The sequence below is a fragment of the Cupressus sempervirens genome, chromosome 10 (assembly GCF_028749045.1).
Source record: "Cupressus sempervirens isolate cs-2001-9-10 chromosome 10, ASM2874904v1, whole genome shotgun sequence".
Classification (NCBI taxonomy): Eukaryota; Viridiplantae; Streptophyta; class Pinopsida; order Cupressales; family Cupressaceae; genus Cupressus; species Cupressus sempervirens.
The window spans coordinates 104655459-104727547 of NC_143127.1; the positions used below are offsets into that span (position 1 = coordinate 104655459).

The window sequence follows — 72089 nt, forward strand, 5'->3', positions numbered from 1 at the left end:
ACTCATAACACCATTGTTTATTAACTAGGAAAACCCTAGCCAAGGGAAAACCCTGGTGGGGATGGTACCCACAAAATGATCCACTAATCAAAAGTATCTTGTGAAAGATATTGACCCTGTTAGGAGTCTATTATATCTATATAGTGTCTATGTCCTTGTTAGAGGACTAGGCCTTATTAGAAGCCTCACTCCTGTTAGGAGTTGGTATAACAATTAAAAAATTATGCAAGATGAGCCCACCACCCAAGCATGCAATTACAATGATATATTCTATATACAAAAACCTTTTGACACTGCTGGTATCAATAATATCTAATTTGTTCTTTGTATCTCTTTGTACACAACTTCACATATATTTTCCTTTCTCTACTATAACATAAAATTCACATCACATATCAAGTATATCTCAATGTCCAAAAGACATCACACAACTTCGCATAAACCAATCTTTCATTTATACCCTTCTATTTTGCCTTGTCAGCCTTCATGTCTTCACATGTGTTCCAGAGCACAAAATTGACTTTTGCTAAGTTAGGGTTAACATCTAGGATGATGTCCCTAATTAGTTAAGTAATTATTTTGGTAAACCAAAATAATTTCTTAACACAATTGATAATTTACTTCACTCCGTCTTGTTTTGCCTGTTCTTGATTGTGACTGAAAAAACTTTAATATCTATGTCCGTACAAATCACAATGACATGCACTCTGACATATAGGATCATCATACCCTATTTTAGCTTCCCTCAAGTACGCATGTTCTGATTCGTTGTCTATAAACTTCCCAAACCAAAAAGGTGTCTCTGTTGACAGTTAGTCTTCACAATGCTTAAACAATGTTTTAAGACTTCAAACTAAAACTTTGTCTTCACAACTTGCTAACTTAATATGGATGATATGTTTCCATAAATGATAACCTTTAATGTATTTCCATATTCTCCTCTTAGCCAAATTGCCAAAATATGTTGTATGTTTTATTAGATAATTATTATATATTATCATGTTTTAGATCAACATCCATCAATAATTGGCAAACAACATATTTAATCCCATATTTAAGATTTGGGGGTCCCGTTCTTACCTTATCGGATGCAAAAAATCTCGTGCTCTCTAATTCATTCAATCAAGAGCTATTAAATATTCCTAGTTGCTTGTACTTTGTTAATTCCCAATTGACTAATGTGCTCGGTGTGTGCCTCCATCCAATCTACATGGAATGACTAGGATTTTGATTGGTTTAGTGATGTTGACTTCCAAGATAAAATCAATGAATGTTAACCTTATTCATCATGATATTGTGTACTATCTTTCCTTTAAAAATTTGCTTCCTTATAACTCCCACAACGACTTATTCACCCATATTCTCCATCATTATATACAAATGGCTTGAGGCACTTATGAGGTGTATTATACAGTCATGACTTTAAGGGACTTCTTTGGTGGCTAGTGTGGGGCATCGTACCCCTTACAATTATTAAATTATCACCACTTCTTATGTAATGCTCTCAATTAGTTAGGGATTTAATTAATATACACATTTCTTAATTTATGTTTTGATATAATTTTATTACTGATCTAATTGTCAATTTACTAATAATAATGTTACTGTTTTTAATTTATCAAATAGGTATATATTATTATTAAGATTTAATATCTTATTTGGGGGTATGTGACACCCGAACAAGCTCTCAAAGTTGTGATTAGATGGGCATCTTGGGATGTAAGAAATTGTAGGCACTATTAATGTTTACAACTAATTTTTTTGTACATTCATTCAACCACGACAAGCTATTTTAACACAAGATTTAAAATACAACAATTTTGAAGCAAGTGCCCTACCCGATCATTGATGATGAAACTAGAAGATACGTTTGAAGAGGCCAATGCTATCTACAAATTTTAGAAAATCCAATCTTGCAGCACCAAACCCTACTAAAACAAGCATGGGCAAGTTTTAGAATGAAACCCTAAAAAGTCTTAGATGTAACCCTATGAAAGACTCTAGAAAAAGATCAAGCATATTGAGTAGAAGGGAAAGCACCAGAAAAGAGATAAACTAACAAGAAAGATACCTTTGAATACAACCTAAGATTGTGTTGCAGAGCATAATGTGTAAGGCAAAGACCATAGTCTACCCACTGGAAAGCCACACTCAATTGCAGTATGAAGTGAATAAGGGTCGATGTGCTTGAGGTGAAGGTTACATGCACAAGCTATGTCCAGAGTCTGTAGAGGACACTTGGCTAAATGCATCACTCCATAGCTATCACTCGCCACATCCTCTAAACTCCTAATTTTTTGTAGGATTTTTACGTAGAAAAAAGAAAAGACTTTGAAATTAAAGCCCACAACCAATGTAAAAACAAAACTATAAAAGCATGAAATTTGTTGAAAATGGAGAATATTACGTGTGAGTGAATTTTGTGGGAATGTTCGGGAGTTGTTACAGTTTCTAGGACCTAATTTTATGAAATTATTTTTAGATTTTCCCAACTCTCGAAACACAAATTAATGAAGAAGTGATGTGATTAGTCCCCATCTATGAACAACACATACTATAGAAATTAGGGTGAGCACATGGTACTCATCTCTCATAAACATCACTAAAAACTTTCATTCATTCTCACTTAGTCGCACACTATGTTGTTGCCAATTGTGTATAAACTGCATTTCACTAGAGGGAATGTTCGGGAGTTGTTGCAATTTCTAGGACCTAATTTTATGAAATTATTTTAGATTTTGCCAACTCTCAAAACACAAATTAATGAAGAACCACCTACGGACAACACGCACTCTATAGAAATTAGGGTGAGCACATGATACTCGTCCTTCCGAGACACTCTCGCTTAGTCGCACGCTACGTTGTTGCCAAATATGTATAAACTGCATTCCACGAGAGGGAATTATACTCAGCGCGTTGGGCGAACGGAAAAATAAACCAGTGAATAGAACTGAAATAAATCAAGCACCCATTAGCTAAAACCCTTGAAAAGATTTTAGATCGCAGCGCGTTTCATTTTCGTCCTCTTTTGTTGCTAAAACCCTGGGAAAATATTTTAGACGGCTTTTAACCGGGGAGTCATCAACACAGGTGCGTTTTATTGCCTTTTGTTTGGTTTATCCTCTCTATCGTACATTTTTTTTCCCTTTTTAGTTATAATTATAAGTGTTTTGAGACCGTTTCTTCGCCAGTTACGGCTCTGTTTAAGCAATCATTTATTTTTCCTCCTCACACTTTCCTTTGAACAGTTAGATGAGGCCGATTCTATTGAAGGGGCATGAGAGGCCTCTGACGTTTCTCAAGTACAATAGAGACGGGGATTTGTTATTCTCGTGTGCCAAGGATCACACGCCCACTGTGTGGTACGCACACAATGGCGAACGCCTTGGGACGTATGAGGGCCACAACGGTGCTGTCTGGTGCTGCGATGTCTCAAGTAAGCATTTCCCTCCTCGTTACCCTGACTTTATTTTTAGGTTTCCGTTTTCTAATGAGCTTTTCTAGCGATGATTTTTTAATTTAAAAAATTTGTAATGAAAGAAGGGCTTCCCGATCCATCGGAAGGACGGACGAATGATTTCATAAGAATGCATGCCTCCGTATATTGCTTTTTAATCACAAATACACGAACTCCTGGGGTTTATTTTACATTTTTCTTCCGGAAGAAGGTGACAGTAGGGGCAGGAACACTAGATCCAGACAAAAAGTAAAATTAAGTGAAAATATTGGCCCTAATTGATTGCCATTCTGATGGGTCTGTTAGAATATGAAAAGATGAATAATCCAAAATGACTATTGCATACAAATAGAAATAATATTGTGGATATAAATAATACAAGATCAAAATAACAATAGTGTTAGTCTTCAAGTGAGAACTGTAAATACAAAATTAATAAAATAGCATTAGGAGAATCCAAGACTAAATTCTGCAGAATGCAATGAAATCAAATAAAACTAGCTAGGAGTGAGTTTATATAGGAAATGAGATAGGGGAGAGGTTACAAATACAATAAATGGGAAGAGACCACAATAATATTCTAAAAAAAGATTAAGTGTAAATCCGATTCACCTGGTCACACTAATACTTAAGTTGATCTTAAACATGCTTAATTAAAAGTGTAAGAAAAAATTAGGAATAAGGAAAAAGATAACTAAGTAGGAAATAAAAACCTACACTAACAACCCCCTTAAGCATAATTTAGGTTGGTGGAAAGATTATGGGTCCCCACAAATGAGCCCAAATTAGGGACCAATGTCAAGAAGCCCCTTTCCAAGACAAAAGAGAAGCCCTTCCACAGAGAGAGAGAGGATTAAGAAGTCCCCTTTAAAGTGGACACTTGTCATGCCCTCAATAAAGCTTACTAGTGTTTGAACCTGCGTTCAATGAAGGGTTTGGTGAGGATGTCAACAATATGATCTGATGTCAGATAGTACTAGATATTAATGATTTGCTCATGAATCAACTTGAATGTAGTGCATGCAGATTTCGGTGTGTTTGGTCCTTTGATGGTGAAATGGAATGGGAGAGATTTATATAGCACTTTAGCTGTCACAAATATGATTGTAGGCTTCCAAAAAGTAATTCCCCACTCAATGGGGATGCTTTGAAGCCAAATAACCTTAGTAGCAACATTTAATTTGTTTTTGATACCCTCCACCTCTGTAGATGAGAGAAATTATAGGTTGTCTTGCTCGACCAACAAGTTGGACCGAAATATGAGAGAAGCAATATCTTTATGTAGATTGACAAATTGTTAGAATTGCTTGCCCAATCAAATCTATGTATTTCGCCATGTCAAATCTGTGCTTACTGTATGATGAATCCCATAATTGTGAGTACCTTGATTGTAACAAAGAATTCTTTAGACTGTTTTTAATGAAGTTGGTGGTGCTCGTGCATCAATCAAGAGGCCATACCTGTAACATATTAAATTTTTAGGCCTTATGTGTATATGAGACAACCAACAATTTGTCGATATAAAGTGCCATCTACTAAGTGTGAAGAATGCTTAGCCTCAAGTTCCACCCTAGATAGAAATGGAATTGGTGCATACTTATAGTTAGCCATGCAAGATTTTAGAGAGCATATCAAGAACATACGTAAACTATGCAACAAATATCTTTGAAGAATATTGAGTGATCTCAATTCCCAAGTAGTGTAGAAGGCCCAAATATGACATTGAGCAATAAGTTAAATAACCACGAAGGGCAATTTTCACTACATGAACGGTGGATCGGTGATTACTTGTGATCAACAACTCATCAACTTAGAGAACCAAAAAAGTTAGAGAATTATCATGTTGCGAAGTTTAGACATTTAGATCAAATAATGAGTGAACCTAATTGTTAGAAGGAAGGAGTACATCTTGACATATTGAGGGGCTTCTTTGAGGCCATAGGAAGACTTCTGATAAAAAGAAACAAGTGAAGGATTTTGAATCACTCATGTGGTTGCTCTATGTATATTTCCTCCTAAAGGTTATCATAAACAAATGCTCTCATCACATCTACAAATGACGACCCTAGAGCATCTAGGGTGTAAGAACAATCTTACATCACCCAAAAAGCTTGTCTAGTTTTTGAATAGGGGCTATTTTTGGGCAGCGTTACTATTTTTGGCAACCTTAATATTTTTAGTAGTTTTTCATTTGAATACAAATTGTTTCAAATACTTCCACGGAGGTTCTTTTTTGGATATATAAGCATGCCAGTAAAATTTCATTGCAAAATCAAGTCCAGTTTTGATGACATCAATTTTATTTGTATTGGTGGTGGTTACAAAAACTTCAAACTTAGATTTGAAGTTCTTAGGGGCTTCGAAAGGGGTCAAAACTTGTTTGAAAGCACGCTTAGTTGTTTGAGTTGTAGAGTGCTTTGAGAAGTTTTGAAAAGTAGTTATAATAGACAATCAAGTACACAATTGGCAAGATATGGCCTCTGAAGTTTGCTCTACTTTAGGAGAAACAATAAAATCCCTTCAAATATTCCAATGAGTGTCAAAATCCGTTTGGGTCATATTCTCTACATATTTCGATGTAGGGAAAAATAATATAAAATTGGTTGGGCAAAAAAGGGGGGTTACAATCTCCAAAACCTTTGAAGGCGGTTAAATTTCCCAAAATAAAGAAGACAAATAGGGGGTACAAGGGGGCAATTTTCATGGTGCATATGCTGGCTCTGGGTTGTAGATTATTGTACGGAAATGCGCATCTGGCTGTAGCATGTTATTTTTTTGAATATCGTAATATCATTTCATTGAAGATAATAGAAAGCAACTATTTTTCATTTTTTGTAATTTTCATTATATTTATTTGTTGTGTTGTGTGTGTTTGGGTTAGTAAGGGGGGTACCCTTCATCAAGTAGTTTGAGATCAAAAGTTCGTTTGAGTAGACATATCATTGAATGTGAGGTAGTTAGCACTAGGGTTGTGGTTTTGGGTTTGAGAAATAGGTGCAAAAAGATGCCTCCATAAAGGAACTACGGTGGAAGTAGTTGGTGTGATAGAAGAGGGTTTTAGAGCTCTCTAGGGACAAGTGCAAGCACTGTAAGAGGAGCTATGTAGAGGAGCCTATATTAGGGCAACATAGGAAAGTGAGGATGAATTTGAAGTAGTACAGTTTCGAGAAGAGCAAGAAAGGACTATAGATCTTGGTGAAGCTAGGTTTTTCAGGGTCATTTCCAAGATTGGAAAGAGACCAATATCAAAGTTTCTACATTCTCTGGAAATCTTAATCCAAAAGAGTTGATTGATTGGATCAATGATATAGAAGAGTATTGAGTATGAAGAAGTAGAAGATCTTGAGCGGGTCTGATTTGCAAAGGTCAGGCTAAAAGGTCATACTAAACTTTAGTGGAAAGAGGTTTAGTTGAAGAGAAATAGAAGAGGGAGGAAAGATAACAAGATGCAATTGAATTGAAGAGACAATTCATTCTTGTTGACTATGAGCTTGATTTGTTGTAATACAAGGGTTGAAGCAAGAAAAGAAGATTTGTTCAGGAGTATAAAAAAGAGTTCTATAGAGTCCTTATTAGAATAGGCCTTTCTAATGCCGACGAGGAGAAGGTTGCCCGTTATATAAATGGCTTGAGGCCAAGCATTAAAGAAGGGTTGACAATGATAAGAATATCTACCATTAAAGATGCATATCAATTTGCTTTGGAGGTAGAACAAAAAATGAACAAGGAGTTTGAGACCAAGAAAAAATAGAGGAGGATGTGGTAGAAAGCCTAGTGGACAGTCTTAGGGAGGCTGAAATAAAGATAAGAAAAGAATAGTGACCTACTAGCAATCATAATCAAAGAGGAAATAATTTGTATCATCCTTGCGATCAAGATAACAGAGAATTAGAGAGGAAGAGGACAAGGATCGAGAAGAGGAGTTTTTTGTGGAATGTGTTTTTAGTGTGGAGGACATAAAGCTTATAAGTGTCCCCCTACATCAAGGGAGGACGAATAGTAGACCAGAAGGTAATGCATGAGTTGTACGTGTAGATGAAGATGCTGAGTTAGTACATTTTGAAGATGTTGAAAGAGAAGTTCTTGTTATTTGAAGATCCTTGCTAAATGACAAGAAGGAACTTGAGTGAGGAAAGAATTTGTTTTGCACAAGATGTCAGTGTAATGGTAAAGTATGTAGTGTCATTATTTATGGTGGTAGTATGGATAACCTAATTTTAAAGGAAATGGTTAATAAATTGAAGTTAGCGAGGAGGGGGCATCCAAATCCCTACTAGATTGTTTAGTTGCAGAAGTTGATTGAAATTTGTTTAGCGCTCCCCTTGGGATTCGTGACAAGGGCTTAACCGCCTCATGTGTACTATAAGTTGAGTGGTTGTATCAGGCATTGACAGAGCGGTCTTTTGGTTCAACGACAACCCCACACTAACAAGTGGTATCAGAGCTTGGTCACAGGTTCGAATCCTCAAACACTTGGGTAATGCGGAGGGGGAGATTGTTAGAAATTTGTTCAATGCTCCCCTGTGTACTATAAGTTGAGTGGTTTTATCAAGCATTGACATATCGGTCTTTTGGTGCAACGACAACCCCACTCTAACAGAAGTATCATAAGGATTTGGTCAATGAACAATGTATGGTAAAGTTCAAAATTGGAAGCCTATCACGATGAGATATTATGTGATATGTCTATGGATCTTTGTCATCTATTGATAGGGAGACTCTGACAATTTGATTGTTATGCAGTACATGATGCGTATGCAAATATCTATTCTTTGACTAAGGATGGAGTTCAAAACAAGCTAAAGCCATTGAAGAAAACATAGGAAAAGACATGTAGTAATGCAAGGATATATCTAGTTGACAGATTGAATCTAACAGGCATGAAGTATGAACATATATATTTTGCTTTAATTCTAAAAGTTGATACCAAGGAAGTAGAAGATGTATATGTGGAAGTTGCACATTTGTTGGATGAGTTTTAGGATACTGTATCTGATAATGTACGTGATGGGTTGCCATCAGTAAGAAAGATTAGTCATCAAATGGATTGGATTCATGTAGCTAGTTTACCAATAAGGCATCCCATAAAATGACTCTAACAAAGTGAAGAGTTGAACAGACAAGTGCAAGAGTTGTTGCATAAGGGGTTAAGTTGAGAGAGTTTGAGTCCTTGTGTAGTACCAACATTTTTAGCACCAAAGGAAAATGGATAATGGAGGATGTGTACAGATTATTGGACTATCAATAAGATTAATATCAAGTATAGGTCTCCTTTGCAAAGGATGGATGATATTATGGATTGCTTGAGTGGAGTTGAGTACATCACAAACATAAATTTGGAGAGTGGATATCATCAAATCCAGATTAGAGAAGGAGATGAATTGGTTTTCATGCTCGAGCACATTCATTGAACTCATGGACAAGGTATTGAAAGAATTTTTTAGTAAGTTTGTTATTGTTTATTTGGATGATATTTTGATCCTCAAGAAGACATTGGAAAATCACATAATGCATACTCGTAGGTTTTGGAGAAGTTAAGGGGAGAAAATTTGTTAATTAACTTGAATGAGTGCAGTTTTGTGAAGGAGTTAGTGCACCTTGGATTTTGTTTAAATAGTAAATGGTCTTAAAATGGACCTAGAGAATTTGAAGACTATCCTTGAATGGCCTACTCCAAGAATTGCTACTGAGGTAATATCTTTTCATGGTTTGGCTAGATTCTACAAAAAGTTAATCAAAATTTTTAGTAGTATATGTGGACCCCTAACTGTAACAATGAAACATGATAGAAAAGAGTTTAAGTGGACTAAGAGCAATAACGAGTTTTTGTTTATTGTAAATAAAAGTTACGAAGCAACTTGTTTTGGCACTTCCAAATTGTAATAAGGTATATCAAATAGATTGTGATGTTAGTGGTGATGTCATTGGATTTGTTTTGAGTCAAGAAGGTAAACCCATTGCTTACTTCAGTGAGAAATTGAAAGATGCCAAATGAAAATACTTTGTTTATGGTCAGGAGTTTTATTGTATAGTTTAAACATTGAGGAAGTGGAGACATTATCTTTTACTTAAAGGGTTTGTTTTATTTAATGATCATCAAGCTTCGTAGTACTTAAACAAGCAAGGAAAGTTGAGTTAAAGGCATTTAAAATGGCTGAAGTTTATGCAAAGTCACACTTTTGTTTTGAAGCACAAGAGTGAAAAGTTTAATAGAGTTGCAAATGCTTTGAGTTGGAGACAAACTTTGTTGACAAAGATGTAGATCAAAGTTGTTGAGTTCTAGGAGATCAAGAGTTTATTTCATGAAGATCTTGAGTTTGGTGAAGTTTGGAGAGCCTATACAAAACCTATTATTATAAATAGGACTAGGTGGTTAGATTTTATAATCCAAGATCTTATGTTATTCAGAGGTAGCCAATTGTGCATTCCAGAGAGTTCTACAAGGGAGAACCTAATCAAAGAGAAGCATAGTTGAGGATCAATTGAACATTTTGATTGAGATAAAACCATTGCTTTGGTTAGTGAATAATATTACTATTGGCCACAATTGCAACAAGATGTTAAAAGTTTGTGCAAAGTTGTAGAATATGTGAGATGGGAAAAGGAACCAACGAAAATACAAGGTTGTATAAGCCATTACTTTTACCAAAGAGGCCACAGAAGGATATTAGTTTCAACTTTGTTGTTGGTTTACCAAGGCTTCAAAGGGAACATGATTCCATTTTTGTGGTGGTAGACAGGTTCTGGAAGATGACACATTTCATTCTTTGTAGAAAGACTAATAATGTTGTTTATGTGGCAAAATTGCTTTCCAGAGAAGCAGTGAGACTACATGATTTGCCCAAAACCACAGTTTCAAATTGCACCACTAAGTTTGTTGGGTACTTTTGGAGGACATAGTGGATTAAGTTGAAGATAGATTTGAAGTTTAGCTCAACACACGATTTATCGACTGATGGGTTATTGGTGGTGAATAAGAGTTTGGGCTATCTATTGAGATGCTTAGTATGAGATAAAGTAAAGGGGTGGGATTTTATTTTACGACGGGCAAAATTTACATACAATAATTTTGTCAATAAGAGCACTTGCATAATGTTTCTGAGTTGAGAAAGTTGGACAATGAAGAAAAGAGTTGTACCAAAGTTGAAGACTTTGCTAAACACTTCAAAAATTTGCATGAAGAGGTGAAAAACATACTAATAAAATGAATCTTCACTTCTAGACTAAGGCAAATCATAAGAGCAGACCTAAGAAATTTTAGTTTGTTGATGAAGCTAGTGAACTCTTGTGTTTCTCAGATTTGGTAGAGTACCATGAATGAAGTATTGTAGATGAGATAGCATAAGCATAGTGGAATATTCCAACACCTACTTTAACTATAGAGGAGATAGAAGACATCTTGGATATTTGTGTTGGCAAAAGCACAAGAAAAAGGAAATATGAGGAGTATTTGGTCAAATGGAAAGGACGACCTAATGAAGATTCATTATGGTTATCAAAAGAAAAGGTAAGAGTAAGGTCACTTCTCAAATTACCTTGGTTGTCTAATACTGGAGCATCCAAGGTGTAAAAACAATCCTTAATCAACCAAAAATATTGCCTAGTTTTTCAATAAGGGCTATTCTGGGCAGTTACTATTTTGGACAAGTTTACTTTTTAGTAAGTTTTTCATTTGAGCACAAATTGTTCCAATTACTTATCTTTTGATATATAAGCATGTCAATAAAGTTCATGGCAATTTTGAAGACATTGAATTTTTATTTTCGCACGGTGGCCCAAAAACTTAAAACTAAGATTTCAAGGTCATAGAGGCTCCAAAAGGGGGTCAAAACTTTTTTGAAATGGCACTTCATACTTTGAATTGTAGAGTGGTTCAAGAGGTTTCCAAAAATTGGTTATAATTGATAATCAAGTACATGGTTTGCTAGATATGGCCTTTGGGGGTTGCCCTAATTTTGGAGAAAAAATAAAATCCATTCAGATCCTCCAATAAGTGTTGACACCCATTTGGGACACATTTTATCATATTCTAGTGTAGGGAAAATTAATATAAAATCGGTTGGCCTGAAAAGGGGGGGGTTGCAATCTTCAAAACCTTCTAGGGTAGTTAAACTTCTAAATAGAAAGATGTGATGTCCCCTTTAATGAAAGAGGACTTAATAAATAAATGATAATATTAAATAAAAATTAATAAAGAGATAAATAATAGTATAATATATTTATAAGTGCAATATAAATAAAGAATATTAAAATAATAATATATCATAATGATAAAATAAAATAAAATAAATAATAATATAATCTATTGTTATTATAATAATATGATATATTATTAATATAATAATATATCTCTACCATAGTAATTTAATTTATAATTGATATAATAAAATACAATAAAAAAATAAAATTAGAATCTAACATAACACGAAAGGAAAAGTTGTGCCTTCCTCCAACATGCGATTATAAAAAGCAAGAAGAGAATTTCATTTGGAGGGGGGGGGAGATAAAGGAAGAAATGAGCATAGGAATCAATAAAGAATTGTGGCTGTTCTGAAGAGTAGTAATCTAAAAGGTTGTGACTCTTCTGAAGGGCAGCAAGGACCAACAATAAAATATTATTATTCAAATTCTGAAGAGTAAAAACAAAGTAAAAGGTGATTTGAATGGGGACATTACAATGGTGTTAGAGAATAATTATGCCATATTGTTGAAAATAGTGAAAGTGAATCCATCAATGGAGAAATGGTAATCTGAATGATAAACCAAAATAGTTGCAAGAACAAAGCATAATGAGACTTGTAAAGATGTATGATAGTAATGACAACGCATAGGCATATTGTGACGGGTTAATGATAATGTCAAAAGCAATTCTTGTATTTGCAAATGCAAGGTAAGATAGTGTTAGTTTCAAATGGAAAGCATAAAGAGAACACCATAGAAGGTTTGGAAGTGTAACTGAAAGATAGTCTTAAAACAAGAAAAAAGTAAGAATAACTACAATGAACCAACTATGTCTTATCAAGGGACATGTAATCTAATGGCAACTCATAGAGTTCTGAAATACAGTAAGTAGAGAAAGAAGGATAGAAAAATATACATAACAAGAAAAGGAAGCTAAGGAAGATAGTCTTCATACAAAAATTTCAAAAAAATCATAACTACGAGTTCATATGAAGTATGACAATGCAGAAGTAAGAATACAAAAACAAACATAGAGCAAGGCCATGATGGAAGAATGGATAAGGTTAGAACCAAGTCAAAGGGCACCTTACTACAAGGCAACAATCACACATCTCTAAAGGCCTAAATGCCTTGTTATATTATAGATGAAATGTGTATAAGGATGATAATGAATACATTGAGGGTATCCATGAGGCCTTGAAAGAGATAAACACTAGTACAAAAACAACAATATATTACTAAATAAACTACTAAAAATTGTAGATATGTGACTAATTTTGATCACGTGCGTAATGGTAGTTTATTGCCAGACATTTATCTCCCAACCAAATTTATGACTAAACTATTTTAATCATTGATTAGGTCATTGATTTAGTCATTTATTGTTGTTACTTGGTAGTTTATATGGTAGTTTATTTGGTAATTTTGGTAGTTTATTTGGTAGTTTTTTGGGTAGTATATATGGTAGTATATTTGGTAGTTTTTGGGTAGTATATATGGTTGTATATTTGGTAGTTTATTTGGTAGTATATTGGGTAATATATTTGGTAGTTTATTTAATCATTAATTTAGTCATATTAGGGCACGATAGAATTGAACCACCATCCTCCTATTTATAAAGTAGGTGCTCTTCCATTGAGCTAGTACCCTTTAAAGAATAATGCAAAAAATTGACAAAGTTGTCTTCCCAACATTAGAGCTACCATGATTAGGGTCACTGTAACAAGATATACTCTTCCATTGAGCTAGTACCCTTTAAAGAATAATGCAAAAAATTGACAAAGTTGTCTTCCCAACATTAGATCTACCATGATTAGGGTCACTGTAACAAGATATACTCTTCTCAAAGAACACACATTTTAGTTATTATGAAAAATATTAATCTAAATCTTTATCAATAACAATTCAACAATTTAAAATTCTTTTGTTCAAGCAGTTTAAAATTATATTTCATGTACACCTCTCTAAATTATTGTAATGATAGACTCTTATAAAATATAATTTGAAGCACTTTGGCCACACACAAGTATTGTTTCTTGTGCTAACATCTCAAAAAAAGATACAAATGATTATACAATTTATATCAAAAAAATAGACCTTTGCATTAAATAAAAACATCAAACCCCATTAAAAAATCACATCAAACCTGTTGTTTTTTTCTTTTCATAGTCTCTACAATAATTGAGACTAGCTTGCGTGCAATGCAAATATAGAGTCCCTTGTTATAATGATGAAATGCAATCACCATAATAATACCAATGTTAAGAGCATGCAAAAGCCACGTACGGTGGATGTACAAAGGACACTTTGAAATGTGTCAATTCCTGCTATGACCTAAGAGACTATTTTTTGGTAGGAAATTTTTGTGAGGAAAAAACAAAAGACTACTGAAAAAATAGATCCAACATGCTTCAACTCCAAGAATGACAACGGAGCCAAATTTCTTGTGCCTGTAATTCCATTGTTAGACAAGTGCAAACCCATTACAACAATCGAGACATGAATGTGTTGAATAACATCTATTGAAACTTTGGCTCAATTAGTTTTGTTGAAGTCATTGGAACTATATGTGGCAAACTAGAAATATAATCAAGAAAAGAAAATATTAGCATCATATCTACACTCTATATGAACAAAATCTTGAATTCTATTCAACGCGGTTAGAAGGAAATAGCGTTCATTAAAAATCAAAATGAATAAAAGGTTTAGGAAATGTAAGCTTTGCCAAGACAAGATTTAGAACCTTGGTTAAATCATTATTAGCCTAATAAGAATATTAGGGACCATTAAAAAAGTCTCAGCGTGAACATCTTGTATTACCAACAACTCCTTAGCCCTCCATGCTACTAAAACTGAACAATCCAGAGAAAGTACAACAATAGGACTAATTCATTAGAAAATCTATGAATCTTGAGGCATGAAAATTTACAAAAAATATAGATTTCAGAATGAAATATGATATCTTACCTTTGCAAGTGATGACTTTACTAGCAGTCTCCGCAAAAGACAGAGGAACTTTGCCATCTCTACTCTGAAATAGTTTGCTGAAAGAATCAATTTCTATTCCACTCTCTATCTCCATTCTCCAAACAACAAAAAGGAAGAAATATATTTACTTTTCTTCTAATTGCTTAACCTTAAAATATTTTCTTTACCAATATTCAAAGCCCTTGGACATAAAATCTCTAATCATTATGTTGGATGGAGATAAAGCACAAAAGAAAAAGAAAGATAATAATCCATTGATATTACTCTTTAGCAATCAAATATCCAAATCAAACGAATCAGCATAAGCACTGATTGGAAGAGAAAAAATCAACATTCAAGAGGAAAATGACATCAAATCATATATGCTTAACTTACAACAGCGAATAAACAGACTAATAATAAACATCAATAACAAATAGCAAACAGTTACAAATAAGCGTTGCTGATTAACTTTCCCAAATTATGATGAAGAGACAAAGATGATTTAGAATGAAACCATCAATATCCAAAATATTCTCTCTTTATGTCACAATGCTTATTTATAATGAATAAACCACAAAGAAAAGAGCAGTAATTATCAAGGCAGTAATTATCATTAGTTTCTGATCTCAACAGTGTATTGACAGTGATCCATGCCTGGATGGTTATTGTAACTAATAGATTATATCTGAAATATTTGTAGCAGCAATGCTTAACTAATACAATGTTTTAGAATTTATAAGAGGATATCTTCTAGCAGCAAAGAATAGGATCTCCTCAATCCTTGGGCCCATTGTATAGAAAATAAAACCTTGGAGTTCATACCACTTTCCTTCAATAGGCTCAACAAGATTCGTCTTCAAATTTTCCATTTATTGGAGTACTGTAATCTACAAAACGTAATGCCACCAGTAAAGTCTTCAAATAATATGCAATTGTTAAAGATCTATAACCCACCAATTACACCCAGACACTAAAATCTTCATTTACAATGTAGATTTTGCTTCCTAGGTTCTAGTTCTCACACCAAAGTGATTGCACCAACAAGAATGCCAAATGTTAGTAAGGTTATAGGAAACCCTAGCGCTGAACGCCGAGAATAGCAATTATATACTTAAACTTGCAATGCAATATGAGAAGCCAGGCCGAGGAGACAGTAGTACGAACCATAGAAAAAATGAAGTCATACCAACACAAGCATGGGCTTACTAGTAGAAGAGCTACTCAAAGGGAAAAAAGTATTCTTTAATACTATCCATTATTTCATCCACGATATGGGGGAGGCTTGTTTCTTACTGCTAAAAATTCACAGTTCCTATTACCTATAAATTAGCATAAGTCCAAGGGACTAGCAGACATAATGTGCATTTTTCAAATTACAATGAAGTTCTTATAATTTTATAAGGAGTATAAATTACTATAAAATGTAATAATGATCAACTGTGGGAGTAAATGAAAGAAGCATAATAGCTACTGCAGACAATAATAAATTATATACTAATCCTGGTAGTTGATGTTGGTCGAGCAATAAATAAAAGCCTGTGGTAAATGTTGTCTCCATGGAAATAGAAAGATAAGCTAAAGATATCAGATGAAGGAGGTTACACAGTCAAGAGATATTAATAGATGTGGATAGTCTATTTGGAATGAATGGTGGAGAGTATACATACCAATTCACAAGCTTTGGTTATTAGTGCATGCGAATAAAAATAAATGATAAAAGTCTAAAAGATAATAAAAATCTTGACTATTGTCCAATGGTTTTTAGGATATTGAGAAACTCAATGTGATGCTATGTGCACCCTTAAACATATTTTGTGTAGGAGCACCAGGACCAAAGACAAAGGCCTAAGAAGACACTAGGGTCACTAAATAGATCCTAGGTGGGAGAAAAGAATAAACATGACCATGTTGGGTCATTTAATGTAATATGATTAATAAATCCATTAAAAAGGATGGAATGCACTAAAAGTGCCCAAATGATGTAATTTTCCTAAAATGGCAACTAATTGTAACAGTCATAATACTGACTGATTGCTGGTTAGGAGCACGTTACATTGGGCAACCGGTTGGGAAAGGTCATTTGGTTGTTTGATCATGGATTTTTTTTTAAAGGAGGGGGGAGTCTTACTTAGGGAGTGAGTAGTGAGTTTTTATTGAAGGAAAAAGTAATGTAATGAAGTTTCATTGGATACAGAATTAATTCTCTGCAATTTTCTTTGTTCTCTATCGTGAGGGAACAATCCTTTGGTTTGGATTGTTAAATGTTTTTTTGAAGGAAATATTGATTAATAATGGAGTAGGATAGTAAGGGTTTGAGTCATTGTTCATTCCCATGCTCTGGGTTATTGTTTTGTGATGTTAAAGCTAGAAAAACTCAGATTGTCTTGACTGTTCCTAAACAGAGGTTTAATTGCAATCAGAGATTTATTTTGAAGTTGCCTATGAATACCTAGGCCCTCCCACTCACTGTGGCTATCGTGTCTTATGGGAGGAGCCAATCCATGTATCATATGTTTCTATAGGTGTTTGTGTGCAGGAATGGACAAGGGATTGAAGAAATGGATCACACATTTTGAAGAAAGTTGAAGATGACCATTCCAGAAAAATGCAGTTCAGTACAGGGGCAATATCTTTCCAACCAACCGTTGGATCTTGCTCAGATTTAAGTATGTTTGTGAGAACCTAATTACGCCCATTCTAACTGGAGTGATCGAGAAACTTGTATCATCTTCAAAAGTTATACCTGTTTGTGTGAGGGTCTGTCCAGAGACAGCAAGGAAGCATATTTTTGGTGATTGGGCTAGTGAGCACTTAGTAAGAGATAGTTGCTTGGTTGAAGACACTGATGTATTTGAGGGACATTAGTGATGGTTATAAAATATGTAGAGCCCATAGTGGCATAAAGGCAAGGTGTGCACTCTAATAGGTTGTGGAGTTGGCTTGGATCAAGGAGAATGATCCTCATGAAGATGCTTGGTTGGTGTTGTAGAAACACTATTGAAGTCCCTCTTTTATTTGTTGATTGCAAGTACAGCAAGGTCCTCTGCATCAATATTTCAGAACTAACAACGAATACATGAATCATTTCATCGACCAAACTAATAAAGTATATTATCCAGTCAAGTAAGTCTTTCCAGAATAGTTGCCTAATAAGAACAGACCATATGCAATTGTAATTCTAATTAATATCATTGCAAGAACCGATATCAGGAAAATGTGATAGAGAACCAGTGGCGTCTAAAGTAGTGAAGTAAGACTCCTAGTTTAAAGGAGAGACTTGGTTTTGTTTCAATAGAATTAAGCACATCTTCATCTATGCGTGGTGGAAAAGTATTATGCAAAAGATCAAAATCAGTAGAAGACTCCATATGCTGGAACAGGTCAAAGAGAAAATCAGGATCAGACTCCAGAATCATTTTGGGATGCTGATCTTAAATATTTTAAGAGAATTGACAAGAACGAGGTAAAATGAGGATTTGTCAGGAATCCATTGGGAAAAAAAACTCTTCAGCCAGCAAGTGATACAAATAACTCAAAATGACTCTGGAATGTTGATTCTGAAGAGGTTATGCAATTTGACAAGTAGGATGTGAGTATGTCGATGAATTGCTGATCTAGTGACATTGCCAAGTTGATTGTTGCTGGCATTTGATGAAATGTTGTGGACTCTGTCATTTTACAGCTGTGGATGGCAATTAAAGATCAATGTTAAATCATCATAATTACCATGCCTATTAAGTCCTATAAAAGCAATTATTAGTTCCCAGTTCTAACAATTAGTTATGCAATCAATCGCTGATAATTTCTCCTTAGTCAATGAAGTGAGTGCCTTTGCATGTTGTATTGATAAACAAAGACATCCAATCTTCAAACTCTTGAAAGTCTTTGTTTCCCACCAACCTGGTTAGGTTAATCACCATAGCTGCAACATCCTCCTTGAATAAAGATCTGTGAGTTGATTTTGATAACTGCGACTTTCCCTTTCTTGGTTGAGAAAGCCAAGATCTAGCTATGGTGTTGAGGAATTGATTTTTATTACTGACAAAGTACTGTTTTGCAAAATCTTTATCAATATCTGAAAATTGCTCTCGAATTGGTAGATGGGAAACAAGTGCAATGACCACTAGATCAAGTCTGGCTATCACTTTTCCATTAGTCAAAACTACCTATTTGGTGTCAAGCTGATATGCTCTCATGCATTTTAACACCAACTCTGGGCACTATATGGATATTGGGTGACCTCTTGCTCGTGATATCAATAACTTGCATCACCATTATGGTTCTTTCCTCAACTTCTATTGGTGTCCAGAAATCCTGCTTAATGATGTTGCCCAAAATGGTATCACCAATGTCAGGAAGCTTGCTCTTGAGAATTGGTGCACGGTCGGGTGTCTGATAGTTGTGTTTCATTGTACCCCACAGATTTTTAACAGGCTACAAATAAAATGTGCTTTGAAGATGCTTCAATATCTTCAATTTGTTTCTCTGCAAATTTTAAAAAGACAATATTATCTGAGAGCATCTCACTTGAACAATTCTTCATTCCCTCTTGAAGCATTTTGTTAATAGTTTGAACTTGTTCACATCCTTCGACATTTTATCAGATGCTTGATTATGCCATGTCCATGATTCCACTTTTCAGTATGCTTCCTATCATGTCCTTTATAGTTCGATAGAATTCCCATCTTTATTATGTTCTCATTATTCTTTGATTGGTGTCAATGGTTACTTAATAAACCCCAGCTTGGCTTGCATATATTCACTGTAATCACGGTTTCTCAAGACATTAAGTCAAACAAATGGAGAGGTATTCTCTGTTATACAACAGTGATAACTTTCACCTAGGAACACTTCCTTTCCTATTCAAACAGGTTCCGGAGACTCTCATTCACATATGGGCTGCGCTGAAACATAGCAAAAGCTCCCATATAACATGTTTCAAAATCTCATTTGACTGTCAAAATTCTTTTTCCACTGGATGAGACAATGAATTCTAATGATACTCTGATAAACTCTCATTAAATTATGAGAGATAACTTACGTTTGCAAAGCGACATTCATCAAGCAACTCACGCACATTTCTATCGGCATTTCATCAAACATTCTCCATGCTTGTTAAACTAACCTCTGCAGGCGTATTGTAACATTGATTACATGGTGGTGTTTTATGTAAGTGCTTTACATGCGCTGTCCACTGTATTGTAATTCCAGACTTAATAGAGGCTCCGCGAGCTAAGGATCACGATGATGGATGTGGCAGTTTGTAATGAACATTACACTTGAAAATTGCGTCTAAATGAAAGCTTTTAAAGCTTCTTTTTTTTTTAAAAACTCCATATCCTTGTCAACATTGTTCTGATGAAATGGCATTTCAAGAATGTATTATATCAAACGATCGCCACACATATTGTCTGTGATCTCATGTTTGTATTAACTGGCGACATTCCATCAAACACAGTCTAGGGAAGCATTTAAGTAATGGAGAAGATATTTCTCAAAATCATGAAGAATTTTAGTTCTAATTTACAATATTATGCTATAGTGGTCATTACACCCTCCATTAGAGCACAGAGCATCTCGGGGGCGCTAATTTTTTTGGACAAAGTTAGATATGTGCCTTTGAACAAATAAGTTTTTTGTAGCCATATAATCTGAGTGTTCTAACATAATCTAGAAAAATCTCTGTAGACTACATGAAGTGGGGACCAGATAGCAGAGGCATCACCCGCAGAGACCCCTAGTTTACCCTAGTATGGTGAAGAGACAGAACGATAAAAACCTCACTTGAAATTGATGGTGCGAGTATATCAGATGCTTCACAAGAAGATGTACTTGTCTTTTCCCTCTTCTTTGGCTTAGATTTTTCGGCTGCCACCTGCATATAAATCGAAATAAATAGAAATTAAGAGAAGAAGAAAAACCGCGAATTACAAATGACTAACCTATTATTAGGAGGGAAAAAAAACTTGTCTTCCCTCATAGAATTAGGCAGCAATCTCTCTGAGAACTCCCAACACACTACCTCTAGAGAATGTCGTGCATAGAACATAGGGCACGATTTAATAGTGTATTTTGTAAATTTAAGAAATAGGAACATATGTCCATGTACCAAATTTCTTGTTCTCTTTCCACATCAAAAGACATTACATTGGCATGTTATGCATGTGATACTCCTATGAAATGCCAAATGTAGTCTCTTTAATTTTTGTAAAATTTGGATGAAAAAATGAAAAAGATTGTGTGCTTGGCTGATAGGAAAATTACAATTTCAATTTAGTAAATGTGCAAAAATATAAAAGTATTGAATAACTATAGGTTTACACTGATTTTTGAATTCAGTACTTTTCCCAACATTCCAACTAATATAAAAATGAAACAGTGAAAAATCGGCAGGGACTAATAAAATAGAGAAAACCTGAGCTTTTGTGCCACAAATTATATCTATAGATGTGTTGAAGGAACTGGGACTAATAAAATAGAGAAAACCTGAGCTTTTGTGCCACAAATTATATCTATAGATGTGCTGAAGGAACTGTAACCCCATTTATTGTCCAATCTAGGTTGTCAACGAACCAAAGAAGCAATGAAGGTGAATTGAATAAAAATTTTGTGTGAATTTCTTCAACCCTTATCCTTTTTCTCCTTGTCACCGATCCTTCCAAGAAATGAAAGAAAACTTTATTTTGAATCTCTAATAATGTTGCCAATCTTTTCTCTTATGTGCTAATTTTTTTAATTTTTTATTGACAGTGCAAGGTTTGACTTATGTGCTAATGTTTTGCCTATCGTGCCTAACCATAGATGAAATCAAAAAAATGTCATACGCCCCATATCAATATCATTATTTACTTATTATCAATTAACTAGTTTTTTAACCCTAGAACCGACACCCCATATCTGTATGGTTATATCATTATTATTAATTATTTGAATTTTATTTATTTATTTTCTTTTAATTTTTAATTAAATTTTTTTTCTTAATTAGTAATTACAATGAATAAAATATTTTAGGTGATGTATAGACAACATTAAATTATCTTGTTTTTATTTTTAGTTTAAGGCAATTAAAATAGTTTTAATTTTAAATTAGAGATAATTAAAATAATATTTTAAATTTTTTATGACAGTGTATTAATTTTAACTTTAGAAATATTGTTTTGAACTCTAGTAGCCCTAAGATGAGTGACCTCCCACCAATTATCAATGCTTCAGTTGTGTGAGCACCCCTTAGATCCAATGAGTGTTAAGTGACATTCTATTCATTCTCATGAGAGTCGATGGATTCATGTGAATCACTACTCCTAAAATATAGGTCAATGAGTTTGACTAGAAAAACTACGTAGTTTAATCCTAATTGTGATATCATAATTTTTAAACACTTCACTCTGATAATGTCTATAAATATGCACCTCCATTAATTCTTACGCAAAAATACTTGATTATATCCTCTTTGTAATTGCATTTGGTTTTGAGTTACAAATAATAAAAATAATGCTAATTTTTTTTGTAAAATTCCCTCTCAAAATTATTTGAATTTGAGGTTCAAGTTTTCAAATCATACAAGGGTGACTCGCCTACATATCATGACGCACGTTTACACCAAATTAGCTACACACTCACCCTTATTTGTGACTAAATATTAGAGACTAGTTGTTTAGTCATTTATTTGATCATTTACTTAGTTACTTATCTTTGTCTAAGCTTGGGATTTTACCTGATGATCAAATTAGTCATTTATTTAGTCACTTACAATTTGAAAAATATTACTAGAATTTGATCACTTTTAGTCACGTGACTAAAATTTTTAGTCTTGTGACTAAATTTTTTAGTCATGTAGTCATTTATTTGCCAAAATTCTACTAGTGAAAGTATCTCCTAAGTATTTCAAGGATGGATACTTCCTTTAGGGATATCCATAAAGTCTCTCCCAAGGATTATAAGATGGATATGTCCTAAAGGGATATTCATAAAGTCTGTCCCAAGGATTATAAGATGGACAAGTCCTAAAAGGATATCCATAAGGGCTTGGGAAGAGATTAAGTCTCTCTCGAGGATTATTAGGATTCACACATGCTAAAGGGATTTCCATAAAGGCCTCAGAAAAGATGAAGTCTCTCTCAAGGATTATAAGGATGCATACATCCTAAATGAATATCCATAAAGGCCTAAGAAGCTATAAAGTCCCTTCTAAGGATTATAGGGATGGATACACCAAAGTACAAGGTGTCCATAAGGCCTTAGAAGAGATGAAGTCCCTCCCAAAGATTAGGAGGACGGATACACCAAAGTGTAGGGTACCCATAAGGCTTGGGAAGAGATAATGTCTCTCCCATGCATCACAAGGATGGATATGTCAAATATTAGATATTCATAAGGTCTTAAGGAGAGAGGGGTTGTGGGAGATGGCATCATAGTTGGAGGATTGCTCTAAGTTGATTATGATATAACTGGAGCCCTAGGAAGTCTAGTTACATGGGCTAAAAACTTGATAAACACTCCCTAAGGACTAGGATTATTCATCAAGTGAGATCATGGTTTAAGGCAATACTTAACAAAGGAGAAGTCAAGTAGTACATTACATCAAGATAAGTTCCATCTTTGAATTATTCTTAGTATTTTAATTGAATATTACTCAATCTTCAGATTTGGTAAGTTTATATTTGTAAATGTATTGTAGTTCTTTGAAATTACCACTTTAGGGTCATTATATTGGATATTGGAGACACCATAAAAGGTTCACATTGCTTGAGGACAAACAAATTTGAGGAAGGGTGGACTGTGATGTCCCCTATCTGAAAGAAGATTTAACAAATGATAATATTAAGTTCTAATTAATAACTAGATAAAGAATAATATAACATTGTTCTAATATAATTACAATATAAATAAATAATCATATTAAAATAATAATATAAAATCACAGTGATAAAATTAAAATAAATAAATAAATAACTAATATTATATAATCTATTATTAGTATAACAAGATGACATATTATTAATTTAATAATATATCTTTAATATAGTAATTATAATATTTGATTGATATAATAAAAAGAAGAAGAAGATATAAAATAATAAAATTAGAATATAACCGAATTAAACCTAATTAAATTAATGAGGAGTCAAAGGCATCAAAGGAAGAGTTGTGATTCACTCAAGCATGAGATACAAAAAGCGAGAAGAGAACTTTATTTGGAAGGGGAGGAGAAAGGAAGAAAAGAGCATAGGAAATAATGAAGGGTTGTGGCTCTTCCAAAGGGTAGTAAATTTGAAAGGTTGTGACCCTTCTTAAGGGCAACAATGATGAAGGGTGTGACTCTTTTAAGTGGTGGTAATTTTGAAAGGTTGTGACTCTTCCAAAGGGTTGTAAATCTATGAGGTTGCGACTCTTCCAAAGAGGCAACAATAATGAAAGTTTGTGGCCCTTTCAAAGGGCAACCGTGATAAATGGTTTCAACTCTATTAAAAAGTGGTAATTATGAAAGGATTGTGACTCTTCCATAGGGTAGTTAATCTGAAAGGTTGTGACTTCCAAAGGATCAACAATGATGTAATGTCATGACTCTTGTGAAGGGCAAGGATTTTGAAGGGTTATGTCCCTTTCAAAGGTTGGTGATCATGAAAGATTGTAACTCTTCCAAGTGACAAAAATGATGAAGTTTTGTGACACTTCAAAGGAGTAGTAGTTGTAAAAAGGTTGTGATCATTGCAAAGGGTAGACATGATGAAGATGTGTATCTTTTGTCCACATTGGAATATATAAAGGGATGATGTTTCATTTGAGGACAAGGAAGGGAGAGAAACTTGGGGAATAATATATTATTCTCAAAGGCAACTATGAAGAGTGCTGATATTTTCAATAAAGTGGTTTCATTCCAAGCCAAAAAGGAGTAGAACAATAAAATATTATTATTATTCAAATTATGAAGAATAAAACAAAGTAAAAGGTGATTCTGAATGGGGACATTACAAAAGAAGACAAATAGGGGTTACCGATGGCAATTGTGATGGTGCATATGGTGGCTCTTGCTTGCATAATATTGTAATGAAAATTCCCATGTGGCTGTAGCATGTTATTTTTCTAAATATTATAATGTCATTTCAGTGAAGATAATAGAAAGCAAGTGTTTTTGTTCTTACCATTGTTTGATTCTTGCAATTTTCAGTTTGTTGTCTCTGTGTTTGGGTTAGTAAGGGGAGGACCTTTCATCAAATGAATTTCCCATTTACGAGTTGCAACAATAGCAAGGACAACTTGAATGGAATTCATTTTGGTGATTATTGCAAAAGTCTCAAAGTAGTCAATCCTAGTAATCTAGGACAGTCTTTTTGCAACCAAATGAGCTTTGTGTTTATTAACCTACCCATCTGGAGTAAATTTATTCCAATAGATCAATTTGCATCAAACAAGTTTCATTCCCTTAGAAAGAAGGACAAGATCCCAAGTATGACTCCTTTCCAAGGAATTGAACTCTTCTTGGATAGTTGCATCCCACTCAGGGATACTTGAAGCTTCCCAAAAGGACTATGGGTTAGAAGATGAAGCAGTGAAGAGACATGGAACCTTTTGAAATTGTGACCTTGTTCTTCTAGTATATAAAGAATCACCAACCCAATCACTTGCTAACACTAGTGGCTAAAGGAGCACGAAGAGGTTCTTATTGACTCAAAAGCTTGCACCCTTGCTTGAGGTACGACCCTCAAGCGACCCTGTGTAACATGGAAATGACCTCCAAGTGTGGGACTTGTGCTGTGAGGTCGAATCTCCGGAGAAGGCCAGCTTCCTTACTATCAAGATGCACCTAAACTAAAATTGGGAAGGAAAAGGCAGAGAGAGAACATAAATAAATTGCAGAAAGGAAAGGGGGTGATGCACTAGATAGAAATATGGTTACAACTCTGCCTACAACTGCACAAAACATGAATAAAACACCCAAATACATAGATCTTGGCTCAAATCTACTCTTTCAAGATTTACATGAAGGAATCTACTCTTTCAAGATTTACATGAAGGTAAAACCAATGAAATGTTGCAAGGAAACAGTTCACAAGACAACATTCAGTAGCATACTACACATGATATGCAAACATGAAAGAACAAACAAGAAATAATCCATACAAGGCATAAAATGCATAATATATCAGACTAGCAAGATGAGGTAGAAGCTAAGTTTTCAATTCATGGAAGGCAAAAGATTACAAATACAGAGCATAATGCTGCTGCAATGAACTCGAGAAGAACATGAAGAACTCTTTGAAAGATATTTACAACTTTCCTTTATAGCTTAGGCATAACTCTGATTTTACATGAAGTTTGAACCCAATAGAACTGCAGTAAAGTTGCAGAGAGCAGCAATAAATGAATATCAGGGCTAAATCTGATCTTGAAATCAACTTGCTGTTTGGAAGTGACAGGAAGAAACCAAAATCAATGCACCCAGCCATAAGAGAGATTAAATCCAAAGATCTGATCATACAATCCATAAAGAGGCATGGAGAAGCATTAATGTCCTGGAACAAAGCCCTAGATGTCGATTTGCAATGAAAGAACAGTCCTTGTAATATGTCATGGCCGCAACAAATGAATTCATGCTGCTGTAAAAAACGCGGGGTGGGATAACATGAGATGTTAACCCACCACAAAAATACAGAGTTGACCCGCATGAAAAGAATCAAATCTGCCCTAGAAAGATGAGCTGTCGATGTAGATCTTCATTTTGGAATGAATGGCCCAGATGCTATGAAAAAATCCCCAAGACATGAATAAAACAAAACCGTAGATCAAGATCCTCTTTATATCAAATGGATGGCTTGGATGAAGCAAGGAATCTCCAAAGATGGATCTAAATCCAACGGTCATCGCATCTTCGCAAGAGCAAAAGGTAGTAATGCGAAAATACGCGAACTGTCCGATCAAAAGAAACCTAGCACAAGAAGAATCCGCCACGTGGCACAAATCTGACAGTGGACACCATTCCCAACACACGATGGAGGAGGCAGCAACTACTTCACCATTTTGCGGAAGCAAGAAAAGACACTTTTCGAAATAGTGAATTTCGCTTTTTCGGAAAGGCAAAAGGTTAAGCCTTCCGAAATAGTGAAATTTGCTATTTCGGAAAGAGCACGAAAGTGCTTCTTTGAAATAACTTGAAATCAACTTCTTGTTTCAAAGTGACATAAAGAAACCAAAATCAATGCACCTAGCCATAAGAGAGATCAAATCCAAAGATTTGATCATACAATCCATAAAGAGGCATGAGAACCATTAACACTGTGGAACAAGGCCCTAGATGTCGGTTTGCAATGAAAACAATCCTTGTAACATGTCATGGCTACAACAAATGAATTCGCACCATTGTAAAAAATGCAGGGTGGGATAACACGAGATGTTAACCCGCCGCGAAAATACAGAGTTGACCTGCGCGAAAAGAATTAGATCTGCCCCAAAAAGATGAGCCGTCGATGTAGATCTTCATTTTGGAATGAACGGCCCAAATGTTGCAAAAAAAATCCCCAACGCATGAATAAAACCCAACCATAGATCAAGATCCTCTTTATATTAAATGGATGACACTGGATGAAGCAAGGAATCTCCAAAGATGCATCTAAATTTGATGGTCATCGCATCTTTGCAAGAGTAAAAGGTAGCAATGCGAAAATACGAGAACCGTCCAATCAAAAGAAATCTAGCACAAGAAGAATCCACCATGCGGCACAAATTTGATGGTCGACATAATTCCCAATGCGCGGTGGAGGAGGTAGCAACAACTTCGCCATTTTGTGGAAGCAAGAAAAGGCACTTTCTGAAATAGCGAATTTTGCTTTTTCAAGAAGGCAAAAAGGTAAGCCTTTTGAAATAGCGAAATTCGCTATTTCGAAAAGAGCATGAAAGTGCCTCTTCGAAACAGTGAAAGTGGTTAACACGAAATGTTAACACCTGTAGATGCATGTGTTAACCCACAACTTGGCAAAAGAGGGAATCGAGTTTACTTGGTCAAAGAACAAACTGAATTAGCTCGGTCAATGAAGGAACTGAGCCAACCTGATTCATGAAGAGACTGAGTTAACATCAAATGTTAACCCCAACCAAATCGCATGTTAACCCACAACAAAGAAAACAGTCTGTTGAAGATATCTTTGATTGGTTATTGATGATGGGCTGAATGGGGGTCAAAAATGGCCAACAGTTCTCAAATCAAAAGAATTTGGAGGAGAATCCTCATCCTTCTAATAACAGTTGTTGGAGAGATGAGCATTATCATTATCATTGTCATCTAAAGCAAGAGGATTAAGATCTTCAAATGAACTATCATTATGATGCAGTGACTCCAATGTGATAGTGAATGGAGAATTACTACAAGTTGAGCTAGCATGACTCCTCAAAACGAGCACTTCTCTCAATGAACAGCTCATGAGTGGTAGTATCTAGATGCTTGAATGCTTTGACAACATCTGAGTATCCATCAAATATGCAAAGCTTTCTCTACGGATCCATGCCCTGTGTTTTGTTGCTAGAATGATAGCCCGTTCATGAGAATCTAATACTCAAAAGTGCTTAATTGAGTGTATCTGACCGGTTCAAGCTTCAAAAGAAGTAACTTCCTTCACAACTTTGTGGGGGATTGACTTTGGATATAACATGCCTAGTTTATGGCTTCTACCAAATATGGCGGTACTAAAGATTTGTAGTGTATCATACAGTTAACTATTTCTTTCAAGAATTGATTCTTCCATTTTGCAGCTCTGTTTTGTTGAGGGCTATAGGAAATTACATGCTGCACGCTACTGTCCTTTGAAGTACAAATCGCTCAAACCTGCTATTAACATATTCCCCCCCATTATCTGTACACAAAACTTTGTCAGATTTCCTAGATTTTCTCTCTACAAATGCCTTGTTGTCAAAGAGCTAATCAAAGACTTCTGACTTATATTTGAGAAAATATACAAAAGTGCATCTAGAAAAATCATCATTAATGGTCAAAATATATCGGGCTCTCTTGAAAGATGGATATGGAAATGGTCCAATTGTGTGTACCAACTCCAAAGTTGTGAAGGTTTTTGAGTAGTGCCTTTGTCAAATTTCTCTTCTGGATGCTTGTATAGAATGCATTCATGGCAAAGACCATTAGAAGAGAGAGAGAGAGGCAATCTTGTAATTATGTAATGTTGATTAAGTTGTTGGTAGTTTAAGTAACCAAATTGCATATGCGACAAGTTAATTAGAATGAATGAGCAAAGCAGACAATGGAGGATCATGAACAAAATGAGAAAACAAATGAAGTCATGACTGATGATGTGCTCTTTCCAACTACAATTGTAGAATCATTGTGCAACTTGAATTACCACTCAATTCGTAGAAAACTCAGATTGCTTCCGTAAGGGCTAAACCTTATTGAGTGATCTATTATACTGATAGGAGATTAGTTGATAATGAGGGCACACAAAGATCATCATGGAATGTGCCATCACCCACATCAGTAGACCCTCTCCCTCATATTTCAACCAGAGTGTTATACTTATCACCCATTAAAATATAAGGTATAGAAAATTACTCCAAGGTTGCAAGTTCATCCTTTGATGAAGCCATGTGGTGTGAGGCACTTAATCAACAACCTAGATGGATGGTGGTGAAGCAACTGCTAGAGGGTCTTGCGTCCTGCTGTTTTCTTTACCCTTGTTAGACTCCTCATTTACGATAGGTACATTTGACCTTATCTTAGGCATGCCACCATTAGAAGATTGGGTCTCATTAGCTTTGTTTGGAGCAGCTTGTTTCTAATTATTCTTCTCATCGCTATTCTTTTGTTGCTTATCCTTATTGTTACAACTTTGCCCTTTTTGCTATTTGGTGCTTTGGTTGGAAATCAGGGTATGTGGCTTAGAGGATTTTAGTGTGCACATTTGGATTAGCTAATCTTGCTCCTGTGTGATAGAAATAGAAAAATTATCTAAAGATGACATGGTTAATTGGCTCCAAAATGCACCCTTAGTAGCATAGAAGGCAGAAACAAATTTGTGGAAAGGCTTTGTGTATAACAATGGCTCTCTTTACTTTGTGCAGAATTTTGCTCCAGGGTTTGGGTTATGGTTTATTGACTCATTTTAAATTTAACATGGATCAGAGTCATTCTCTTTTTAGTATGTCAACTCTCAATTGAAAACTAAAACCAAGTGGACCAGGTTTACTCAACATTTACATCATATTAATTGTTAAATAATAAAAGCTTAAGTGTTCTATAGTTCTCATGAGTTGTTTTAGTAATAATCTTGCTATTATAATTTCATTTATGCTAGATGAAATCATAGAAAATTTGTCAGATCTTGGTGAGAACATTTTTTTGAACATCTAATTCAAGTGGGTTTACAATGCAGGGGATTCTACACGTTTAATAACTGGCAGCGCAGATCAGACTGTCAAGTTATGGAAAGTGGAGAATGGAACACAGTTATATTCTTTCAAATTTGATTCACCGGCTAGATCTGTTGATTTCTCAGAAGGAGATAAGCTAGCTTTAATCACCACTGATCCATTCATGGAGTTGAGATCAGCCATCCATGTGAAGCGGATTGAGAAGGATCTGTCAAGGCGTAAGTGAATATCAATAAACTCATTACTGGTTCTTGTGATTGCTGATGCATAAGGAAATATTTTTTTGTAGTCTGTAAATGAAGATGCTACCTTTTTTCCTACATGGTCACCCAATATTTTTTGGTTCTTAGATTACTTACCAAGTAGATGAACTTTGTTCAGAAAAATTGTGAGCTACTACAAATGGAGGATGGTGTGTTTGTGCTCCTCTATTATATCCTTGTTTTCAAAGCACCCAGTGAATTGCCTATCTTTTTCCTTTAGTATGTGCTTCTCTATCATATTCGTGTTTTATAAGCATGCAAGTACCCATCTTGGTTGTAAGTATGCAATAAATTGTCTATATTTTTCTTTTGTTTGCGCTCTTCGATTTGATCTTCATTCTTGAAGCAACCATAGCTAGCTTATATTTTTTTTGCTTTACTTTTGTTTCCAAAATTCTGAGAAATTTATCGTAGCTTAAAGCCTTAATACACAAACATCAATTATTTATTTAACTTGTTATGTTCTGTTTTGTTATAGGCCCAGTTGTCAAACAAGAAGTTTTAGTATTGTTTCTGAATTTGTTTAATATGTATCTTGAAAATCATTTGCAATTAACTTTTAATTATAGAGATTTATTTTTTTATTTAAGATAAAAAGGACGTTAAAGTAGTACAGATCATACAAGTATAGATGACAATCGCAAAATGGCAATTGTTTTGAGTATAGGCATGACTTTTTTATGTTTTTATCTGTGATTTTCGGTATGGTTTTTACCTGCAATTTTCACATTATATATATATATATGGAGAGAGAGATGTACATTTTTTTTTAGAGTTTCAGTGAGGAAGTAATTTTGACTTTGTGGGTTGCTGTCATGATGTGATTCTAATTTGTCCATACCCTAGGTTTTGCAGTGCACGTTTTTCCCAGATTGCAACTGTGTAACAGGTGTTTTTATTTGAAGATTGGTAATATTCTTGTCTGTTTGGTGCCACGACTTGTTGGTAGTTTTTTGTTATTGTGATGTTGGTTTCTATACAATTCTCTTTGTGAAATACCTTTACTTTGTGTCTCCATCACTGAGGAAAAAACTAATGGAAAATACCAGTTTTCAATGTATGCTGTATTTCAAAGAAAGGCTGCATATCTCATAAAATTAGAAAATGTTTTTAACCTAGAAAATAGGTACAAGGAATTTTGTCCAAGTGGATAGACATGGATATTTTTTGCCTCTTATTTCCCTCGTTGAACAATCTCTAAGATGAACATAATCTACTCATTCAAATATGTATTTTGGCCTTCTAATTTGTGAGTAACAGGTCAAAAGCTAAATGTTTTGAGGTTTTCTTGAATTTGGAGGGACACTAAAGAATCAAATCACTAAAATTCTATTTGCTATTAAAATTTTTCATGCAGTTCTGTTACCTTAGAAAGGTGTGGAATTATTGGTTTCCCACTGCCAACTTTATCTGAAACAGAGGTACACTCACGTGTTGTGACTGCTAAGTTCCCGTGCTACCTTACCCACCCCCCCACCCCGGACCAGGTAAAGTTCGAACTGGTCCACGGTTCTGGTCTGGTTTGAACTTGGTTAGGGCAGGGTTCTTTTTTTGCCCTGCGGGTACGATTAGGTTCAAACTGGTTTCAAACCCGGGCAAACCAACACCAAAAAGCTTGAACCCACAGCAAACTGGGCCCCTCAGACAGCTGGAAAGTGCTTTTTTGGACTGAAATGGTTTTTGGCGTCCACAACACAAAAGTTGTTATGAATTGCTTTTGGTGGCTTCTCATTGTCATTTTATGTTTCCAAACAGGTTATTTTGTCTTAAGGAAGACTTACTATGATTACAAGTTTAACTGTTTATGGTGTTGTTGTTGTTTAAATGTGTATATACTACTATGCTACATTCTAATTTTAACTCATGCTTCATATATATATATCTATATCTATATATATACATACATACATACATACATATGTCTGTATGTATGTATGTATGTATGTATAATTTTTATAATTCTTACATGATTTTATTCTAACGAATCCAACCCTTTTCCAAAATTGTGAAAAACTTGTGAACTGGTTCTCGAACTTCGAACTTGGATCCGAACCCACCAGCTTAGGTTGTGTGCAATTGGTCTACTTGTTGGCTCACTTAGTGTAGGTTTATGGCAAGAAAAGGTTATATCAATTTGCATCAGCAGTTTATTATGAATTCAGCTCTGCTTTGTCAAAGCTTGTATACTATAACCAAATGGGGTTTAGAAAGGAATTGTGATGGGCTTTTCTCAATCATTTGATAATGTCATTTCCATTGGGTAATGGCTCTATTAGAATTTTTTAAGCATAGCATTATTTCAAACTATCCGCATCTCTCTGCAAGAATATCATTTAGGGAAAGACAGGAAGCAAGATTAAGGAGTTCGACAAACCTTGGCTGGTTAATCTTAGATGTCTTAAACTGCAGATCAAATGGAGTCTCCTTATTTGAAAAGCTTTCAACATGAGAAATGGATGTTTTTTATCATGAAAGAATATACTCATATATGTGCCCAAGTTTAATCACAGCTTGGGTTCTCTATTAAAACTTTCATTTCTGTATCCTGATTATGCAGTTTTACTATAACTGAGGGTTGGATCTTGACCCTAGCATATCAAGGGCTAGGACCTTTTAGTGTAAATCACGAGCAATTGTCAACAAAGTTTCTGTTCTAGTGTTTGAAACAAATTATCTCCTTATTGTAGGCTTTGAAATAGATGCAAGATGTGAACTCTAAACTTTAAGTTTACTAAATTGCCTTGGAGAAAGCATCTTGACAAAGCTGGATTAAGATCCTAGGCATTGAAACCAAGATGGGGGTAGTTTGATGATTCTATTGTGAGGTTCTCACACCATCGCACAAATTTTTTTGGGGACCCCCTTTTTTAGTCACCTTGGCGAATTTTTGGATTGTCCAACATTTTTCGATTTTTTGAGATTTTTGAGCCTTGGACACTTTTGGGCCAGTGGGAGAGACTTAGCTTATTTTTCACCCAGTTCCGCTTGATTTTCCAGAGCAACCAATTTCATCCTTGGGCTGAACAATTTTAAAGAGCAATATTTGGCAGGATAGAATTGTAAATTTGTACTTAGACGTTTTCTTTTGAAAATCTGGATATAACTGTGAAAATTTGAATAATCTTTCAAAAGGAAAATTTTGTTAGACTTGAGTTTTGGAAAATCTCAAATTTTGCTTTGGTGAAAATTTAAATTTTGTAGAGAGGCTAAATTGCAAAAAAATCGATTTTTGACTCTAGAGGCAATTTTACTTTTGTCAAATTTTTTAAATAGCATAGCAAAATCGATTTGGATAGGACTTGCAAAAATTGGCTTTAATAGATTAAAATTGTCTTGAAAACTTTTTGCCTTTAATGAAATTGGTAATTTAATATTGAAAAATGGCTTTTGGTTAGCCAAAATCCAATTTTAATGACGTATTAATTACTAAATCCTCATTAAATGGAAATATTTAACATCTCCAAGGCACCATTTAATTTCTTTTTGCAATTTGGAGCTAATTGACAATTTTCTTTTTGGCAAAATTAAATATTAAGCTAAGTATTTAATTGTGGGCCTTAATTTTTATTAAATTTTTTTTTTTTTCTCTCCTCCAGGACCAAGTCGGCTAGCTTAGAGGGAGTGAGAAGTTGGGTATAAGAGGAGGCCTCTCTCCCATTTCTTCCTCACTTTTCATTTTTCCTCTCCATGCTTTGGCGAATTTCATTGAGGAGCAGATTTTGGTGTGTGGCGAATTTGTTTCAAGGCAGATTTCCTCCATTCCTTGGCGATTTTCCTCTTGGGACAGAATTCTCATTGTTAGAAGACTTTGCAAAGGGCAGATTTCCTCCATTGTTTGGCGATTTCTGCTAGGGCAGATCTGATTTGTGTGCCATGGGTGATTTGTGTGAAGGTCTGATTTTCTTCATTTAGGGCTGCACTTTTCATATTAGACTTAGGCGATTTTTGTTGGGAGAGAGGATACATGAGAAAGTTTGATTTTTTTCTTTGAGGTCAAGTGGTGGATAGCTTTAGAGGTTTAAATTTCTGATTTGCAAAGGATTTGAAGTTCTTGAGGTCTAGTCCTAATTCCGAAAAGTCGCTGTACGATTATTGGTTAAGGTGAATTTTAATCATTTAGGGTTGAAAGGGGTCCTTAAGCTGACATCCTTTTTTCGTTCTAGTCTTAGGATTGCTTCCCTTGGTTCTACTTGCCTTTTGGCCCACCACTTTACCATCTCGTAATAGGGTGACGAGTATGGAGGATGTTAGTGCAAGTAAGAATCCCAAGCCGACAAACACTAAGAAAGACAAAGAGGATATGATGCCCAAAACACCCTTCTCAAAAATGAAGAGAATAACCAACGCCAATATGGGTACAGTGGACATGATATGGATGAAGGAAAGACTAAAGGAAGGACACTCCCCCTTGGCAAAGAGGATATACAGAAGCAAAATTGTACATGCAATAGCTTTTCCTCCTACATTGCCGTTTTTGGAATTGATTATGGAATGTGCATCTAGATTTGATCTAAACAGTAAATCCATCATTTTTGATGAAGGGAAGAGAGTGTTGGCCAACATCAGCGAACAAGCAATTGAAGAAACATTCAACATTCCCCAGTACAAAGGCATGACGGTTGTGATGATGGATCAGGCAACCAAATCATTTCAAGATAGCCAAGAGGCCTATTTCACGCATATAAAGCAGAATTGGATTCATAAGGGAAAGAAAGGTTTTAGCAGATCATCAAGGTTCACAATGGTAGATTTCAAACTAGAATATGGTGATCTCGTGGTTCTTCTATGCCGGATCATGGGCCTAACTCAAGGGATGCAATTTGAAAACTGGATGTACTTCTTCATGGATGAGATTGAAAAGGGGAAAAGAAGATTTGATTGGGCTAAGATCATAAGCGAGAACTTAGAATTGCAACTTAGAATCGTACAAAACCAAAGGCAATTCTACATGGGCTCCTATCTGTTCTACCTAATTACTAGATTGTACAAGAGTCCGAGACTTAAAGCCTTAGAAGAAGTTGGTAGTGGGCCGGGGCAATATTTGGTACATGAATGCTATCCGCAGCTCCATTTGCATAACAACAAGGATTACAAGATATTTTGTGATGCCTTCACCATGAAGACAGTAAGGGTATTACAAGGGACACTTGCTAAGAGACTTTCACCGGAAGTAGAAGCAAGAATTAGGAAGTACGGAAGTTGGTTCATCCAATTTTTGCAATTTACATACATTAGAGTGGCAGGAAGTATAGTTTGTCCCAAGAGGCTTCCAAGGTACCCACCTGACAAGGTAGTTTTAATGGAATTGGCTAGGCAACTTGAGCACTATGATAGAATAATGAGAAACGAAGGAAAAACAGGCGTTACATTCTCAATCATAATTGGCATTGATAGTTGCCCAAATCGGTCCTCCTTTGAAGCTGCGGAGAAGGAATTGGAATGGTATCCTCTAGGATGGTATAGAGCAAGGCAAGGATTTGATCCTAATGGCCTTATCAAGGTATCTCATGGAAATGAATTCAAGCATGTTCCCACCATAGAAGACTTTTGGGCCAATGCCAAAGATGACTTTCATGTGAGAAAGCTAGCTTCTCAAGGCTGTTGGTGAACATGATGAGGGCTATCAGATGGAGAGGCCTTGATATTCTGGATCAACTGGAGGATGATGGAAATGTGCTAAGAGAAGATTATGATACAGTAGAAGGAACATAATTGAATCTAGTGGATTGGGGTGACCATCAGGATCCTTCCTTGGAGGCAGTCGCAAGGGCAGTAGATTTACATACTGAAGCGTGGTATAATGAAAGACTAAGGAAGCTGCAAAGGCAAAGGATTCCCCTTACCTATGAGATGATGATGCCAAAAGAGAGACAAGTAGAATCAGCCGGATAGAGGAATGAAGTAGCCGGCAACAGGAAATGGTTAGAAACTGCAAGAAGAAACTTTTGGAGGTAGAGAAGGGCAAAGAACATCCGGAACCTCTAGCCAAGAGACAACACGTAGCGCCATCAAGAGAGAGTATAATTGAGTCTAGAAGCCAAGAGGTCAATTCAAGTGATAAAGGGGCAGCGGTAGAGGAGCTCTGATTTGGAATAAAGTGGCTATAGTGAGAGCACCGAGTACTCCCCTCTCTCAGAGAACCAACAAGGAAATGATATCGCAGAAACTAGTAGAGAAGAAGATGGGCCAATCAACATTGAGGCAACAAGTCAGGCACTTGAGGCCGTTGGTGATGCTTTGTTAGTCGAACCAAACCCAGATTTGGGGAAATGCACTGCACCACTATGGTTAAGGCAAATGCTTATGCCGAGAGGCAAGGTGGTAACTGCCCACACAGTGGAAGACATCTAGGGGTTAATGGGAAACGGTGATAGCGAGAACCAAAAACAAATGGCAAAAACGGTGGCAAGGGTAATTAGGAGCGACAGTGATGATCACTGAAAGGTTCAGATTGCTATTCCAACAATCAACAAGGCAGTGGATGAGATCGCAGTCCAGGAATATGAGACAGTGGAACATAACTTGGGAAGGAATACAGATGATATGGAGTGTGAGGAGGTCCAGGAAGGTATAGCATCGATCAGAGAAAGGTTGAGGAAGGCAAATGAAAGAATAGTAAAGTTGGAGGCCGAGATCAAATATTGGAGAGATTGCCAACCCATCCAACAGCTGCACTAGGCTCCCCTTCCTCAAGACAATGGGAGCAATTTAGAAGAGATATTAGCGCAGCTACATGAAGTTAGGGGTTGGATCCATGATACAATCCAAGAGGGGTGAAATTGCTTGCCTTCATCGCGACATTCCAATCATTAGTGGTTGTTAGAGACAGGTTCAGATTATTCGAAGAGGAGTGGAAAGATTTCTTTCCCATCAAAGATTTGGCTATTCCTAGGCTACATGCGTTCATTGGGCTACCAGAGGCATATTTGCAAAGGGCCAGGTTGGTTGATGAGAGAGGATTGAGTATAGCTGAATCTTGGTTTGTTGCATTGACTACCAGATTTAGAACACTTGAAGAAATACATAATGAGATTGCATGGCACAGCTCAAGCGTCGACACTTCTATTTCAACCATGATGAGCGACGTTAGGGTGGCACTTGATTTTGAGGATATCAGAGAAGAGGATGTCAATGAGACAGATTTTGGATCGAGGTTGGATGAGTTAGGAAAGGTTGTTATCAAGAAGAAGCATTTGGGCACCCTTTCCTCTCTCAATGCTTTTATTGGATTTGCGAAGGAATATGAGAAGGATCACGAAAAGATACTACAAGCAGCGAGTGGCGTGGCGAAGTCAGCAGAACTCAGGGTGAAGCACACACCTTGTCCTCCTATGGAAGAAGTTAACGAAAGGCTAGCTAAGTTCATTTCCTTAGCTAAGAAAATGAAAGAAAAAGGAAGAGTTATATTAGAAGATCATTTGATGTAAGCCCAAGTGGCAATTTCTTTTTTCTTCTAGAATAGGACAAGTGTCTATTTCTCATCGGCCACCATTTTGGTGCCTTCTCATTGGTTGCCACTTTTTGCACTTTTTTCATTGGTCCATTGATGAGGTGGCATCTTCTCATTGGCCGATGGGGTGGCAACCCTAATTAGGGTTTTTAAGATCCAATCTTGATCGTTGATCTTGTTTTGATCTCCACCATCCGTTCTATTTTTGGCCCCTATATAAGGCCTTTTGCTCTCATTTGTAAAGTGTTGGAGAAATTGTTGCTAAAATAATACCAAAATCGCTCTCTTTTTCATTGTTGTGACCTGCATGGTGATTAAGAACATTGGGTGTTATTGCATGTTTTCTACTTCCACATTGTTAGATTTCTTTTCAAGTTGTTGAAGCAAATTTCATTTCAAGTTGTTTAAGCAAGAGTAAAGTAGATGGATAGTTGCATGGTAGCATTAGTAGATGTTTGATAGGGATCAATACTAGACCACTAGCATCCTAGCGGTTGGTTGGGAAGCTTTGTGTGGTAAACTAGTTTATTATTCCTTCGAATCATTGCACCTGTGGAAGTGAGGCTGCTGGTCAGCTCTCATTAGGTTCGATCCCTCTCCATTTGCTAACCTTCCATTCATAGGAGTAGGAGTAGAATAGTGAGTAGTTGGGTAGTCGAAGTTTAGAAAGAGAAGTTAGAGAAGTAAGTCAAATATGAGAACACATCCATTCAACTTCCACTACCACCTCTTTCCCACCAACATCATCATTGGCAGACACATCCTACATCATCACCGCCATCAACATTATCTGCCCTCGCACATTTCACAAACCAAACCGCCATCACCTTCATCCCACCGAAGTCCAAGTCATCCTCAACAATTTGCGTAAGGCCTTCTACGTGATTACCAGTGAATCACATCGATAAAACTGAGTAAGTATCCACAAGTGTAAGGAACATTGGAGTTATTCTCATATCCCGTGAGCAATAACTTTTCAAGAGAGGAATTGTATGTTTGATACTCCGTATTGGATATCCAATTACTAATATGTTAGGTAAGTAATACAAAACTCACATCAACAGATTCAAACATTAACTGTGATGCTGGAGAGGTTTATGACTTGAAGGATAGGAAGCTATAAGGTTTCCTTTGATTGTCTTAAATTGAGGGATATGGTAATTGGTAATGCCTTTGCCAAATTCCTAATGAAGAAAGTTAAACATAGAAAATAGGAAAAACAAAGTTGACTCTGCATTGTGCTATATAGTTGGTTTAACTTTTTTCTATTTTGTCTATACTTTGTTGTTCTCTTTTTTTTCCTAAAAGTAGTGTGTAGCAAACGCTTATGGTCTGTGTCTTACATTATGTTACCATGCTCTATAATGCAGAGGATTCTGAGTCAGTACTCACAATACCTGGGTCTAAAGGCAGGATAAACAGAGCTGTTTGGGGTCCCCTAAATAGGACAATAATCAGTGCTGGAGAAGATGCTGTTGTACGGCTATGGGATTCAGAGGTATGTGATGGATATTCATTTTTAATTTGCATTTCTGAATTTTGTAATGGTATAATAATTGTTTGATATCATACAGCTGATATTATTTTTCATTTTTGATTTTATATTTCTAGGTTTTGTAATAGTAAATCACAATAAAATTACAGTATTAGAAACGTATCTCTAATACAGGAGAGATTGATTTGATATACCTAAGAATGCTTTTTAGTGACATGTATGTCCATGAAACTTAATGAGTACTTAGATGTTTTCTGTGGTCTTGGACATCTTTATGACCATTCATCCTAGGCAACATTGTTCAACTTAGATGTTTTCTGTGGTCTTGGACATCTTTATGACCATTCATTCTAGGCAACATTGTTCAAATAACTCTACATGGTTTGGGAAGTAGGATGCAAATGGATATTTACTTTTAATTCTCATTTCTGAATTTTGAAATGGTACAATAATTGTTTCAGATTGTACATTTGAAATTATGTTTCATTTTTTCTTTTAATATTTCTAGGTTTTGTAATAGTAAATACTAAATACACAGTACTAGCATTAGAAACCCATGTCTAATATATGAAAGATTTACTTGGCATCCCTAAGAATGCTTTTGAGTGACATCTTTGTCCATGGAACTTTATGAGTAGTTAGATTTTTGCTGTGGTCTAGGGCATCTTTAAGTCCATCCAATTTAGGAAGCATTATTGGAATAAAATTGCAATACATGGTGTGGAAAATAGGATGCAAATGTTACACGTGGCATGAGAATCATGGTGTTTACCTTATGTTTGAGTTTCCTCAACATTCCTTTGGTCTGAAAATGCTCTCTTTTCTGAGTCCTAGTAATTGTGGATGTACATGTATGTTGAAGTGGCTGGAAATGGAATCTTATTTAAACTTACATTTGATTCTATAAATGATGCTCCTAGTAGAGAGGTGATTGAAAGGTTTATTTTCAAAGAATATTTATAGTGTGGATTGTAAATAATTTAATAAAGATAAAAAGAGTTAAATATCAAGGTTGCACAGGGACATGGGTACTTAGGGTATCTACACCAGTACGGGAAGGACTCTTTTTCAAAATAGTGGATGGGGTACTTGGATATTTTTTAAATATAATTTGATATTTTATAGAAAGTCTGAAAATATGAGTCATGAGAGTGGTTTTTCAAAACAAAAACAGTGATAAGTTTTGCAGATGTAATGTATTGTTTTCAGTTTCAGATTTGCAATATGTTTGCAAACAGTGGTAATAATAAATGATAAATGTCTAAATGCTTAACAGAGAAGGCAGGCTTTAAACATGAACGAGAAGATCATAAATCATATAAGGCAGACTTTAAACATGACCAAGAAGATCATAAATCATATAAGTTATAACAATGACATATTGCAAATGATAAACTTCTGACTTGAACAGTGATATAGTTTACTGTTAGTCAATATTGTATCAAAGTTTCAAACTGATTATGTATTGAATTAAACTTGATAAACAAGAAGCTGTTTCGCAAACAAAAAACCGAAGCAAAAATAAAAAGTCTTGATCAAGGTCCTTTTAACAATGATGCTCTCCATTGAGTACCCGGTACTTGGATACATGGGTATGCATCCAAAGGGTGTGGGTACGCGTACCCATGCAACCTAGTTAAATATACTTATGTTTGGTTGAAAGTCTAGCCATTAGGTAATTATTATTAATAAAAAAATATCTCTGCAGCCTATTAGAAATAACTTGTAAAAACCGCAAATTTGCATGTGATTATGGAGACCTTGTTTTTGCTGAGCAAATTGTAGAGATGTCTTTCCAAATTGGCTTTGCCAAATACAAATATGTAAAGTTGCATGGACACAGATACAAAACAAATATGTATATGATATTTCATACATATACATCCATATTTTTAGATACGCAATATGGATATGGCTGGATACGACATTAATAAAAAATACACATTTTATATAATTTTCTAAGTTATTATAGGTGGCTTTTTCATTACTTCAAAAAAAGTGCTATATAAAAAATTATAAAATAATTATAATATATTTTAACACTAGGTTGTTGGTTCGGGTTCAGTTCCAAGTTGGAAGTTCGAGAACCGGTTCGCAAATTCATCAAAATTTTGGAAAGGTGTTTGGGTTCTTTAGTACAAAAACATGTAAATACACACACACACACACACATATATGAAGCATGAGTTAAAATTATAATATATTGTAGTAGCATAAACACATTTAAACAACAAAAACACCATAAACAGTTAAACTTGTAATCATAGTGATCATACCATCATATAGTACAATCAACTTCAACATCAAAGATTCAAAACATAATAAATATCAAGTTCAAGTGTCATTGTTTCACGTTCATTGTTCAACTGATGGAATGAAAATCAGAAATAACTATTAATATTCTAAGTTCTTCAATCTTCATCTTCTTTGGTATTACTTGAGCTAAGGCCAATGGGATCAGCAGCAGAAGCAACAATGGTATTGACATAAAAGTCATCAAAATCATTGATTCTAAGTCGAGCAGTGGAAATGTCCAAGTTTGCAATCTCTGCACCTATATCCCACTTCTTTGTCTTCCCTTCTTTGTATTCTTTACTCTTGTGCGAAAGAAGACGCAAGTTGTTATGCACAAATACCAAGTTCTTTGCTTTTTTTGATTGCAACCTGTTGCGCTTCACCAAGTGGATGAAAGAATAGGTGCTCCAGTTTCTTTCTGATGCAGAAGAACTAGCAAACTATGAAGACAACACATGGTAAGCAATTAAAAAAGAATTAATTCAATCTTATAAAAAATTTAAAATCACTTTCTAGTCATGATTCTGTTGAAGATAAAGTGAGCAATTTTAAAAATAAATAAATAAAACTTGCTTGTGATTGCTAGGGGCTGCAATGTTTGGAATCTTTGGCCATGGAGGTACCACCAACTATGAGCATCCTTCTTGAACCGATGATGAAGAGCATCGTTACTTAGACCTCTAGCATTCACAAACTCTATAAACTCATCCATGATTACGTCTCTCATATCATCATCAAGAAATATTCTTTTAAATGCTGCTTGTTACCCGTTAGACACTTCCATATCTCTATATGTTGGCAACCTTCCTGGTAAACTACAATATTGAGAGCTATAGTATTTGGGCGTTAAGGCATAGGCAAGCAAATGTAGTGGATTGGTCATTTTATTCCATCTTTCAACAATAATTACTTGCTCTTATTTGAAAAAGGTCTCTTGTAGGTCTTGCTCCTCCTTATTTATAATTTGCTTGATCTTCTCAAGCATTGAGTCTATGCTATCATAGATATCTCCAAGACAAGGCCTATCCTCATTAGTAGACTACAATATTGGGAGCTGTAGTATTTGGGCGTCAAGGCATAGGCAAGCAAATGTAGTGGAGTGGTCATTTTTGTTCCATCTTTCAACAATAATTACTTGCACTTGTTTGAAAAAGGTCTCTCACAGATTTTGCTCCCTCTTATTTATAATTTGCTTGATCTTCTCAAGCATTGAGTCTATGCTATCATAGATCTCTCCAAGGCAAGGCCTATCCATGTCAGTGTACCTGAGCATGCTCATAATGGGCTTAGTGATCTTAAGGAGATATTGCACACGTTCCCACCATGACTCGGCCAATAGCCTATCCTTTATTTTGTTTTCTCTATCAATGTTCTTTTGCTTCCATACACCTCAATTGTGGCTGATTACCTACCTTGAAGTGCATCTTTCACTTGCACAAGTCGTCTCAAGACGATTATATGTGATGCAAAATGGGTCTTAGCAACCCGTGACATAAATTAGAGTAAAAAACAACTACTATTAGATACATATTTTAGAAAAGCATATACATTGCACAAAAAAAAATATGAAAAATCAGAAATTGGCAAATATAAAAAATTAAATTACTAACTTGAGTTCAAGTTCATTTAGCTTCAGTAGCTCCAATTTTGAGTATTTCCTAAAAAGAGATGGAGTCATGTGGTGGTTTGTGACAAACATTTGGATGTCCTTAGCCTCTTCATACACTGTTTTGATCCACTCAATTTGGTTCCCAATCTTCTATAGCATAAGATTGAGTGAATGGACCACACAAGGTGTCAAAAAGATATGATGATATCAGGCTTCAACCAACAAACCACCTGCCCTACAATTCTTTGCGTTGTTTGTTATGACTTGGATAATGTTTCTTGCACCCACTTGTTCAATGACCTCAATTAGGATATTAGCAATAAATGACCCATCTTTTACTTGGTCCTCACAATACACAGCTTTTAGAAACATTACTCCTTTAGGGGACATCACAAGGACATTGATCAAGGGACGGTTCCCGGAATCCTTCCACCCATCTGAAAGAATTGTCATCCTTGTCTCAACCCATGAGTCCCTTATAGGCTTCAATTGATCTTCAATCTGTTGGACCTCTTGATCCAACAAGGTGGTGTGCACTTTCTCATACCCGTGACCACAATACCCTCTTGGAGCTCCATTGGCACCCCTCAACATGTCTTTCCAAAATGGAGAGCGAATAACATTAAAGGACAGCCCATTTACATACATGCATCTTCCCCACCTTAATTTCTATAATTTCCCAACACTTATTTTGAAATGTAGTTTCTAGTGGTCCTTTCTCGTGTACAAGGGGGATAGATTCAGTGTCAGTGTCTGCTACGGTACTTATAAAGGGGTGGTCTTGTACTATAACATCTAGGGGGGGGGCGGGCAGGGGGGGGGTTGCATTCTCTTTGCTCTTTTACTTTTACTTTTATTGCTGTCAAGTTCTGTTGCCCTATGTCCTCTCTCTTCTGCTGCCTTATGCTCTTCAATATATTTTAACAAGGTTTCATTTGTTATAGGGGCACCTTTTTTGCCAGGGCATTTCTTGACTCCTCTTCTAGTGTATCCACACAAATGACCTACCACATGATAATAAGAACTATTTCTTTCTACACAACTCCGACATCTCCAACGGAATGCACCACCTCTTGGAAGGGGTCTTATAATGCCTACATACTTCCATAGAGGAGAATTAGAGTAGGGTTCTATTATTTGTTCGGTATTGCCTATTGATGAAGAGGTAGATGCCATTTCTTTCCCTATGGCAAGAAATTAGATACATGTTCATAATTTATATGCAAGAAAATGACAAATTCCGAAAAAATGGAAAAGAACATATGAAGATTGAAAGAGAAATGGAAAAATGAAAAAACTAGAACAAAAACAATAGCAAATGGAATAAGATCTGACCTTTTCCAGCCATTGCAATCTTGCAAATGTGTATGAATGATGCACAAACACTTGAAGAACACCCACAAATCAATCTTCAAACTCCTTGCACAATTGGATGCTTCCTCAAAAACTTATTTGCTCTTCCTTAAGACAAATTAACCTGTTTGGAAACATACAATGACAATGAGAGGCCACCAAAAGCAATTCATAACAATTTTTAGGGTTGTGGATGCCAAAAAACATTTAATTTTTGCCCGAAATAGCACTTTCCAGCCGTCCGCAGGGCCCAGTTCGCTGCGGGTTCAAACCCGCAGGGCAAAATTCATACCCTGCCCGAACTGGACCAAAACTGCGGATTGGTTCAAACTTTTCCTTGTACAGGGGGGAGTTACCATGGTAACTTAGATTTAACACTTTACAATATGCAAAATTTAGTAGAGTTGCATTGGAAGATAGAAAAACATTTCATTAGTATTTCTGATTTGGTTTAGGCTTTGTTTATACCATTATTTTTAAATGCATGAATAAAGTCTTTTTGAACTAAATTTGGTAAGAATTACATTAATTTTGTAAAAAATGGATCACATAATATTTGGCACAGTTGGAAAATCAAGGTTCTTTTTTTGATTGTTAATAATAGTATGTTTGTATTAATTTTTAAAAGTAGAAAGTACATAGACTGATCTGGCAGATTTCAACTTATAAGGACTAAGTCCTATCCAAAACACCAAGGAAGATACATTACAACTGCCATACATGGATCACCAAGAAACCTTCAAGACCTACATCACTACCAAAAACCATATTCATCTTTATATCCGCCCATACTGCCAAAATTGGTCCTAACCACAACATAAATAAACAAAAAGCACAGAGCGGCTCATTGAAACCAATACTGCATATCATCCTTTGACGTATTGGGAAAAATCATTTACCTGGCCTTCCATATTTTGCCTTTGAAGATACCGAGCTTGATTCACCTAGGGAAGCCACAGATTTGACAGGTCTAAACTTCATCTTCCTTTGCCTCTTCTGCTCCAATTGGTCTTGCTCCTCCTTCTCTTGTTGAATGTACAACAGCAAACACACTCAATCCATGCAAGCACCCTCAATCTGTGTCTGTATCATATGGGAAGAGCTCCAAATAGTTAGAGGCTGTAGTTTGCCCCCACCTCCACCAGCAACCCCCCACGACCCATCCCATGTGCAATCCAATGCTTCACTATGCACGGTCGACAATGCCATCCACACCCTTGGCCCAGAGACTCCACACAGACCTGCATCACCTTCCTTGCCTCTTCCCTTGTTCCAAGCATTAAGGCCGGCCAGAAAAAGGAACGTAATGTCCAGAATGGTTTGATGGAAGATATAGGTATCTGCAGGTATTACTCCCTGAGAATTGGACACTCACAGCCGTAGAATTTCGGATCATCAAATGAAAAAAGATGCTGCATTCACTTCACTGTTAGACACACCACGAAATGCAGGGAGCTGATTGGGGGACTCCAAAGAGAAGTTTGCCTCCATCCTCAAACCCAGCACAAACAATTTTGCCAAAAACTTTCCAAATACAAAAACAAATGCAACCATGCAGGCCATAAGAAGGTCACATAACTCTCTAGATGTTGACAGCCAATGTCATCGACTGATGAAACAAAAAGCCCATTGTATTCTCATCTGTGGCGAGCAGGGAAGTGATTACCCATCAACTTCAAGGTGTGCACTCACATCATTGCCTGAACATCCCTCACATGAACGCGCCACCTCAAAACTGTCCTTGGTCCCACCACCCATCAACGGAAAGTTTTGCCAAATCAAAAGCCCACCACTTATTAATTCAAAAACACCCCAATTGCTTTATACGTTACCCAAATCAGGACTTCTAAAGTCTTCAAAACTTTGTTTCCTTGTAAGGACACCCAACACCAACTTTTTGATGGCTTATCTGCTACAGCATTTGCTTCCCGAAGGACATGAAACACCCTGTAGTCCTCAGATGTCTCCAGAAGTAAACTAATTCTATGGATATGCTTGTTCAAATGCCAAGAATCAGGCTCCTCTTTAATTATAGCATTTACTACAATCTGTGAATCACCTTTAAAATGCAATTTACCAATCCTGAGCTGCTTCACCATCAAGATTGCATTGATCGCAGCCAAACATTTGGCCTTATTATTTTTGGCAATTTCTTAGCCCCAATAGCAAGGGTATTTCCCAACTCATCTCTATCTACAAAGCCCACACTGGATGGACCTAGGTTACCTTTAGAAGCCCGGTCAAAATTGCAATTGTAAAAGCAATGTTGAAAATCTTAAAAGCCTTGTACACTCCAAACATATATACTATACAATGCCCAATTGATATTGACAAGACTCTGCACTCATAAGAGCTACATTCTCAAGACTACACACAAGAAAATGTGTAAATGGATCCAACAAAGCCTTATGTTGTTGCACATAAAAATGTTAGCTTATGAGTTAGCAGATAAATCCTGAGATGAAATCAAGTCCAACTTCATTAATATATTCAGTGATGTGTTGATAATGAAATCGGTTCATGTTATGCATTCAGGACCGCACAAACTGCTAAATTTTATGTTTTGTCTGCATGAAATTTCAAAAGCACATTTTGTTGTTTCCATTTATGGCTGATATAGTGTTAATATATTCTACCAGTTTGTAATGTTCTGCCGATTGGGTTAGCATTATTCAACACCTGAATAAAGCTCCAGTTAATATTTGAACATTAATGGTTAATCCAAAATTTTAAGATTCATGCCACTAATAATACTGGCTATAGGCAGGTAATGACAAATGTTGACGATACTAGATTTCAAATGCTAAATCTCTTAGACTTAAAAGGTTAAAACAATTCTGTATTCAAGTGTCGGACAGTAGGCAGTTGATGAAGGCATGTGTCATTCATTTGAAATTAAAGAGATCATTTTGTTGTTTCCATTTGTCACCGCTATGCTTTAATGATTAATTCGTTTTGCCAGTTTGTAATGCTGCGCTAATTGGGGAATTCTAAATTTTGAACAGTAGTGATTAAACAGATGCCATGTGACTAATATGAACTAATTATGTGCCTCATTGTCACTAATGACTGCCCCAAACTATAGTGCCCTTTTTCTACGGTGGCAAGGGAGGGAGCCAAAAATAGCATATTGCCCAGTTCTTACTGTATTGAGATATAAATTTATATTTTGAACCAAATAATGGTCATATTGGCAGTATAGTATAATATTTCTAGGAAACGTTATAGAATAAGTGTCAAGAAATTTGATAAAATTCTGCTAATCTTGATACACAGTTTTAGTGGAGATCATAATTTAATTAATTATTCTTTATAAGAAATACCCGACTTTCCAAAGACGTGCATCTGTTGGTATTTTAAAAATTAATTGTGTAATTTGTTTAACTTTTTAAGCATTTAAAAAAAAAATCTCAGTACAGATAATTTTTCTTGCAATTATAGTTTTCACTTTTAGAGAATCAATTTTCAGGTTTTACGCATAGCATCTATGTCAAAAATCTTACAGATCGAGTTTCAGATTTTTTGTTCCCTTTCAGATTCCTGCATCATTGCAATTTTTTTGTTAAGTTTTATAAGCTACATTCTCGTATTCATCCTTGTACTATTCTTCTGTGTAATTATCGTTGTTTTCCTCCATTTTGACAACTTTGAGCATATTGCAGCTTGACTGGAACATTTCATACTCCTCCATGTGCCAGTGAAACAAACCTTTGAGAGAGCTCGTCTCGTCCTCCAAGCAGCTACCAAGTCTCAGAACAACTTCCTCATTGGGCTCCAATTCTCCATTTCTACTGTACCCACCTCCTTCCGATTATGAATTGGATGCCAATTCCTGGATCACTGTCCGGTTCCGCAAGTCAATGATGTTTTTCTTCCCCGCGCTTTCAATTGACAAGGTGTTCTTTTTCCATTTATGGTTGGCTTTGGTTGACAAGGTGTTCTTTTTCCCTACCAAGTAAGGCATCGTACCCTTTCTTCTCCAAAGAATTGACCACAAAGCCCAAACAGAACTGCTCTGTTCCCACAATTACCATTTGGCCGATGAGTGTACTGAGTGTTTTTATACTGTACTGGTCTGCTCCTACCAAGTAGAATGTGGGTGGCCATTGTGTGGGTTTTCTCAGGGCTCTCCATGTCTCCTGAGGAAGTATGTTGACTCTTGATCCTCCATCAATGATGGTATTTGTAAGTTTATGCCCCATAATTTCTATTTCCACTATGGCAAGAGTCCTCCTATCCACATCGTGAATAGTGTTGATTCTGACGTTGGTTGTTCCTTAGCAAAACATTTTTATTGCCACCCTTCCTTCCATGGCTTGTTTCCTCCATGGCTAGTTGTATTTCGCTCTATCCTTGAAATTGCTACCCTTAATTGGGATGGTGTATCCAGTAAGTCGTTCACCCTTATTGGTATGGTAGCTTGCAACATCTGTTTTATTATGTTTCTTTTGGATGCCGAACATGCTAGGGTACTTATTGTCTCCTCACGATTTTATTCTTCCTCCAATGCTATTTGTGCCTCCTCCAGTCTTTATTTTCTGATTCAGGGGGCTGGATACAAAGCCTTTGTCGCTGGCATTTTGGTTACAACTATTATTGCTTCTTTACGCTTTGTTACTTCTAGCATGTCTACCGCCTTCCCCTTGGGACAATCAACATCCTCGTGATTCCTCAGTCTGCACCATCGACGGAACTTGTTTTCGCCACTTTGCTGATTCTGGCATTCATGTATAAAGTGTCCCCACTCGTTACATCTTCTGCATTGTATCTTTGGGTGACCCTTTGCTATATTGGATGCAGCTTCGTGGCGTGTTATTCTTCCTCCTATGCTATCTGTGCTTCCAGTCTTTCTTTTTCGATTCGGGGGACTGGATACAAAGCCTTTGCCATTGGCATTTTGATTACAACTATTATTGCCTCTTTAGGCTTTGTTACTTCTAGCATGTTTACTGCCTTCCCCTTGGGACAATCAACATCCTCGTGATTCCTTAGTCTGTACCATCGACGTAACTTGTTTTTGCCACTTTGCTGATTCTGGCATTCATGTGCAAAGTGTCCCCACTTGTTACATCTTCTGCAATGTATGTTTGGGCGACCCTTTGCTATATTGGATGCAGCTCTGTGGCGTGTTGTTGCCTTCATGTCTATTATTCCAATAGCCTCTTGGGAGGCATCAAAATTCATATTCCTTGAAGGCGTGGTGGGTGGGGTGGCCTATTCTGCAGGTAGAAGTACTTGCACACTTCTTACCTTTAAGTTGTATGGGCACTCTCTCAGGGAGTGTCCCGTGACCTGACATATACCGCAGAATCAATTTTTTGAATAGTTATTCTCTGTGTGCCCTTCATTTTGGCACTTAGTACACCACAACTCTTTGCCTTCTTTGGTTTCTTTTTCTCCTTTCATCTCCTTCATCATCAATATCATGTTTCTACTTAGTGCTCGAATTGTCTTCAATTCTTCTTCACTTTCTTCGTCACTGTCACCATCACTTAGTCTTGTTTTATTCCTTGTGGTTTTTTCTTCACTCTTGATGTCCATGGCTTGAGCACATGCGTTCTTATATGTGGATGAAGGTACCACCTTCATTTTTCTTCGAATGGAGGGGTGTAGTCCTTCTATAAACCATATTTTCTTTAATTCATCTGCTGGTTTATTCTTCAACTTCCTTATTAGTTCTGTCTACTTTCGGTGATAGTCTTAGATGCTCTTGTTCTTCCCTTGACACGTGTTGTATATTTTTGCAACACTTTGTCATTATTTCTTAGCAATTTAAATTCGGCCTAAAAAGCTTTCTTTAAATCAGTCCATGTTGTTTTTTGTGTGGCTGGAAGGTCAGTATACCAGTCAATTGCTATGCTTCGTGAAGTGGTTGGGAAGGCTTTTAGCCAATAGTCCTCATCCTCTTGCCCTGCGGCCTTCCAAATGGTTATGCATATTTTACAATGTCGCCTTGGGTCTCTTCCCGTAAATTTTGGGAATTTTTGTTCGTGTGGTGTGTTTGGTGTATTTAGAGATTTTTCTCCTTGGGGTTTCTCCTCTACTGCCCTTTGATGTATTTTGGCAATATTGGTATTCCTGCATTCCTCGAGTCTCCGACTTTGTTTGCCCAATGGTTACCTCATCAGAAATGACTAATCCTCTTATCTATGTACCATATTTTCAAACAAATTCACTACTTCTCCTTCTAGGCTTATCTCTTTGTTTGTGCTGTGGGATTCGTGAGAGTGTTCTGTCTCTCTTGATTCACTTCCAGAACTATTTGTATCCCCGCTTTGTCTGGTGGTGCCAATTGTTGGCTCCTCCCCAATGGTGCTTCCGCTTGGTGGTCTCATCTGATGATGTTCGTTGCAGATGGTATAGTCTTGTTGGGCAAGATTCCTCAATCTTCATCGCCTTTCCTCTTGTTGGTGTATCAGTAAAGAACACCTTGCTTTCTCTTTGCTACCTTCCAAATATGTTTCCTTCTGGCATCTCCTATCTTTATTAGGAAGGAGGGGCATTAATTGTTGAATTCCGGGTTCCTTCCAAGGTTACTTGCATCTCTTGATTCCTCCACCGGAGGTTTGTTCTACAGTGACTTGTGTCCCTAGATTCTTCCTCTATGTGGGTCCTTTGGTGAAATTGTTGTTGTACTTGTTGCCTTCTTTGTTCCCTTTGGATAACCTCTCTTTGTTCGTCCACTTCTACCAGCCTTTGTGCAAGAAGCCTCGGAAGACTCCTGAGGAGATCATACATAGCTTTGTTCATTGTGAGTTTGGCTCATACCATGCTTGTGTGGAGAACCCTCTGCTTTGCTGTTTGCCAAACGTACTTGTCTACTGCTACATCCCACGCGTGAACGAGATCTTGTGTCAGTTGATCCTCCCTCGTAATTTCCTCTTTCTCAATCTTGCTGTCAGTTATCACTGTCTGCTGGTCAAAAGGTCGGCTCATCATGCTTCCATCTTCCCCTGCCTACTTAGACCTCGGGTTTGTACTTAGGAAATGATGCCAAAAATGTTGTCTGCCAGGTATGGCAGAGCTCTATGCCAAGTACAGAACTATACACAAAGCCTTATTATAGTGTTACCACAATACTCATACCAACAATTAAAACAGTACACGTGAATGACAAAATATCACTTTATTGATTTTACCAAAGAGTTACATTATCAATAAATATATTCCAGCATTACCATACCATTCCTATTCCCAATGATCTCTACAAGTAGTGCTCAGATTGGTTACCAGAACCAACCGTCACGACTCTTGGTACATGACTTTTCCTAACAACTACTTTAATTACTTTATTTACGCAATTACCATCTACACGTTTTTACCGGGTATCATAACATGCTATCACCATGGATTTTTTATTCCTCTCATTTTTAGTGTCAACCCAGAATACAATATATAAAGTGATGATGAATATGTTGTCTTCTGGATTACTGCAGGATTGCAATTGTAATTTTTTGTTTATTCTGTTTCTGGGATTAACTGCAGACAGGAAAGCTGCTCAAGGAAAGCGATCCAGAAAAGGGTCATCAAAAGGGGATAACTTCTTTGGCTAAGTCTGCAGATGGTTCGTTCATTCTCACAGGTGCTTCAGATAAATCAGCAAAGGTACTGTTTCTTAAAAGTTAAAATGCATAAAACCTTAAAATTACGATTAGTTGCTGAACTTATTTCTTTGTTTCCTTGATGAATATTAGCTATGGGACATCAGAACTTTAACACTCATAAAGACGTATGTGACTGAGCGGCCTGTAAATGCAGTTGCCATTTCTCCTATTTTTGATCATGTAAGTGCTCTTCATTTGACAACATTTCTGAAACATGTATTATTGAGGTTAGAAACTATTATAGTGTGTGTTCCCTGTTGAGCATGCACATAGCAACACTGATTATAATTTCAATTGTAAAATTAATTATGGCAGGTTGTTATCGGTGGTGGTCAAAGTGCATCTGATGTCACCACCACAGACAGACGTGCTGGAAAATTTGAAGCAAAATTCTTTCATATGGTATGATGATATATGTTTTTTGTTTGGAAGCAACTATTATTGTCTTTTTTAGTTTTGAGGCTCCAGGTTTACCGTTAGATTATAATATTTATTTACAATAACAAATTATATATTGTTAGGAAAATTTGTTAAGAAAGCTTTATATTGTGTATATCTTTACATTTGTTCTTCTGCTTACTTGGCGGCAATACCAAATTCTTGATTCTTACTAATCTTTTGGGTTGGGCTGAAAATGGTTATTCTTAAAACTAAATACTATGGATGAACTCAGTGGAAGGGGTTTATAAAATTGTGGTTCTTTGGTAGCTCAACATGAAAAACAGTTGCTATCCAGAGTTCGATATCCAAGTCTACAAGGAGAATAGAATGAATCAGGATGCAGCCTCCAAAAGTGAAGCAATGAGATAAAGGAACCGACATTGCTACAATAACTGACAATTCTAACCTATTAGAGAACTGGATGATTTGGGTGCCAAGTAAGCATTTCAACATTTTGAATAACATATTGAACATTGCCAAAAACAGATCGCTGGGGTTTACTGATATTTTTAACTAAGTGTCAAGGTTGGGCAAAGACCTTGGTAGTTTTCTGACTAATAAACTCCTGGCATCTGAGCTGAAGCATGTATGCCATATAAGGTTACATCTTGAGTTGTTTAATCTAACAGCTAAGATGCCGAATAGGAATCGGGATGCATGTGGGTATGTTAGTATGGTATGTTGGTACTTGGTACAACAAATAATGATGGGGGAATGTCGTTCACAGATGTAAACAGATATATTCATATATCTACAATGTAAATTAGTTTAACTGTGAATGCTTTAAGGGCTTCAATTCAATTTATGGATGATGGCAGGGCGGGAGAGCGGGTGTTGTATACTACACATATAGAACTTGGAATGCTGGTTATGAAATGATATTTCAGTATAACATACCAAATTGAAATACTTGAGCATAGTAAAATTGCAATAGAACCAAAACCATTGAGCATTCAATGTAGTAACATAGATACCCAATATTACCATTCAAAATTCAAATAAAAATTCAACTGTGTGCTTTCAGCAGTATTGTTGGGGATTGGTGGAGGTGGGGGTACTCTGGTCCTCCAAGTACCCAGTGCAGGGACTGGTATTTTGAGACAGTCCCGAGGTTTCATTATAAATAGGTTTATACCATATTATAATATATAAAGATTAGGTAATCCTATAAATATGTATCAGCCAGCTCTTTAACCCATTATAAGTATATAGGCACACTTACAAAGGCACTAGAAAGTAGAATATTGTATTTTTTATTTCTAACTTGGGGATGCTTCCCTAGCCAAATTATCTCAGGAATGTTTATTTAAGTCTTGGAAACATAAGGGGATGGCTAGTTAGTAAAAAACAAAGTATGGAAGCCTACACTCCATATCCCAAATGGTATGCATCAGGATTCAGGAGAGTGCTTCCATGTAATGATGAAGAGGTGAAAGAAGGCTTCACAAATGCCCTTGGAAAAATGAATTATGAGGAGGGGTTTAGCATATTTGTGGCCCAACAGTTAATAGATCAGTGTTGAGGATGGATAGAGCTACATTAGTTTCAACTAATCCCGTTGGATGGTTGATACGGTATGGCAAGGATACACTGGAGTTGAGGATGCTTGCCGTTTGTCTTCTTTCACAGGTTGCTAGTTCCTTTGTCGTATAAAGGTATGGGTTTACATATAACTTCATCTAGTCAGTAAAGAGAAATAGGCTTACCTCTAGATGATCAGAAAAGTTGCTGGTTGTGTATAGTGCCTTGCGACCTGAGTATCGTTAGATTCCAGTTGCATGTTAGGATGTTGATTTCGAAGATCCTATGCAGGTTGATGATGGTGACATGTATGGTGTATTGCCCGGGGTATTTCATTAGATTGGGATGGGACAACCTCTCAAGTCGGCAGTGGCCATGATTCCAATTTTGATGCATTGATAGGAGATGCGGATTAGGGACAGCATATTTCTGTATATTTATCATTTTGTAGTTGAAATTTGCAGCCTTTGCGCATTTGTTGTAATTTATATATAATATATATGCACATCATTAATGAATGTGGTTAAATTTGTTGGAACTTATTTTGTTTGTTGCAAGCTATGGAATGAAGATCTCAATCGAACTCTTATAGTATATGTTAAAGTTCTTGATGTATATGATGTTTGCCTTAACAATCCTATTATATGAACACTTGAAATTTGAAATTTCCTATATTATAAAATAGCCATCCAATTGTCACCTGCATAAGAATGGCCTTCCAGCAATCCCTATCCTGGAATACTCCCCCTGCCCCTTGCTATCCTTGTCGCGTAAATTTGTGATAGCTTAGTCGATTAATGTAATTGGACATGTTAGTGAAATTCAGTTGTTTCATGTGCATAATTCCTGGTGTATCAGTCTAGCTTTTCAAAGTAGTGTGATGGGACACTATGGCTATTGAATTGAAAGTAAGCTTGCAGTGTGTTTGGATTCTGGAAGCTCTTCATTTCCATATGAGAGACTTGGGATTATGCTCAGAAGAAAAGCCGAGAGAAGAAGGTTATGAACAAGGAATTATTTTTATAGAAAATTCTGAAGCCATGTTGTTTGAACAAAAGATTCGAAATCATATTCCAAATCATGGATGGCTACACCAATGCTCTGGTAATGTCAAACATATTTCGTACATGGCAGCCCTCTGGATTCCTTTTATTTGTCCTAAAATGCCTGATTACTGTAATGCTTTCTGACCACCTCGAAGAAAGATGTTTTTTAGATCTGCAAAGGGAAGCCTTTGTGTCACCAAGATAAATATTAGAACTTGCAAATGATCATATGGCTTCCTGGTACAGCCCCTCACAGACAATCAATAATATTTGTGTAAGAATTTCTGATATCAGGGGTTTCAGATCCCCTGAAAACCTGTTTTTGCCTTAATCTAAAACAATCTCTGATATCCTAATCTGAAACTATTATTTTGCATGTAATATGCTTGAAGAGTATTATCCTTTTTTTTGTTTATTTTTGACCATGATACGAATAAATAAACATAAAATTTCCTGTCTGCAGATTCTTGAAGAAGAAATTGGTGGTGTGAAGGGACACTTTGGACCTATAAATGCACTGGCCTTTAATCCTGATGGAAGAAGGTTTTTACACTAGTCCTTTCTCACCTTTTTCTCTAATAACTTCTAGAATGGGATACATTGTTAGATGAAAGTTCCATTAATCTGGTATAGATTAATTAGTACTGGATATGGCCATTATTAAGTTCAATTAACTTGCCAACATATTGAAAACATCTTTTCATGGTTTTGCTTGTTCCCATTTTGGTAAATGGACAACTTATTCGATGCATGTCCCTGTCCTTCATTATCTGCATTCTATTATGCTTGTGATCTATTAAATTTAAATACCTCCTGAGCTTTTTGTTAATGATTTAATGTAATATACAATACTTTTAGAAGATATATATAATATTTCCTGCAATTTGCTGCTACAACATTTTGTTATTTTACGTTATCTTAGTTTTCTTGCTAAAATCTATTTTTTAAATCTTTTGACAGTAACTGATTTAGAAGTTTACATTTTGATAAATTATTGCAGTTTTGCAAGTGGTGGAGAGGATGGTTATGTAAGATTGCACCATTTTGATCCTGATTACTTTCACATTAAGATGTAATATGGTTTTAAAAGACAGGTACTTTTCAAATTAAGAGCTAGCCAGAGTGCAAGCTAAAAAGGTCTTTTTTTATAAGAGATAATCAGGGTGCAAACTAAGAAAATATACTTTGTAGCGCAGAGTTACAAGTTTTTTAGGTGAGGTTCAGTTTTGTACTAAATCAGCTTTTGCAATGGAAATAGTTAGGTTATTCAAAGCATTATTGAATGTTCACTTAACTGTACCCGTCACTTCTCCGGAAACTTCAATATGCAATGTAGAGTTTGAGTCATAGACGAAACTAATTTTTTTGCTAAATGCTCCAGTTGAAGTGTTTATCCTTATTTATAAAGAGTGATGATTTATTTTATGGGTCTTGCATTCTGCTGAATGCGTTACTATTCACATTCACCAGTGGATTCGTTTCTGGACCCATATGATACAAATCGACTGCTTCAGATATGAATGCACTGGTAAATGCATTACTATTTGTATTTTAACCCTAACTGGCATATGACAACATTCTTTAATCCATTACCATTTGTATTTTAATTTCAGTACCTTTCATATTTGATCTGCACATTTCATTTCTTCTGACGTGACTCTGTGCATTGACTGCAAGAGTGCACTAGTGTTTGTTGATGTTGTAGGTAAGAACAGAGAGTACTCAAAGTGAAACTTTACAGTGCAACATTTTTGAATATTTATTTCATAGCACCCCAGAATACAATGTTTATAGGGTTTTGTAACTTCAGAAGCTTCAGAAGATTTAACATTACTCACCGAGGGCGTTCCAATCAATGGTTGTTTCCATGTGGAAAATGCTTGAAATCAAACTAGATGCAAAGCTATAATATATATACAATGGAAGAAGATTTTCTACAACTGGCTATGGTGGCCACATATATTGAATTAAGAACTTCATTTGCAGATCGGGGCACACTATAATCGCTTGCAAATAGCCTATTAAAACTCTTTTGAATGGCATCATAGAGTGATATTGTGATTTAGATTTATATAATGTTTACCCATCCTTGAGATTCTAAACCATACTTTCAAACTAGCAAACACCCAAAATCTCATTTGTATTGATTTTCGACAGCTATTTGATTATGATTCGAATACTTATATTCATTAATAAATGAAAACACAGTCCTGATGTAGTACAATGTAGGTGTCCATATTATAGACCAAACTTGCAACTCTTGAGCTATCCTCTTGCTCAACCATTGATGATCCTTACAAACTTAATTACATTACATATATAGCCACTGGTTGGCTTTGAGTTCACAATCTCCAATAATAGGAAACCTATTTACAATAGAGGGTTGACCCCATTGAATTAATGACCAAATGTATGATACAGTATAAAACCTTTGGCGGCCTTACATATAGGTTCACACATTATCCACTTGTCTAGATCCAAGAGTGCGTAAGCTAACTCTTAAAAATAGAACCTTGTTGAAACAAGTACTAAGCATCGTATACATAACAACATAGTAAATTAGCACTTGAGAAGATGAAGCATAACTTCCTCCAATTGCAACATAAAATTCTGCGCAAATAGGATAATGATCCATGATAGGTCTAAAATAAGAAGTGAAGCCTGCAGAGTTTGGAGAAGGCAAACAAGTGTTAGCTGAATCAAACTATTAGACAAATAACTGGAAAACATAAATAAGCAAATATCTTTTTGGGGATGCAACTTTGTCAACAACCCAAGGATGCTCTTGCATCAAACACTCAAGGTGACAAAAGCTGTTCCATGAGGGCTTATGAACATTTGAAAGAATGCATAACATAAATCCCATGCTCATTCTTAACCCATAAATCCTCTTCATCGATCAACACAAATGTCTGTCCAAACTTATAGTGACAATGAACTATTCCGTCAAATATCTCAGATCTGGTACTGCTGCCACGTTCAGGATCAAATGAATCATATTTGTTGCATTCCTTCATCTGATTAGAAGCTTCCTTTTCGCTACCTCTATTCTTAATCACAAGATTAGAGAACTTAAAGTCAGACTGTCCTTTATTAGTAATAACTTTAACCACAAGTTTTGGTGATCTTAAACTGAAAGTCTTGGAAAACACTTAGGTTCTTTGCTTTTCCTCCTTCCTCATCCTTCAAAGGAAACAAAATATTATTTCTGCCATCCTTCTCAAGAGTAGCAATATTTTTTTTGCAATCATGTGTAGCTCTACTACATCACATAAGACTTCATCCATAAAAGGTCCAATATTGAAATTAACTAAGCATTGTTCTCTAACTTGCACCTAATGATCATCTTGAAACTAACTGATACTACAACGAGTAGGATGTTTCAATTTATGTAATTCAAGTTTCCTAACCATTTTTTTTAAAATACAAAATTATCAGTACTACATCCATCATAATAACTTTGCAATATTTACCTCCAAACTTACAAATAGTTTGGAATAAGTTCCTTCTTTGCATTGGTTCCACATTAGGCTTAGCCAACACGATTCTTGTCATCAAAAGAGATTCTCTCACTTTAGGTGAAGCTGAATCAACACCAAAAGCCTCCACTTTTTGATCTACCTGTGCTAACAAGTTTTGTTTGTTAGTCTTCATGCTAGGGCATTTGAAAGCTCGGTGTCCACCTTTACCACATTTAAAACAAATACCTCTAAATGCATGTTTCTTATCAGAAACTACTTGCTTACCCTTATCCACTTTGTCAATTGTTTATCTTGCTTTCATCCTAACTTATCTTTTGCCTTAAATGCATATTGATAGCCATATTCAACTGAATTAAGTTTCAACATACTCAATTCATCTCGAATACATTAAATTTCAAACCAACCATTTCCTTAGAAACGATGTCTCAATTTGATTTGTATCTTAAAAAATTCTTCATTATATTCTTTCACAGACATCTTTTTGTTTTAGAATTTGCAATTTCCTAAATAATTCAAGTTCATAATCTTTAGGAATGAATTTAGCCTTCAATCTAGAAACCATGGGTTTCCATATGCTAATATTAGATTCATCATTATCTTCTCTATCTTTCTGTAATTCCTTCCACCATAAGGCAACATGACCTTTCAACTTAGTTTGTGCTAGCCGAACTCCCTATGGATATACAATGGTTTCAAGCGCAAAATAATACTAAAGTTCATTAATCCATTAACTCTCAACAATCTTTCTTCTTCAACAGGGATCTCTACTTAAAGTACTTCAAGATTTTCAACAACTTCGCCATATTCATCCTTTGTCTTAGGATTCCTTCTCAAAGCATTCGAGACATTTCGGATCTCATTCGTCATCGCTGCCTTGAATTCTTCAAACATGTGTTCTAAGCTACTAGGATTCATCCTTGTAGGTGATAGATTGAATCAAAACAAGGTGCAACTACCTCAAACTTTAATGAACTGTCCACCAATAAGAATCATTAGGATTGTAACAAGACACCAACACAACTTGAGTAAGTCCTAGTGGTGGAGAACTTGTACTCTTGAAAGAGAGGTCACAAGTTCAAATCCCACTGGGGGGTAGGGTATGTACGCCTCGTTTGTAGTGCCAAGCACCTTTCGAAAAAGAGAACGAGGTAGTCCCATATCACTGTCACCATATGTAAACCCAAAAACTATGGCATAGTGTCGTGGACTATAAAACCACCTTTCCTTTCCTTTTTTTTTTTCTACAATTGTGAGCTAGAACCATGATTTGCCACCTCACAACCAAGAAGTTTAGGTCTTGACAAGTCCACCAAGCTTAATCACAATCTGATCAGTCACAATCATATCAATCTTCACTTTGATAAGTCATAGTACAAGGTAGGTGATTTCCCAAAGGAGATGACCAAGCCCCCAACAAATAACAAAACAACAGAAGTAAGCAAGATATTATTGGAATCAAACTCTTATATTAACAACAGATCTTGAATTACATCAGATGAATCATATACATGTCAGGTTGCAAGGTCTTCTCAATTACAACCAATACATTCTAGATTACGAACCAAACTTGCAACTCTTGAGCTATCCTCTTGCTCTACCATTGACGATCCTTATTACATATATAGTCATCAGAACACACATGTTGACTTTGAGTTCGCAATCTTCAATAATTGGAAACGTGTTTACAATTTATGACTGACCCTCAATAAATTGATAACCAAATACATAATACATTATAAAACCTTTGACAATCTTAGATAGAGGTTCACATGTTATCCGTTTGTCTAGATCCAAAAGTGCATAGGGGAACTCTTAAATATACAACTTCGCTGAAACAAATATCGAGCATCATATGAAGAACATAATAAATCAGCACTCGAGAAGATGAAGCATAACTTCCACAGATTGTAACATTAAATTTTGTGCACATAGGTTAATGATTAATGGTAGGTCCACCATAAGAAGCCAAGGCCACAAAATTTGGAAAGGACAAGCAAGTGTTCATCGAATCAAATTGTCTAACATATAACTTTAAAATTTTTTTTTAAAAAAAAAAAAACCATCTTTTTGGAGATACGAGATTGACAACAGTCCAAGGGTGCTCTTGCATCAAGTCTTAAATAACAACACATAATTATGACCTATATTTACAACTTCACAATTTCCTTTATTTTCCTATATTGAAATGCGAAAAAATGATTTCCCTAAAAATAAAGATGAAGACCTGGAAGATGCAAAAGGGAAAATGGTTCTATATGGTACAATATAGTAGACCCCATAACCAACAGCAGGTAGACCGTGTAACTGACATGATGCGAATATCTTTTCAAACTATCCTAAACAAAAACTCAAGAAGATTAAGGTCAATTGGGGAAATTGCACTTTAATCTTTCCATCGAGAAAACTGTCTTCGCCTAGTCACATTTCTATGATTGACCTACCAAAGAATATTTATCGAATTAGATCTCAAATACCAACAACTAGAATTATATTTTTGTGACATTGATAATCTTAAAATTATCCTAGATATGATCTTAAAATATTGCATGGCATGAACCAATTTTGTTGAGTGAGTTTGGCAGCATAGCAAGAGGGCTGACCCTTACGCAACTACAACCCAAAAGAGTTAAGAAATCAGCAACACATTAATAGAGGTGTTGGCTATAACAAGAGATATGTCTGACAACCCCAAAGGCAACACCTGTCTACATCTAGCGTCATGAATGATGGTGTCCAACCCAAGCAGTGAAGATAGGGATCAGGGAGGGAAAGCCTCCTCCTGCCCCTAGAGACAACAACATGATGCTCCCCTACAGTGGCAACAACTGCATGGGAAGTAGGAGAAGAAGAGACTTGGAACAAGTGGGCATTTCAAAAACATGAGTGGGCAATCAGTTTTGTGGCATGAATGAATGTTGCATTCTAGTGAGATGCACCATTGAAAGATCAAATACAAAGGTTGCAACTTAAGAAAGATGAACTATTCCATCCAAGGTATCAACATCTTTGGCATGGAACATAGAGGGTTCAACCTAAGAAATGTGAGCTATTTTGTCCATCACTAATAGTGATTTCTTTAAGATCTAAAAATGGTTCTAATGCAAACTCATCAAGAGCATACTATTCCTTGAATCATAATGCAGTTGTGTTAAAATTTATTGCACACTTGTATTACTTACATTACTCATAGATATTAAATTTGTAGTCAACCTTGGAACATGCATAACTTGAAGGAATATTTTAACCCGTTCATCTTTAAAACTCAATTCATTCATGTGTTCATTAGAACATTCAATTCACAAAATAGCTCCTTATACCGATTCATATGAGAAGCACCCAAATTGATACACCATGCATCATAACATGATGTTACTTTAAGATGTCAAATATACATCCCTTGCCACATCTGTGAGTGTTTTTGTTTATGGAAATCATTAGGTGTATTACTTCTCATACTATTTTTTGTCAATTCTTAAAATGCTTAAACTTAAATTTATTATACCATTTTCATAGGTCTTGCAAGAGACTCAGATTTACCTCTAGCAATTGGCCTATTTTTTTCTTCAAGTTGTTCTTAGTTATCTATTTAAAAAAAAACTTACATGCAACGTGTCTAGATTTTTGCTCCTTTTTTTTTATAATGATAACAAGGCATAAAATACCACCTAAAGCTTATAGCTTTAATGACACACTTAATAGTTATAACAAGATTATCACATGAATTTGGTGAAGACCATTTTAAAGCGATACAAATAATTTCTTTATCTATTTTAACATTAATCGAGTCTCAGTAACTTAGAAAAATGTTGAAAGCATTCAAACTCTTTGTTAGAAATATGCCATTGTTTATGTTAATGAAAGAATTGAAATTCATCTAAAGAAAGAGTGTTTACTAGGCACATTGTCATTTTCTCTTGAAATGTGCAACAACATTTAGAAAAAAGAAAAATCTATATTGTTTTGTATTAATATCAAATTTCGTCTTCTTTTGTTGCCATACCTTAGAGCTTTTTGCTTAATATTATTGATTAATATTATTGACTAGAAGATATGATGAGTACTAAGTTTTGGCTATTATATTTATATACCTACACCCTTGAACTACTTGCCATTTTCCTTTTGGGGTCTGTTTGGTTGCCGAAATTAGATTTGGGAATTAGAATTTGATATTCTGAAATTTAAGATCCAAATTATAGTTTTTAGAATTTGTTTTGGGAGCGTTTGGTTCACCAAGAATTGTAATGAGGATAACATTTCTTGAGTTTGGTTTTTCAATGTCTGGAATTGGAATACCTCTGGAATAAGCATATTGACGTAAGCAATTGTTTCTATAATGAAACCTTTGATATTCCTCAACTACGAACATTTCCATGTTGGAATAGTACTTGCATAGATTGATGCAGCGTATACGAAACTACCAAGTAAGTTCATTAGAAAATTGAAATTCGACTGAACAAAATTAAATAGCACATCAGAGGACTATGAAGCTGAGATTTAGGGAGAATCAAGGCAGGGTCGTAGCTTCATACACTCATATGAACTTCGAGCTAAAGTGAGACTTGAGCTTCACTGGCTGCACATCAAATTGATCTTGGAACTCTAAAACAAGAAATTACTTAAACAACCATTGTTTAATTGGTGGTGATATGTGATCAAGGCCATTCTTCTACCATGAGAACTCAATTTCTCAAAAAATGTTAGAAAATGATAACATACTAGCCAGCGAATAATAGAAAAGAAGAAATCAAGGCGAGTGAGCCAATAACGCAACTGAAACCACCATGTGCACCCATCATTCAGAGGACAATATCTTAGCACAATGCATAAGAATACAACTAAAGTGGCGTCTTCAAGAAATAGTGCCTACAATTGTGTAACATTTTAAAGCAAATTAAACGGGAATACTATTTGAGTGAATGCATTCTCGTCGTTAGCCCCAACCCTTGATTCCCTGGTCCAATATCTGGCATCTGTAATAAATAATGTGCACCCACTTGAAATTTTAAAATACCATGCACTGCAGGCACACATGGAGCCATCGTAGGCAAAGGAACTGGCACTACAATTACCATGGCTTTTTAATTTCCCGGTGAAGAAACACCCTACCGAATGGTTTGCAGTTGGAAAAAAGAAAAGAAGTGGCTTTGACCCCGGATGGTTAGACACGTGATTTATTTCAGTTTATTCTCATGCTCATTATTTTTTAAAATTGGAATTAGAATAGGAATTTGACCAATTCCACTTATTTATACAAAAGATTTAATTTCAGTTTTGTGGGGGTAATTGGGGAATACTAAATTCTAATTTATCTGATTCCCAATTTTGATTTTGCGCACCCATGAACTGAATTAGATTTTTTTTAGAATTACAAATTCCAATTCCTGTTCAATTCCGACAACCAAATAGGCCCTTGCATCATTAATATGCACAAAGATCTCACTCAAGAAAAGGTTTACTAATATGCCTTAGCTCTTGGAAAACTAGGTGATGCTCATGAGTGAATTTTCCAAGGTGAAGCAACCAACTTGACACAACTCACACACGCCTTTTTATTCAGGGAAATAATCAACCAAATGATATTCACAACCAAATCCATTTCTCCACATGTTCTTTCACTCAACCCACTTTCTCCGTTTTCAAGGAATGTTTTCCCAAAGGAGTTTTGATAAACAGATTCCTATAATTCTCAGACATTTGAACTCAAAACAATTCAAAAACATTCTAATGTTATCTCTTCAAAAAAATGGCTACTAGACTTGACATCATGGGGTTTAGACACCATAGCACTACTACAATGAAAAAAATATGAATACATATGTTTTCCTTCCCAATTGGAACATTCCAACACACTTCACATCAAACATGACAATTTTTATTGTACTTGCTTCCCTATAGGCATAATTCCTTGTAACCTTTTTCAACGAGTATTTTGGCTTCAGTTTATGAACCGTTGGTCATAAGAAAATCAAACCACCTTTTTTAATACCCTTTTGGGAAATATCTAACATGTATTAAAGCCCTTTTCTGGCTTTTAGGCTTAATGAACAAACTTTCACTAACCACAACAACCTAATAGGGCTATTAGGTCTCCCTTAATAAGACAACTTACTTGTTCCTCCTCAAATTGCCCAACCATGAATAATCTTCCAATCAATCCTAAAACACATTACAGACCATTTGTTAGTGCCTAAACCCCTTGGATTCAATTATTCAACACAATTTGCACCATATCGTTTAAAACTTGGTTTTCCATATTGGGATGCCAGACCCTGAAATGCCATATTATGGATTGCCACCTTGTGGTTCCACTCTATTACCATCAAAATCCTAAAACACATCTTACAACCCAACGTTCTCATGAAGATTAGGGTTTTTCCATAGGGGAATGTTAGGGTTTTCTCATTGTTTTTTAAAACCCTAGTTTTGAGGGTTTTAAAAATAGTCTGTAAGAAAATGACTATAACTTGAGCAAATGTTAATGGATGAATTCAAACCAATGCCAAAATGAAGGTACTTCAATAGGTTAACAAATCATATACATTTCACCAAAACTTCAACATTGATGCTTTGACCCAAGAGACTTAAATAGACATGTCTTAACTCCTACAACTGATTCCACCTCATTTTTGAATCATTAGACTGTTGGGATAAAAAGTTGCTCAATAACGTTTTTTTGAAACTTTGCATTTTTGCACTTTTACAACCAAATGACCTTGTAGGCCCCTTGGGCATCATTAATGTACCAACCATGATTATATATATATAAACATCATTTTCACCTTGCACATGTTTGCTTTGCTTTGACTAGTTTGACCACTCAAGTCCTAGTTAACATTACAAGGACAATTCAGTTGAATCAATATACTCACTGTTTACACTTTTTTCTATCTATGGGTTAGTGCAAACAATAATTTAACTAGTTAGGGTCAAGAAAAAACACATCGCATGAAAATAACAACACAATACATTATTTATCTTATGGAAACCCAACTAGGGTACAAACCATGATGTGTGAGTCGATCCTCATGAATTTGCACTCTTTTGAAGTGTGCTCGGTCAAGAGCTTATCCTTGTTAAAATATTACAAAGACACTGTAAGGTGCCATCCTATTAGGGGATTTTGATGAGATCTGTTAGGATCTTGCTTTGTTAGGAGCAACCTGGTTAGAGGAGTTTGAAACACAAGTTAATGTGTTATCTTGTGAAGGGATTTATTCAAAGAACTTGTTAAATTCCACCCTCGATGGGATTTGTTGCTGCAAAGGTAAGTAAATAACAGTGAAAATGATCTAATAGTTTAACTACTAAACTTAGCTTGGTATAGATCTTGGGTTGGCTCTCTTGATTAGTTTGCAACTGTGTTTTTACTTTTCTAGGCTTCATAACTTCTATCTTTGATCACTTGCATGCATCCTTCACTTCAAGCGCACAATACTATTTATGCTATATGAGATTGCTTTCCTCTTCTTGACACAACAATCATCTTGAAGGATTGATCTTTCCTTGATCTCTCTTCCTTTCTTTGAGAGATTCCACTTTTAGCTTGGATCTTCTTTCTCTCAGGCTAAATCACTTAGCAATCTAACCATCTTACTTCCAATTTTGTTTTCTTTTATACTTTCCTTTTTGCTTCACTTGGAAGCTTTTGGCTTGGAATTCAAAATTTGAATTCCCTCCTTATTACCAAGTCAATCACCAGTTGCAGTCGTGCGCCGCTCTTGTCGTGTTGTGGCGTGTTTGTACAAGTCACAGATGCCATGCATCTTTGGTGACTTGTATTTGCTGGAAATAATTCAAATTTCAATTCTTTCAACCGTTGCTAGATCCTTTCTCCCATCACCATTAAATGCAATGTTGAGTGCACTCTTTGCCTTCTTTATGACCTAGGTAGTCATTGATATCTTGCTTCATGTCCTTTATGCTAGGTTAGCTTGTTACTTTGTTTGTTGTTCCTACAACTTGTGTTCCTTCTGCTTGCGTGGACTTCCTTTATTGCACTTAGCATGGTATGTCTAAGTGGGTTCCCTTCTTCATTGTTTCTACTCAGCTTGTCATCTTTCCTTCCTTCTCTTCTGAATCAGGGTCATACATTAGTGTGCCTTTACTAGTTGTACTAATCTACCGGTTAGATCTCTTTGGTAGTGTTTCCAACAATGACAACACCATTGATGACTAAGTTTGCTAGTCTGTGTACTAGTTGGTCTTTGATACTTTTAGGCCAACAATCTCCCCTTTTGGAATTGATGACAACACTTAGTCATTTTGGCACTTCTTCCATTTCCTACTTGGTTACCTTCCTTCGTTGTCTCCCCATGAGATAATGCATGTTCATGCTTCATGCTTCATGCTTGATCTTTTGCAACCCATCTCCTTTCTCTCCTCAATTTCTCCCCCTTTGACAACAATGCCAAAGGCAACCATTTTCCCTTGCCTGTTGCTTGCCTAACTGCTCCCCTATGGAACAATCCCATGTTTGTCATCAATTCACTTTGAGCTTGTTGTATATTGTGATCATGGATTGATTCCTTCCTGACTTTGCTTAGTTTAGGGTAGATATGGATAGGACCCCTAATCGTTCTCCAATATACTCAAACGTTTATTTCTGAAGAGGTTTAGTGAAGATGTTGGAAACTTACAATTGGAACAATTGTTGTTTTGTTATTGATGTCAAATCTATTGATAAGACATATTGCTACCTAATCTAAATGTCATATCTATTCGATTGAAGAAGAGGATTTGAGAAATTGCTCATAACAATAACACCTAGAGGAAATGCTGAGTTATGAAAAGGAAGCTACAATGGACATTTGATTATTTAGACTTTGATGAGACAAAGTGATTGTTTATATCAAGAAAGTTAAGCTAAGTTGAGCAACAGAGTAAAAGGTTAAGGAATGCCGAGTGATGCTAATGTCAACCGAGCCACAGTAAGTGCTGATAAAATCTAGTGTTGACTACCGAGCCAGAAGTTCTACAATGACCGAGTGTCAGAACTTAGTGATTGCCGAGTAACATTGTTGAGAATGAATTTGAGGAAATCATGAATCCTAGCTGACTTAGTTTATTTCTTGGGAGATGCAAAACGTGTTGGAGATAAGATTGATGAGTTGGATCATTAAATTCAAGGTGAGGATTAGGTAAAGACCTAATAGACAGATTCCAGAGAAGTTTCTAGAGGATGATCAAGAAGGTGGATAGATACAATGAATCATGTTGAACCTAATCGTAAACCCTAAGATCTATGGTGATCGTGGAAAATGAAAAAGAAAGAATTACCTATTTAAAGAGGTATAAAGTAGAACAAACAAGTGTGTGTGTGTGAGGCACATATAGAAGAAGGTTGATTAGAGATGTACAAGTGTGTGAGAGTGAATGCGAAGCTAAAGGAGATTGCTTGTACAGATGCTGATGATATTGATAAGTGGAATTTGAGAAGATGACTTAAGTTTTGTTGAAAGGAGAAGATTTATTGCTTGAAGGATTGCCAAGATAATCAAGAACATAGATGAAAATGGAGAGATTATCAGTGAATCAACACATGAACAGAACAATGATGTGAACTTGCAAAGTGAGTTGTAATCATACAGATCAAAACCCTACTATTTTTCTTTGTAATAATTGTAAATAGCTTGTATTGAAATCCTTTTAACAGAGGTTGATCTAATAGTCATTTAAAAGACTTAATAGTCTATGTAAGTCCTTTAACAAGGTGACATTCTAAATGGAATGTTCAAAGTCCTCTGACAAGGCCACTCCTAACAGAGTGATTAAATCCTCAAGCTAGGTCACATTTAACAATGTCTATTGTAAACATTTAACAGAGTTGGCTCCTAACAGAGCTCACTTCGAAAGAGTGAAAAAGTAGTGACATGTTGTTGGTGGTTTTTCCTAAATTGGGTTTCCACGTATAATCCTAGTCTTAAACTTGTGTTGAATGCTTAAATGTTTTACAATTTATATTCAACAAAGAATGTTATGTTTGGGACAATAATTTTGTTTATTACTATAGTAGAGACCGAGTAACAATAGGAAAGAAAAACAATGAGTGTTTTATGTTTAATTGTTCAAATGATACTTTTGGACCTTGAGCAACTGATTCACCCCCTTGTTAGTTATTCTAAAAATTTCTAACAATTAGTATTAGAGCACAATGCTTACAAAGAAAAGTTTAAAAGAGATGTACCAAAGCCAAACAAAGAGAACTTTCTTGCATTACAAACCTTGATGAGGTTGCATATATCTAGTATCAATGATGTTGCTATCAACTTTGTGGACAATGGGTATGCGAAGGTAACAACTACTCCTTTGACAACTGATCAATTGAAGGAAAAGTAAGAACACAATTAAGAAATGTTGGATATTACCTCAGCCCTAAGCTATGTTGAGTTTGATGACTTAAAAGACTATGATAGTGCAAAGAAAATGTGGGACAAATTGAAAACCATATATGGAGGTGATGAAAATGTCTTGAGAGCCAAACCAAATAGGTAAATTTGATGACATGAGAATGATGGAAGGTGAGAATATAGTGCAATATTACACAAGATTCAAAGAAGTTGTTAATGCTATTCGTGGTGCAAATGGAGAAATCAAAGAGGAAACTATGATAAGCAAGGTATAGAGGACTCTACTCCCTATTTATGCCATTAGAATGTCTGCAATTCAAGAACCAAGATGCACACCAGGTAACACTTTGACCTGTGATTGGTATAATAATTGCTTTTGAGATGTCTAACTTTGATAGCTACACACCTGCTACTATTGAATTTGCCTTTAAGTCACAATTAGTTCTTAGCAAAAGGAAAAAAAAACATGTGAAGAGTGACAGTGATAGTTTTGATGATGAGATTGATGAACTTGAAGACTTTATTGAAAAACAATTTGGAAAAGGAAAAGGTTAATACAAAGGTAAACTTCCTATTATCTATTTTTTCATGCAACAAGGTTGGTCATATTGCTGCTACGTGTCGTGATAGAGAGGATAAGGATAAAAGAAAGGAAAGCAAGCAGAAAGGAAGAAGAGATGACCGATACTTCAAGAGAAACAAGGGTGACAAAGGGTAGAAATCTTGTCATATTGCTAAAGAAGAAACTAACAATGTGATAGCTCCTTTTTATTAATGGCAAGTTTCTGTATTCTATGGTGAAAATTTTGAATTTGTTTTGACATGGTTATGATTATATTTTCAAAATTTTATTAAACCCTAGAGGATCACATAATCACCTTTTTCCCTAACCCTAAACCATATAAACGAGCGGGTTTTCATTTTTCTAAAGTACATTGTTCTTTACGATGTTACAATGGAAGGTTAGCAGAATATCACAGGTAAGTGTGAAAGCCTTTTGCGATCTCACGATTAATGTTGTATCATGTTATCATAGGTATGATTTTGATCTCTCTCGATCTTACGATGTCCTTTATGTCGTAAGATTGCATCTTGTTATGTGTTGTTCATGAGACGATCTTTTTTGATGTTACGATAAAAGTTTGTTTGTGGCATCGGGAGCAGTGAGCAAGGGTGGTTACGACCCTACGATTATGATGGAGACACAACTCAAGTACATAATGGACTCAACAGGAAAGGGAAAACTTTATTAACTATGAAAATATGCCAATACACTTAGTGCAGAGTAAACATACTCCAAAATATGCCCTATGGGCTTACAATAGTATAACTCTAGAGATAATTTCTTCTCCCAGTACCTTCTCTCAAACTCTACTTTGAACTACCTTTTACAATGCCAAAAATGTTCTTACATAGACCCCAAAGGGTTAAGGATTAGGAATACATTCTAGAAAGTGCTAGTTGGCATCCACTGCCAAAATGGAAGGCTCCAGAAGTTTCTTTAGAAGTCGGTGCAAAATTCGAAGAATCGAGAAACGGTAGGCGAACTTTCGGGAGGCATAACTTTTGAACCGTAGCTCCGATTGTCGAACCGTTTACATTTTCAAAAAGCTCTCGGAGTGCTTTATAGCCCTATGGATCAGCTCCACTCATCCCCCATTTTTAAGGCCCGTACGAGGTCATTTAGTGCCTCGAACTTGACTTTGAAGCATTCTTAGGAGGTCTCTAGAAATTGAAAAACTGCGATAACTTTCAAACCGTGCAGCCTTTTGACCTGATTCTTTTTCTGGAATATTCTAAATTACAATTTTAATCATCCCTCCAATTTAAAACTTCTAACTCACCATAATTATGGCTCAATTACATAGTCCTTTTTTTTGACATTTACACGTATCCCAAGGTTCTTAAAAACTCTAACCCAAAACACTAATAGTGGAACTGTGAGAGTTGGAACCTTTATTTGACCCAAATGGGTATCCAGAAATGAAAACACATGAAATAGAAAATATGTCTAGGTATATTTTTTTGGGTGACACAAGATTGCCCTTATTCCTCTGGATGCCCTTGCATCAGACACCCAGGGTAGATTGAAAAGTGACCCTGTCACTTTATGGATGGTAGAGGAAATCTCAAATGGAAAACTTCAGCTGCTGATATCCAAGTTGAGTCCTTTATCAGTCATCCTTTCCACTTAACCAGGTACTCTTCATACTTCCTATTTCTGGTACTCTTGCCCACACGACTATTCAGAATCTCTTCTATCTCCTCCTTCTTAGAAGTAGGAATTGGACATGGCTCCAGCATCAACCCCTCATCTGCACCATCATCGTGATACTCTATTAAGTCTGCAATGTTGAAGATAGGAGAAATGTGAATTCCATTTGGCAACTCCACCTCATATGCATTTCCTTAGTCACGTTTCTTCAAAATTTTGTAGGGGCCAACTTTCTTCATCTTCAACTTGTTGTAAATACCTATTGGAAACCTTTCCTTTCTTAAGTGTATCATGACTAGATCCCCTACTTGGAACTCCTTATGTCTTCTCCTTTGATCAGCCCTAGCTTTATACTATTGATTCATCTTGGTAATGTGTACCTAGACCTCCTCATGTAGACGCTTGATATGCTTAGCAAATTCTTCTACTTCAGCACTTGTCCTCTCTCCTCGCTCCATCTTCCTCAATTCTGGTGCATTTCTTGGGCTACTTCCATATACAATTTGGAATGGTGATCTATTAGTACTCCTATTTATAGAGTTATTATAAGCAAATTCCGCTTGTGGTAGAATCAAATCCCATCCCTTAGGCTTATCCCCAAATAAACATCTCAACAAATTGCTTAGACTTCTGTTTACCACTTCTGTCTAGCCGTCAGTCTGTGGGTGATGTGTGGAACTGAATTTCAAGTCCGTTCTCAACTTCTTCCCCAATGTTTTCCAGAAATACCCCACAAATTTAGTATCTCTGTCAGAAACTATACTCCTTGGGAGACCATGTAGTCTCACCACCTCTCTAAAAAACAAGTCTACAATATGGACGACATCATGAGTTTTGTGGCATGGAATGAAATGTGCCATTTTGGAGAACCTATCAACCACCACAAATACTGAGTCATTACCCCTTTGTGTCCTCGACAATCCAAGAACAAAATCCATACTTATGTCCTCCCATGGCTTTGATGGAACAGGCAATGGCTGATATAGTCC

At 35.8% G+C, this 72089-nt stretch overlaps 1 protein-coding gene across 1 annotated transcript; it reads left to right on the forward strand.

Moving 5' to 3' along the window:
- Positions 1-2904: 2904 nt before the first annotated feature.
- Positions 2905-56482, forward strand: LOC149532812 (eukaryotic translation initiation factor 3 subunit I-like). The gene is made up of 9 exons (XM_089807762.1): positions 2905-3090; positions 3249-3436; positions 29983-30198; positions 39064-39191; positions 51931-52050; positions 52140-52229; positions 52365-52451; positions 55521-55600; positions 56058-56482. Exons 2-9 carry the CDS (start codon positions 3253-3255, stop codon positions 56131-56133), a joined length of 981 nt encoding a protein of 326 aa, XP_089663888.1. The 5' UTR covers positions 2905-3090; positions 3249-3252; the 3' UTR covers positions 56134-56482.
- Positions 56483-72089: the final 15607 nt, after the last annotated feature.

Excerpts from the sequence above, each read along its gene's own strand:
- LOC149532812 (XM_089807762.1), top strand. The coding sequence starts at position 3,253 with ATGAGGCCGATTCTATTGAAGGGGCATGAGAGGCCTCTGACGTTTCTC. Across the intron at positions 39,192-51,930 it reads TACGGCTATGGGATTCAGAG|ACAGGAAAGCTGCTCAAGGA; the intron begins GTATGTGATGGA and ends GATTAACTGCAG. Across the intron at positions 52,051-52,139 it reads CTTCAGATAAATCAGCAAAG|CTATGGGACATCAGAACTTT; the intron begins GTACTGTTTCTT and ends GATGAATATTAG.